This window comes from Zootoca vivipara, chromosome 3, assembly GCF_963506605.1.
Source record: "Zootoca vivipara chromosome 3, rZooViv1.1, whole genome shotgun sequence".
Taxonomy (NCBI): domain Eukaryota; kingdom Metazoa; phylum Chordata; class Lepidosauria; order Squamata; family Lacertidae; genus Zootoca; species Zootoca vivipara.
This window is the reverse complement of record NC_083278.1, coordinates 71,141,668-71,209,705: the sequence shown is the minus strand read 5'-3', so window position 1 is coordinate 71,209,705 and position 68,038 is coordinate 71,141,668. Positions and strand designations below refer to the sequence as shown.

The 68,038-nt window shown below is 43.2% G+C and overlaps 5 protein-coding genes across 9 annotated transcripts in view; all 5 read right to left on the bottom strand.

Annotated features, from left to right (window-relative positions):
* The window catches only part of LOC118081926 (sulfotransferase 6B1-like), a 13,870-nt gene extending 8,698 nt beyond the window's left edge, over positions 1-5,172 (bottom strand). The window contains exons 1-4 of the mRNA XM_035108529.2: positions 4,858-5,172; positions 3,251-3,396; positions 1,810-1,899; positions 1,564-1,687 (exon numbers count right to left, since the gene is read on the bottom strand). Of these exons, the coding sequence (XP_034964420.1) occupies positions 1,564-1,687; positions 1,810-1,899; positions 3,251-3,396; positions 4,858-5,056 (559 nt within the window). The 5' untranslated portion in view covers positions 5,057-5,172. The remainder of the gene's footprint in view (positions 1-1,563; positions 1,688-1,809; positions 1,900-3,250; positions 3,397-4,857) is intronic.
* Positions 5,173-7,429: 2,257 nt separating this feature from the next.
* Positions 7,430-17,661, bottom strand: LOC132591904 (sulfotransferase 6B1-like). Its single transcript, XM_060272826.1, has 7 exons — positions 17,347-17,661; positions 15,739-15,884; positions 14,298-14,387; positions 14,052-14,175; positions 11,548-11,642; positions 9,360-9,516; positions 7,430-7,884 (listed from the first exon to the last, which is right to left on the bottom strand). Exons 1-7 carry the CDS (start codon positions 17,543-17,545, stop codon positions 7,754-7,756), a joined length of 942 nt encoding a protein of 313 aa, XP_060128809.1. The 5' UTR covers positions 17,546-17,661; the 3' UTR covers positions 7,430-7,753.
* Positions 17,662-17,730: 69 nt separating this feature from the next.
* On the bottom strand, positions 17,731-34,164 carry LOC118081927 (sulfotransferase 6B1). Its single transcript, XM_035108531.2, has 8 exons — positions 33,034-34,164; positions 28,047-28,299; positions 25,669-25,814; positions 25,007-25,096; positions 24,762-24,885; positions 24,034-24,128; positions 21,849-22,005; positions 17,731-20,373 (listed from the first exon to the last, which is right to left on the bottom strand). The coding sequence occupies exons 2-8, from the start codon at positions 28,246-28,248 to the stop codon at positions 20,243-20,245; spliced, it is 945 nt and encodes a 314-aa protein (XP_034964422.2). The 5' UTR covers positions 28,249-28,299; positions 33,034-34,164; the 3' UTR covers positions 17,731-20,242.
* Positions 34,165-34,303: 139 nt separating this feature from the next.
* On the bottom strand, positions 34,304-47,396 carry LOC118081928 (sulfotransferase 6B1). Its single transcript, XM_035108532.2, has 7 exons — positions 46,725-47,396; positions 43,086-43,231; positions 42,485-42,574; positions 41,375-41,501; positions 37,226-37,320; positions 36,606-36,762; positions 34,304-34,606 (listed from the first exon to the last, which is right to left on the bottom strand). The coding sequence occupies exons 1-7, from the start codon at positions 47,242-47,244 to the stop codon at positions 34,476-34,478; spliced, it is 1,266 nt and encodes a 421-aa protein (XP_034964423.1). The 5' UTR covers positions 47,245-47,396; the 3' UTR covers positions 34,304-34,475.
* A 2,323-nt stretch (positions 47,397-49,719) lies between these two features.
* LOC118081929 (sulfotransferase 6B1-like) lies at positions 49,720-67,092 on the bottom strand. 5 transcript variants are annotated; one of them, XM_060272830.1, is made up of 8 exons: positions 66,966-67,092; positions 66,294-66,539; positions 65,169-65,305; positions 63,898-63,987; positions 61,866-61,992; positions 59,515-59,609; positions 57,217-57,373; positions 49,720-50,718 (listed from the first exon to the last, which is right to left on the bottom strand). In XM_060272830.1, exons 2-8 carry the CDS (start codon positions 66,493-66,495, stop codon positions 50,687-50,689), a joined length of 840 nt encoding a protein of 279 aa, XP_060128813.1. In that variant the 5' UTR covers positions 66,496-66,539; positions 66,966-67,092; the 3' UTR covers positions 49,720-50,686. The 5 variants fall into 5 exon arrangements, with proteins under 5 accessions (XP_060128813.1, XP_060128815.1, XP_060128810.1 ...); XM_060272832.1 differs by lacking the exon at positions 49,720-50,718 and adding an exon at positions 50,725-55,411; XM_060272827.1 differs by lacking the exon at positions 49,720-50,718 and adding an exon at positions 55,421-56,322.
* Between the last annotated feature and the right edge of the window lie 946 nt (positions 67,093-68,038).

Below are 68,038 nucleotides of genomic sequence, written 5' to 3'. Positions count from 1 at the left end.
CCCCCTGATCTCCCAGAACCCTCAGGGGTATGAAGATGGCAGAGAAGAGACAGGCAAGATGATAGCGCTTCAGATTGCTTGGGAAGGAATTGGGGGAGGAGGAGTCTTAGGCAACTGCGGGAAGGCGGGGGACCTTAAGGTAAAGGTAAAGGGACCTCTGACCATTAGGTCCAGTCGCAGACGACTCTGGGGTTGCAGCACTCATCTCGCTTTCCTGGCCGAGGGAGCCGGCGTACAGCTTCCAGGTCATGTGGCCAGCATGACTAAGCCGCTTCTGGCGAACCAGAGCAGCGCACGGAAATGCCTTCCCGCCGGAGCAGTACCTATTTTTTCTACTTGCACTTTGACATGCTTTCGAATTGCTAGGTTGGCAGTAGCAGGGACCGAGCAATGGGAGCTCACCCCGTCGCGGGGGTTCGAACCGCCGACCTTCTGATCAACAAGCCCTAGGCTCTGTGGTTTAACCCAGAGCGCCACCCGCGTCCTTACAACTGCCTCACTGGGGCAAGATCTAATGGGAAGAGTTGCTGTGCTCACTAGACCTGAGCTGTTTTGTTTCTTTGAATAAAGAGTTAACTTCACTGGCACATTGTGAGTTATTGCTGACCTGCTCCCCATACCCACCCTGACAATATAGGATTTTAAACGTTGAAACCAGCACATTGAAATTAGCTTAGATACGAACTGGCAAACAGCACAGCTCATGAAGGTCTAGGGTCCGGACACTGAGGTCCAGCACCAAGGGCCCTCACAGCGAGAAGCAAATTTACAGGGAGCCAGGCAGAGGGCTTTCTTGATAGTGGCGCCCACCCTGTGGAACGCCCTCCCATCAGATGTCAAAGAAATAAACAACTATCTGACTTTTAGAAGACATCTGAAGGCAGCCCTGTTTAGGGATGCTTTTTATATTTGATGAATTATTGTATTTTAATATTTTGTTGGAAGACACCCAGAGTGGCTGGGGAAACCAAGTGTATAAATATATTATTATTATTATTATTATTATTATTATTATTATTATTATTATTATTATTATTTTACATGGCCAAAGGCCAAACTTCCAACAGAAGTTATGCCACTAGATTCTGGAGTGATTGATGTTGCTGGCCCATCTTCAAAGGCAGACCCAGCACAATACAGTAGTCAAGTCAAGTGGTTATCATACATTGGAGCCAACTCCTAGAGGCCGAGGTCCCTTCGCCCTCCCCCCATAAAATATTTGAGGTGGCCAGCTCCCACCCAAAGTTGATGGACATTTCCATTCAAATTGTGTCTGTGTGCTACATCTTGAGATTGATTATGCAGGGCAGGGCTTACCTGCCCCTCCCCAATTTTTTATTCTAGTTGTCACCCTTCTTTCCATAGCATTCCTGGCCGTGTCTAGGTCCTAAGTCTCTGCGAAAGGATGAAGCTGGCATATTAACCAGAGGTGAAAGTACATACACTTGGTTTCTGCTGCCACCTAGATATCCAAATGGGGTCCTAGATCCAGAACCTCTTCCCATACCATGAACTACTTTTGCATATATATTTTTGACATTTGCTGTAAAATAAAAAGGATACCTTTTCCATTCATAAAATCTCTGAAATATGCATCCCATGTTGCATTAGGAAAGGCAGAAAAATTATTGCTGAAGTGAAAATAAGACACCATTGTATCTTTGGGATTCCGAGTCAGCGCCAGTATCTGAAAAAATTAAGATAGGATTCGTGCTTTAAGATTGTGCTCTTAATGCTCTGAAATAATATTTAAGTGAATGCTGCAGTAAAGCAGTCTTAGCTGAAAGACTATAAGATGTATGCACTCACCTTGGCTTTATTTTTGAAAATAGATTTGGGTAGTAAAAGAGGAGGGAGATGAGTTACTATGATCCTTCTGGAAGGTAATTTCGTCATCCTCTTAAATAAGATAGAAAATAAACACTGTGGTCAATCCATTCCTTTCTTCACTACATTGTAGTATGAATTGCAGTGGAAACATTTCCTTCCAGATCTTTCACTAGATCTATTTTCATTTTATTTATTTAATCCCTAGCCTGGTTGGTTCCTAAATGTCTACATAACATACAAAGCACTCTTCCCAATTCTGATTTTAAAGCACAGCTACCACTTTTCTGGGAATGTGTGTGTGTGTGTGTTTGTAATGTCATGTGGTAAATACAATTCTTTCATTGTGTGCACAGTTATCAGTATTTTACAGTTAATTTTTTTTAAACCTGGTTATAAAGACTGATGGGTGAACTTCCAGCTGACCAGGAAAAAGGAAAAATAAACACGATGATGAGCTAGATTTCTGGAACTGGCAGATTTCAGAACACTTTATATGTGCTGCTGTTAATACAAATGACAAAGTGAAATCAACATCTGCGGGGGAAAGTGCATCCCCAATCTAAACCAAACAAAAATTGCAAACCCTCTTCCAATGACTCCTGGCGAGGTTGTGCCTCCCTGGTACATGTCATTATTACGCTCTGTGTCTTCAATCTGCTCTTCGGCTAAAAAGAAGAACTTTTAACAGTCAGAGATGGGAATACATGTGACTGTACCGTGAAATGACATGAAGCAAGTTCTTAAAATAAATAAACAAACAAACTTGCCTCAGAGACACTGTGTCCATCAGGCCATGAATACTTTGGCTTGGCCACCTGTGCCCCTCAGGATGACACGACATAATCACGTGGCCAACTGCGACCAAGCCACAGCTTTTTGCAGTTTAAAATAGGGGAGAAGACGGAAACTGTTTGGCCACCTCAGCGAAATATTACCGGGTACTCCCCTCACCCCAAAGTGATGCAATTCCTCCACGCTCCCACAAAAATAAGTAAAATCTCCATGGAAGGTTTTCTCCAGACACCAAAATGTGCTGGGGAAAGCATTAAGGCAGATCCGCGCTGTACATTTAAAGTATGTTCAATGCGCATTTGAGGGATGTCATATGCTTAAAATGTGCATTGATTGTGCTTTAAATGTGTGGTGTGGCTCTGCAGTAAGTTGAACAGTTAAGTTGAACACCCAAATAATCGGAAAGAGCATGTGCTGCTGGCTTCTATGGGCTCAACATGTATGGAGAAAGGCCAATGTTATTTCCCTCTAGCATAGGAATCCAAATGTCTGCTCCTTGGGTGACAGAGTTCTGATGCTTCCTAAACTCATTTTTAAAAAGAGTGGTTCTCCTAGACAATGAGCACTATCTGTCTGCTTTCCAGAGGCTAATTTATGCCAGTGATGTGCTGATTGCTGGTGAACTAACCTTGATGGCATCTAGATCCCCGAACTCAAGACGTGGAGGCACTGCCAATTCCTCTTCAATTGCCATTCTTCTTTTATATTCCTCTTCTGTATATTTCCCAGCCCTGAATTCCAAGTCACGTAGCATGGTTTCAAGCCAGTTTGTACCTGAATGAGATGCAAAATGTCTGGGGTATGTGCTTCATGCTTCTTTTTAATAACCAGCTCATGGAAATCCCTGCTAATAATAATAATAATAATAATAATAATAATAATAATAATAATAATAATAGTAATTTATTATTTATGCCCCGCCTATCTGGCTGGGCTTCCCCTGCCACTCTGGGCGGCTTCCAACAAACATTAAAATACATCAAATATCACAGATTAAAAACTTCCCTAAACAGGGCTGCCTTTAGGTATTTTCTAAATGTCAGGTAGTTGTTTATCTCTCTGACCTCTGATGGGAGGGTGTTCCACAGGGTGCCACTACCGAGAAGGCCCTCTGCCTGGTTTCCTGTAGCTTTGCTTCTCGCAGTGAGGGAACCGCCAGAAGGCCCTCGGCGCTGGACCTCAGTGTCTGGGCAGAACGATGGGGGTGGAGACGCTCCTTCAGGTATACTGGACCCAGGCCGTTTAGGGCTTTAAAGGTCAGCACCAACACTTTGAATTGTGCTCAGAAACGTACTGGGAGATAATGTAGGTCTTTCAAGACCGGTGTTATGTGGTCTCGGCTCAAGGACACTGCCCACAAATAAAGAATTTATCCAAAATGTAAAAAGTTATTATTAAATTGGTATTTAAAAGACGAAATTGTTAAGGATGTAATGGTAAAATGGGCCCAAGACTTCAGATATACAATAGAATTAGAGAAATGGGGAAATCTTTGGAAATATGATATCAAATTTACAGCCTGCTATTTAAATAAAGAATTTTTTAAAAAAATGATGTGCAGGTGGTACCTCACTCCATCAAAATTGGTGAAAATGAACAAAAAAACCAGTAGTAAGTGCTGGAGATGTAACCATAAGGATGGGAATCTATTCCACATGTGTCTTTAGAAAGCATGCTAGACCCTCCCCCCCCCCCGAACCTGGCGAGCCCTGAAAGTAGAAGAGCAGAGGGCTCAGAAGCAAAGAGCCCTCAGCACCACTGGTAGAACAGATGATGAATGAGGAAGTGGGAGAGAAGGGGAGGAGAGATTTACTCGGGGCAACACCATTATTCCAAGAGGCTGCATTCCCAAGCCTCTCTCTGTAAACATTGAATAAAAGGCAGATGGTAAGAACTTTTCCTTGTCTTCTCCATTCCTGGCAACCTGCCACGGGAGTTGGTTCCTCTGACCATTCCTCTGACCATTATTAATGTTCAGACATGAATGTGTAGTCTGGGTGTGAAGCCAAATCAGACAGTTCTCCATTTTTTAGTATATAAATAGGGAGAGTCATACAAGTACTCCTCCTGTGACTCTTTCCTCTTCGTGGTTGGGCTATTTAGATTCATTGGCTATAGGTAACTGCACCTTTGTAATTTGTTTTTTATACTGAATATGTTCCATGTAGGGTTATGTTCTTCATATACTGCCTTTCATAAGACATTTTTGTTAGGGTGGAAAAGATGGCTACTCACCCGTTTTAGGATATCCTGCCAGGATCACATCATCCGTTCTGGCATCAAAGGTTTCAAGAGCTTGGAAATTTTCTAGCTTGCAAATAGCAAGAGGATACAAAATCCCTTTATAAGTAAATAGCTTATCTTCTGGAGCTAGCTTGTCAGCATCAGCCGACATCTTGTCCAGAATTTCAATACGTTTCCTGTTCATGGTCATCTTTGTATCTGATGGAATGGACACTTGATGAAGACTGAGATGTGAGCTACTCTGCCCGAACAGATTGATACTTATGTTGATCAGAAAAAGTTAATATATTACCAAGATTATGATTCCTATCTGGTGATGCAGTTCACAGTGTTACTGTTTAACCAAGATGCTTGTAAAGTATCTCTAGCCTTTGTATTTCCCATTCCATACTCACGGCAGTCCTTGATATCTGGGCTTCTGATTCTTTCAGAAGTCATCATTATCAAGAAGAGTTTTGCTGGATCAGTTCAGGTCCTCATAGAAATTGGTTTGGTGTGTTCAGAAAACAGGCATTGCAAAGCAGGAGAAAGAGACTCATTAATAAGTGTGGCAAACAATGAAAAGTGTCAGCAAGTCGTAGAGCAGCCATAATACCATGTATATGTCATAGAATCATAGAGTTGGAAGAGACCACAAGGGCCATCCAGTCCAACCCCACAGGAAACACCATCAAAACATTCCTGACATATGGCTGTCAAGCCTCTGCTTAAAGACCTCCAAAGAAGGAGACTCCACCACACTCCTTGGCAGCAAATTCCACTGCCAAACAGCTCTTACTGTCAGGAAGTTCTTCCTAATGTTTAGGTGGAATCTTCTTTCTTGTAGTTTGAATCCATTGCTCCATGTCCGCTTCTCTGGAGCAGCAGAAAACAACCTTTCTCCCTCCTCTATATGACATCCTTTTATATATTTGAACATGGCTATCATATCATATCATCATATCATATGTCCATTGATTGAAATCAGTGCAAATAAATGATTTTGGACCACCACTTCAAGGGTTTGTAAAATAGGGTTATTTTCCAGCAGCATTTTACAAGAAGATAAACAATGAGCCATGCACAGTTGATAACCTTCATCCCATATCAGCTAGTTTCTTCTGCTTTTGTCTTAAGAGAGCTATTGATTTCTCTGACTAAGTTTGCTTAAACTATTGCACACAGAAGTATGAACTACTGTGGCCACACCCTTACGTAAAAGCTTTGCTTTAAATGCCTTATCTTGGCGTTCTGAGACCAAATGCTACCCTTCAAAGTTTAGCACCTCAGGCCCTGCGAATGAGGAAGTGAGTTGGGGAAGGAGTTAGCTGCAGTTAAACTTAGCTGATTGCAGGTTCTGGGAGCTTATGACCAGAGCTTGTGACCAGGACTTGTGAACATGGGAATTTGTGAGGGTGTTGAGCGGGGAAGGCCCTTGGTGCTGTCTCAATGCATAGAACTAAGAGACATGGGAGGTGAAGAAGCTGCTGCAGAGACCTGCAACACCTGTGCCATGTTTGTCTTCCTCCCAGAGAACATGCAGAAGTATCCTTGTGGCAACTGCAAACTGATTGCCTTGCTGAAAGAGAAGGTATAGCAACTTGAGCTACAGAGCAAGATGCAGAATTTTTCAATAGAGTTGAGTGGACTATGCTGGACTAGTAACACAGGCGGGGTGCCCTTAGAGAGGAAGGAGATTGCCCACTGCAAGTGATGAAACCCTGGAGGAACATGACACACAGAAGCAGGGCTGTCAGGAGCCATGCTGCGTCACTGGAGCTGCAACATGGATTCCACACGCTCACCTCACAGTTTCAACTGGGAGCTGCGTTGCAAAATTCAGGGAAATGCGGAATATTGTGTCCTCCCTAAAAGAGGGCACGTGTTGTGGTGAGACCTGGAGACTGACCTCCTGTGTTGTGGGTGGGTAAGATTGGTCAGCCACAACACCCGATTGGTAGGTCCCTTTATGTTGGGTTCAATCTGGCCAATGGGGCGCAGTCCAAACGGATTGAGGAGGCCTATATATTCACATGCACGTGACCCAGAGCTTCCTCTTTCGGTGCGTACATTTGGAACACCTGCCCACCTCTCCCTACTTTTAGGGCTTTTGTGCTTGACCTTGCTATGCCGCCGTGTGTCGTCTGTCGTTGGGACAGGGGCACGGTAGGAATTTACCCCACTTGGCTGATTGGCTGTGGCCATTGGGGTTTTGCCTGCCGTGTAGCAAATTGTCACATCTTGTAATGTTGTGGATAGGCACTGGTTCAGGTGATAGGGATGGGAGAACACTCTCACCATCACTATGTGAAGGGTATTCCGTTAAAGGAATCCAGGGACTCAAATGGTTTGGTCAACCCCTGAGAGGGGGGTTGTGCCCATGCCTGAGTCCAGGGGAGCATCTGGGGAGTGGACATAGTCTGTTCCTGGCTTTCCGCCTATCCAGGTGTTCACCCTTGGCTGACCTATGCTGGTGCCCTGGGTCAGCGCTACCTGCAAGGGTGCAGGGAGCTAGTCAAACTAGAGCCTATGCAACCACTCACTTTCTGTAATCAATAAAGTTGTGGCCTAAATTCTGCCAAAAACCAGACCAAAATTTGAGTCAAGTGTGAATTTATTTAGGGGGGAGGTCTCTGGGTCTGAACACGCAACTGAAGGATAACCAATTTTTATACAATAGTCCAGGAGCAGATATCAAGTCAGTTTGAATTAAGATCCACAAAGAACAAATTCCTCAAGCATCCATAATTTAAGCAAGTCAACCTGCTTAAATATCAAAACTGCTGGAATTGCAAGAGACTGGAAACATTATGGCTTCCTCAATGTTCTGTACAGAAAAAGACAAAGCTAATTGTATTCCAGGAGACTATGGTGGAGGCAGCCAGCCCTTTGAATATAGGTTGCGCCATCAGCTCTTGCAGTAAACCTCATACTTCATCTTAGCTCCTAGTTTGCTTTTGGCTAAACACTCTTTAAACCTTCTGTCCATTTCTTGGTTCTGAGATTCTGAGAACAGGCTCTTCCAGTCACCGACAGATCCTGTAAACATTTAAGATAAATGAAGAGTTTTAACATATATTCAGAAGGTATTTTATTAAACTGGGGTCTCTTCAGTAGAGTGGATTTGCAGTGGCATTGCCACTTGCGGGAAAGGGAAAGGGAAGGCGAAGACAGCAGTGAAGTGAATACTGTGTGATGGCAGCAATATTCTGCTGATCCTCCTGTGCAGCCCCACCCTTGCCACTTGCTTAGCCTTCCCTTCCCCTGCAAAGCAGCAGTGGCTCCACTGCTGGGAGGCTGCTGCTTCACCTCTGTTCCATTGTGGGCCTGCTGCTCCTATTCACCCCATTGTTGGCTAAAGGAGGTAACTGACTTTGACAGAAAGGAACCATAATCGTTTGCTCCTCAGCTGAACACCACACAGCTGCTGTTAGGATTTTCTATGAAACATGCTATTTATTAACCACTCACTGTGCATAAGTCTCTCACACAGGAGCTGTTAATTACAACTACCGGTGAGTCAAAACTAACTTTAAAAGAGGACAGTGCACTGGTTCTTGCTTCACAATAGGGTAGACGGCTATGCAATGTCAAAAAAAGTGGATTTGCATACATTTGAATAGAAATACATCTCACCAGATTGGGGAAGACATCAAGTGACTTATGTGCTCTTTAAACCAACCTTGGACTGGACAGCCCTCAAACAGAGGACACCTTTAGGTAAAGAATGACTAGGAACAGCTCTTAAAAAAAGATCACTGTCTTCTGTAAAGTAGGACTCATGGACATCCTATTCCATAAACTCCAACCATCTCTTGTGGGATGTATGTCCGAGTAATATTTGAAAAATCACCACCTGTTTCTCTTTTAAAATGTATTATCCAATTTGTATCTACGTCCGACACCAAAGTCAGAGACACAAAAGACAGGACTGCCTAATGATGTGAGGGGGATCTTGGTGTAGTTCCTTCTGATGGATCCCTCCCATGCCAAGTCCCCCATATAACATGGGTGCCCTCTTAGCTCTTGGAAACAAGGAGACGAATCAAATCATTGTGGGAAATTTAAGTGGTGGCTCCCAGTTGCTCAGTGCTGTCCACTACTGGGGGGGGGGATATGCGGACAGGAGAGTCCAAAGCAGGCATTAGAAAGGGGCTTCAATGTGACATGAGCAAGTTCCCCAGGATGCTGTATGCTGATACCAGAGACATGATGATGGGAGCTTTTTCTCCACCATAATCCTCAACAATGTCTGAGCTGATTTAATTCAATCAAACATGGATTCCTATTCCTTTACCCTGTCTTCTTGAATGATAACAAAGAATGATAACATGACTTGAAATCACAGGTCTGAACTGAAATATAAACCTTGCAAGCCTTTGTGACATCCCTAATTTACAAAACCATACACACACACAAATAGCTTGATAAGTAACTGTACATAGTTGTGATCACTTAGCAGACAACTGTCGGTGAACAATCTTATTAACCCTCACCATACCCTAGAAATTTACCTTTGCGGAAAAGAGCGTCTCCAAATGCTCCATGAGTTTCGGTAGACTTCTGCTTCATAGCTTTGAAGCTGCAATTTTCTACAACACTTTTAATTTCTTCTTCATTCACAGAAAACCCAAAGAACTTAGCGATTTTTTGCAATCCTAAATTTGGATGCTTGGCCCCCAAAAAACAAGAGAGAACATGTCAAATCTAGTCCTTTCATTCTAGCTGTATGCAACAGTATGTAGTACTGCCACCTTTCCCCCCCCCCCCATAGACATTTTTTATTTCCATTCATCTTCCTTCAAGAATTGAGGAAAGCAGCTTGTGGATACACACCAAGCACTTATGCTGCATGAAGTGCACGCCACTTGTCCAAAAGGCCAGTACTGCAACCTTTTGGGGGGGGGGGGAAGAAGGCACAAGGGCTCTCAGAAGCATTTGTCCGGCTTAGGACAAGGAGGCACAATGCTCTGACAGGATCCTGGAGGCCTGCTGCCTCCCTCCCAAAGTCAGGCAGGGGAGGCTTCTTCACCCAAGCAGCAGCGCCCTGGTGGGTGGACGAGGTAACATCAAGCAGCTATGCCGCCCTCACCACCCAGACTTGCCATCAGGCCACGCCCCCACTGGCCCTCCCCTGCTTGCTGGCGAGTACTGACACTTTTTAAAAAAATCACTGGTGACATCTATAGTGGGGCAAAAGTAATGTGTCTGTTAAATTAACTAAGTACCATCTACTACGGGTCCCCAAACTAAGGCCCGGGGGCCAGATGTGGCCCAATTGTCTTCTAAATCCGGCCCGCGGATGGTCCGGGAACCAGCATGTTTTTACATGAGTAGAATGTGTCCTTTTATTTAAAATGCATCTCAACCCAGAGATTTGTGGGGCATAGGAATTTGTTCATATTTTTTTTCCAAAATATAGTCCAGCCCCCCACAAGGTCTGAGGGACAGTGGACCGGCCCCCTGCTGAAAAAGTTTGCTGACCCCTGTACTACTACAGGTCTGATGGGCAGGGTATAAATAATAAATTATTATTCTTGTTGTTTAGTTGTTTAGTCGTGTCCGGCTCTTCGTGACCCCATGGACCATATTATTATTACTACCCCTTTGTCAATCTGATTTAAATATCTATTTAGGCATATAGACATATAAAGCTATATGCTTGAATTAGGATTGATGGGTTAATTTTTTGTTGTACATATCGACTGGCTTTCCCCCGCTTTCTTTTTGTTATATGCCCATAAAATAATTTTAAAATATAAAAGTTCTAACTCTACACTGAAGGTGGAGACCAACCCAAAGAAATCAGCTATTTTTTTTGCAATCCTGAATGTAGCTCTCCCCCCCCCAAAAAAAAAAACCCAAGAGAGAGCATATTGCATATGTCAAAAACATTACATCTATAGTGGAGCAAAAGTTATGTGTCTGTTAAATTAACACAACATCATCTACTATTCAGTAGTCCAAAGATTTCACCAGCCTTTCGTCTATCTCAATACCTATCTGAAGAAGTGTGCAAAAGCTCATACCAATGACAAACTTAGTTGGTCTCTAAGGTGTTACTGGAAGGAATTTTGTTATTTTGTTTCGACTACGTCAGACCAACACAGCTACCTACCTATAATTTAAATACCTATTTAGGCATATATGGACATATGAAGCTATATGTTTAAATTAGGACTGATTGGTTAATGGTTTTTGTAAGTCAGCTGGCAATATTTTTCCCCTTTCTTTTTGTTATATTTTTAAAATAACATTACTTCAAAATATAAGAATAAAAATGATGTTTTAACTCTACACTGAAGGTGGAGGCCAATGTCATATAAAAAGAAACTCACACAAGTGGTTTCTTCAGCTGTGGTCTCTGCCCTGCTTCCTCCTGGCCTTGCAATAGTGACAGGTGTAGAGCGACCTAGGTATCCCTTGAGAGGTATTCTAGCCTAATATATGCTTTTGCTTTCAAAACTCTGGCCAGAAGAAACCATCTCTTTGGCTTAGCTGCCAGCGTAGGCCACAACCCTAGACAACAACTGTGTTATGAGCATTTCAGAAAACGGTCAGATATGAAATGGCATGTCCGTACGCACTCATCACAGACAGGACATTCACGTATAAAGTGTCCTTGTGCATTTATCGCTTCGATAGCAGTTTAGAAAAAAAAACACCTAGTTTTGATCTTCCTGGGGCTAATGTTAACCTCACCTCCTTAAGTTCTTCGTAACATATGCCCATGACATTTTCATCGTCAATGTACTTGTCCCATTCTGAGACATGGTCAAAGTAGGAGCCCCAACACACTGGATAAAAAGGAGACGAGAGCTGCATGATTTCAACATTTTAAAGCTTATCATTATAAGCAAATTCAGCTATACAAATTAGAATTGCTGGGGGAAGCAGCATTGTTTCCCACAAAGAACACTTCAAAGTAGAAACTATACAAATTTGGGGAGCATTTCAGCAGTTTTTCCTTTTTGTGTGGGGGTTTAAGAGGTTCCTAGTGGTTTCCTGTTGGTGCACAGAAGCCAGTAGCTTTATTTTTCAACTTTTCTCCCATCCCAAATGTCATTCTGGGTGGAAAGAATGTGCGACCCACCACTATCCTACCAGAGTAAGCTCGCCAAAGCATTTTCACCATTTTGTGGCCTTATCCCTGGTTTCTTCCATGCCCAGAGCCCCCTAGAATTCACACATACACCTTAGATCCTTAATGCAAGAACTATCTGAGGATTTAAAGCTCACTGTTAGCATACACACACACACACACACACACACACACACACACACACACATGGATGTTTTAAGAAGGCATGTACATGCATGGCTGTCATGGACTGGCTGGGTGCACAGGAGTGGTGGGAAGCACTAGCTAGGGAACCCCCAAGGGAACCTCCAAGTGATGACAGCTCAGAGCCAGAGGATTGGTGGTGGGACAATGATGAGTTGTCAGAGGGAAAAGAGGGAGCAGGCTAGGAAGAGGGGGTGTCAGGAGCTGAAGAGGGGAAAGGCTTTAGTGAGCAGGAAGAGGCTGGGGCAGAGAGCAGTCTAGAATCAGAGATTGGAAAGGAAAGGCGTCAAGGCAAAGATCAAGCAGGCTGCTGAAGAATCCCGGGGGTCTCCCCCTCCTGCTGCAACTAGGTCCCCTCCCCCCTGATCTCCCAGAACCCTCAGGGGTATGAAGATGGCAGAGAAGAGACAGGCAAGATGATAGCGCTTCAGATTGCTTGGGAAGGAATTGGGGGAGGAGGAGTCTTAGGCAACTGCGGGAAGGCGGGGGACCTTAAGGTAAAGGTAAAGGGACCTCTGACCATTAGGTCCAGTCGCAGACGACTCTGGGGTTGCAGCACTCATCTCGCTTTCCTGGCCGAGGGAGCCGGCGTACAGCTTCCAGGTCATGTGGCCAGCATGACTAAGCCGCTTCTGGCGAACCAGAGCAGCGCACGGAAATGCCTTCCCGCCGGAGCAGTACCTATTTTTTCTACTTGCACTTTGACATGCTTTCGAATTGCTAGGTTGGCAGTAGCAGGGACCGAGCAATGGGAGCTCACCCCGTCGCGGGGGTTCGAACCGCCGACCTTCTGATCAACAAGCCCTAGGCTCTGTGGTTTAACCCAGAGCGCCACCCGCGTCCTTACAACTGCCTCACTGGGGCAAGATCTAATGGGAAGAGTTGCTGTGCTCACTAGACCTGAGCTGTTTTGTTTCTTTGAATAAAGAGTTAACTTCACTGGCACATTGTGAGTTATTGCTGACCTGCTCCCCATACCCACCCTGACAATATAGGATTTTAAACGTTGAAACCAGCACATTGAAATTAGCTTAGATACGAACTGGCAAACAGCACAGCTCATGAAGGTCTAGGGTCCGGACACTGAGGTCCAGCACCAAGGGCCCTCACAGCGAGAAGCAAATTTACAGGGAGCCAGGCAGAGGGCTTTCTTGATAGTGGCGCCCACCCTGTGGAACGCCCTCCCATCAGATGTCAAAGAAATAAACAACTATCTGACTTTTAGAAGACATCTGAAGGCAGCCCTGTTTAGGGATGCTTTTTATATTTGATGAATTATTGTATTTTAATATTTTGTTGGAAGACACCCAGAGTGGCTGGGGAAACCAAGTGTATAAATATATTATTATTATTATTATTATTATTATTATTATTATTATTATTATTATTATTATTTTACATGGCCAAAGGCCAAACTTCCAACAGAAGTTATGCCACTAGATTCTGGAGTGATTGATGTTGCTGGCCCATCTTCAAAGGCAGACCCAGCACAATACAGTAGTCAAGTCAAGTGGTTATCATACATTGGAGCCAACTCCTAGAGGCCGAGGTCCCTTCGCCCTCCCCCCATAAAATATTTGAGGTGGCCAGCTCCCACCCAAAGTTGATGGACATTTCCATTCAAATTGTGTCTGTGTGCTACATCTTGAGATTGATTATGCAGGGCAGGGCTTACCTGCCCCTCCCCAATTTTTTATTCTAGTTGTCACCCTTCTTTCCATAGCATTCCTGGCCGTGTCTAGGTCCTAAGTCTCTGCGAAAGGATGAAGCTGGCATATTAACCAGAGGTGAAAGTACATACACTTGGTTTCTGCTGCCACCTAGATATCCAAATGGGGTCCTAGATCCAGAACCTCTTCCCATACCATGAACTACTTTTGCATATATATTTTTGACATTTGCTGTAAAATAAAAAGGATACCTTTTCCATTCATAAAATCTCTGAAATATGCATCCCATGTTGCATTAGGAAAGGCAGAAAAATTATTGCTGAAGTGAAAATAAGACACCATTGTATCTTTGGGATTCCGAGTCAGCGCCAGTATCTGAAAAAATTAAGATAGGATTCGTGCTTTAAGATTGTGCTCTTAATGCTCTGAAATAATATTTAAGTGAATGCTGCAGTAAAGCAGTCTTAGCTGAAAGACTATAAGATGTATGCACTCACCTTGGCTTTATTTTTGAAAATAGATTTGGGTAGTAAAAGAGGAGGGAGATGAGTTACTATGATCCTTCTGGAAGGTAATTTCGTCATCCTCTTAAATAAGATAGAAAATAAACACTGTGGTCAATCCATTCCTTTCTTCACTACATTGTAGTATGAATTGCAGTGGAAACATTTCCTTCCAGATCTTTCACTAGATCTATTTTCATTTTATTTATTTAATCCCTAGCCTGGTTGGTTCCTAAATGTCTACATAACATACAAAGCACTCTTCCCAATTCTGATTTTAAAGCACAGCTACCACTTTTCTGGGAATGTGTGTGTGTGTGTGTTTGTAATGTCATGTGGTAAATACAATTCTTTCATTGTGTGCACAGTTATCAGTATTTTACAGTTAATTTTTTTTAAACCTGGTTATAAAGACTGATGGGTGAACTTCCAGCTGACCAGGAAAAAGGAAAAATAAACACGATGATGAGCTAGATTTCTGGAACTGGCAGATTTCAGAACACTTTATATGTGCTGCTGTTAATACAAATGACAAAGTGAAATCAACATCTGCGGGGGAAAGTGCATCCCCAATCTAAACCAAACAAAAATTGCAAACCCTCTTCCAATGACTCCTGGCGAGGTTGTGCCTCCCTGGTACATGTCATTATTACGCTCTGTGTCTTCAATCTGCTCTTCGGCTAAAAAGAAGAACTTTTAACAGTCAGAGATGGGAATACATGTGACTGTACCGTGAAATGACATGAAGCAAGTTCTTAAAATAAATAAACAAACAAACTTGCCTCAGAGACACTGTGTCCATCAGGCCATGAATACTTTGGCTTGGCCACCTGTGCCCCTCAGGATGACACGACATAATCACGTGGCCAACTGCGACCAAGCCACAGCTTTTTGCAGTTTAAAATAGGGGAGAAGACGGAAACTGTTTGGCCACCTCAGCGAAATATTACCGGGTACTCCCCTCACCCCAAAGTGATGCAATTCCTCCACGCTCCCACAAAAATAAGTAAAATCTCCATGGAAGGTTTTCTCCAGACACCAAAATGTGCTGGGGAAAGCATTAAGGCAGATCCGCGCTGTACATTTAAAGTATGTTCAATGCGCATTTGAGGGATGTCATATGCTTAAAATGTGCATTGATTGTGCTTTAAATGTGTGGTGTGGCTCTGCAGTAAGTTGAACAGTTAAGTTGAACACCCAAATAATCGGAAAGAGCATGTGCTGCTGGCTTCTATGGGCTCAACATGTATGGAGAAAGGCCAATGTTATTTCCCTCTAGCATAGGAATCCAAATGTCTGCTCCTTGGGTGACAGAGTTCTGATGCTTCCTAAACTCATTTTTAAAAAGAGTGGTTCTCCTAGACAATGAGCACTATCTGTCTGCTTTCCAGAGGCTAATTTATGCCAGTGATGTGCTGATTGCTGGTGAACTAACCTTGATGGCATCTAGATCCCCGAACTCAAGACGTGGAGGCACTGCCAATTCCTCTTCAATTGCCATTCTTCTTTTATATTCCTCTTCTGTATATTTCCCAGCCCTGAATTCCAAGTCACGTAGCATGGTTTCAAGCCAGTTTGTACCTGAATGAGATGCAAAATGTCTGGGGTATGTGCTTCATGCTTCTTTTTAATAACCAGCTCATGGAAATCCCTGCTAATAATAATAATAATAATAATAATAATAATAATAATAATAATAATAATAGTAATTTATTATTTATGCCCCGCCTATCTGGCTGGGCTTCCCCTGCCACTCTGGGCGGCTTCCAACAAACATTAAAATACATCAAATATCACAGATTAAAAACTTCCCTAAACAGGGCTGCCTTTAGGTATTTTCTAAATGTCAGGTAGTTGTTTATCTCTCTGACCTCTGATGGGAGGGTGTTCCACAGGGTGCCACTACCGAGAAGGCCCTCTGCCTGGTTTCCTGTAGCTTTGCTTCTCGCAGTGAGGGAACCGCCAGAAGGCCCTCGGCGCTGGACCTCAGTGTCTGGGCAGAACGATGGGGGTGGAGACGCTCCTTCAGGTATACTGGACCCAGGCCGTTTAGGGCTTTAAAGGTCAGCACCAACACTTTGAATTGTGCTCAGAAACGTACTGGGAGATAATGTAGGTCTTTCAAGACCGGTGTTATGTGGTCTCGGCTCAAGGACACTGCCCACAAATAAAGAATTTATCCAAAATGTAAAAAGTTATTATTAAATTGGTATTTAAAAGACGAAATTGTTAAGGATGTAATGGTAAAATGGGCCCAAGACTTCAGATATACAATAGAATTAGAGAAATGGGGAAATCTTTGGAAATATGATATCAAATTTACAGCCTGCTATTTAAATAAAGAATTTTTTAAAAAAATGATGTGCAGGTGGTACCTCACTCCATCAAAATTGGTGAAAATGAACAAAAAAACCAGTAGTAAGTGCTGGAGATGTAACCATAAGGATGGGAATCTATTCCACATGTGTCTTTAGAAAGCATGCTAGACCCTCCCCCCCCCCCCGAACCTGGCGAGCCCTGAAAGTAGAAGAGCAGAGGGCTCAGAAGCAAAGAGCCCTCAGCACCACTGGTAGAACAGATGATGAATGAGGAAGTGGGAGAGAAGGGGAGGAGAGATTTACTCGGGGCAACACCATTATTCCAAGAGGCTGCATTCCCAAGCCTCTCTCTGTAAACATTGAATAAAAGGCAGATGGTAAGAACTTTTCCTTGTCTTCTCCATTCCTGGCAACCTGCCACGGGAGTTGGTTCCTCTGACCATTCCTCTGACCATTATTAATGTTCAGACATGAATGTGTAGTCTGGGTGTGAAGCCAAATCAGACAGTTCTCCATTTTTTAGTATATAAATAGGGAGAGTCATACAAGTACTCCTCCTGTGACTCTTTCCTCTTCGTGGTTGGGCTATTTAGATTCATTGGCTATAGGTAACTGCACCTTTGTAATTTGTTTTTTATACTGAATATGTTCCATGTAGGGTTATGTTCTTCATATACTGCCTTTCATAAGACATTTTTGTTAGGGTGGAAAAGATGGCTACTCACCCGTTTTAGGATATCCTGCCAGGATCACATCATCCGTTCTGGCATCAAAGGTTTCAAGAGCTTGGAAATTTTCTAGCTTGCAAATAGCAAGAGGATACAAAATCCCTTTATAAGTAAATAGCTTATCTTCTGGAGCTAGCTTGTCAGCATCAGCCGACATCTTGTCCAGAATTTCAATACGTTTCCTGTTCATGGTCATCTTTGTATCTGATGGAATGGACACTTGATGAAGACTGAGATGTGAGCTACTCTGCCCGAACAGATTGATACTTATGTTGATCAGAAAAAGTTAATATATTACCAAGATTATGATTCCTATCTGGTGATGCAGTTCACAGTGTTACTGTTTAACCAAGATGCTTGTAAAGTATCTCTAGCCTTTGTATTTCCCATTCCATACTCACGGCAGTCCTTGATATCTGGGCTTCTGATTCTTTCAGAAGTCATCATTATCAAGAAGAGTTTTGCTGGATCAGTTCAGGTCCTCATAGAAATTGGTTTGGTGTGTTCAGAAAACAGGCATTGCAAAGCAGGAGAAAGAGACTCATTAATAAGTGTGGCAAACAATGAAAAGTGTCAGCAAGTCGTAGAGCAGCCATAATACCATGTATATGTCATAGAATCATAGAGTTGGAAGAGACCACAAGGGCCATCCAGTCCAACCCCACAGGAAACACCATCAAAACATTCCTGACATATGGCTGTCAAGCCTCTGCTTAAAGACCTCCAAAGAAGGAGACTCCACCACACTCCTTGGCAGCAAATTCCACTGCCAAACAGCTCTTACTGTCAGGAAGTTCTTCCTAATGTTTAGGTGGAATCTTCTTTCTTGTAGTTTGAATCCATTGCTCCATGTCCGCTTCTCTGGAGCAGCAGAAAACAACCTTTCTCCCTCCTCTATATGACATCCTTTTATATATTTGAACATGGCTATCATATCATATCATCATATCATATGTCCATTGATTGAAATCAGTGCAAATAAATGATTTTGGACCACCACTTCAAGGGTTTGTAAAATAGGGTTATTTTCCAGCAGCATTTTACAAGAAGATAAACAATGAGCCATGCACAGTTGATAACCTTCATCCCATATCAGCTAGTTTCTTCTGCTTTTGTCTTAAGAGAGCTATTGATTTCTCTGACTAAGTTTGCTTAAACTATTGCACACAGAAGTATGAACTACTGTGGCCACACCCTTACGTAAAAGCTTTGCTTTAAATGCCTTATCTTGGCGTTCTGAGACCAAATGCTACCCTTCAAAGTTTAGCACCTCAGGCCCTGCGAATGAGGAAGTGAGTTGGGGAAGGAGTTAGCTGCAGTTAAACTTAGCTGATTGCAGGTTCTGGGAGCTTATGACCAGAGCTTGTGACCAGGACTTGTGAACATGGGAATTTGTGAGGGTGTTGAGCGGGGAAGGCCCTTGGTGCTGTCTCAATGCATAGAACTAAGAGACATGGGAGGTGAAGAAGCTGCTGCAGAGACCTGCAACACCTGTGCCATGTTTGTCTTCCTCCCAGAGAACATGCAGAAGTATCCTTGTGGCAACTGCAAACTGATTGCCTTGCTGAAAGAGAAGGTATAGCAACTTGAGCTACAGAGCAAGATGCAGAATTTTTCAATAGAGTTGAGTGGACTATGCTGGACTAGTAACACAGGCGGGGTGCCCTTAGAGAGGAAGGAGATTGCCCACTGCAAGTGATGAAACCCTGGAGGAACATGACACACAGAAGCAGGGCTGTCAGGAGCCATGCTGCGTCACTGGAGCTGCAACATGGATTCCACACGCTCACCTCACAGTTTCAACTGGGAGCTGCGTTGCAAAATTCAGGGAAATGCGGAATATTGTGTCCTCCCTAAAAGAGGGCACGTGTTGTGGTGAGACCTGGAGACTGACCTCCTGTGTTGTGGGTGGGTAAGATTGGTCAGCCACAACACCCGATTGGTAGGTCCCTTTATGTTGGGTTCAATCTGGCCAATGGGGCGCAGTCCAAACGGATTGAGGAGGCCTATATATTCACATGCACGTGACCCAGAGCTTCCTCTTTCGGTGCGTACATTTGGAACACCTGCCCACCTCTCCCTACTTTTAGGGCTTTTGTGCTTGACCTTGCTATGCCGCCGTGTGTCGTCTGTCGTTGGGACAGGGGCACGGTAGGAATTTACCCCACTTGGCTGATTGGCTGTGGCCATTGGGGTTTTGCCTGCCGTGTAGCAAATTGTCACATCTTGTAATGTTGTGGATAGGCACTGGTTCAGGTGATAGGGATGGGAGAACACTCTCACCATCACTATGTGAAGGGTATTCCGTTAAAGGAATCCAGGGACTCAAATGGTTTGGTCAACCCCTGAGAGGGGGGTTGTGCCCATGCCTGAGTCCAGGGGAGCATCTGGGGAGTGGACATAGTCTGTTCCTGGCTTTCCGCCTATCCAGGTGTTCACCCTTGGCTGACCTATGCTGGTGCCCTGGGTCAGCGCTACCTGCAAGGGTGCAGGGAGCTAGTCAAACTAGAGCCTATGCAACCACTCACTTTCTGTAATCAATAAAGTTGTGGCCTAAATTCTGCCAAAAACCAGACCAAAATTTGAGTCAAGTGTGAATTTATTTAGGGGGGAGGTCTCTGGGTCTGAACACGCAACTGAAGGATAACCAATTTTTATACAATAGTCCAGGAGCAGATATCAAGTCAGTTTGAATTAAGATCCACAAAGAACAAATTCCTCAAGCATCCATAATTTAAGCAAGTCAACCTGCTTAAATATCAAAACTGCTGGAATTGCAAGAGACTGGAAACATTATGGCTTCCTCAATGTTCTGTACAGAAAAAGACAAAGCTAATTGTATTCCAGGAGACTATGGTGGAGGCAGCCAGCCCTTTGAATATAGGTTGCGCCATCAGCTCTTGCAGTAAACCTCATACTTCATCTTAGCTCCTAGTTTGCTTTTGGCTAAACACTCTTTAAACCTTCTGTCCATTTCTTGGTTCTGAGATTCTGAGAACAGGCTCTTCCAGTCACCGACAGATCCTGTAAACATTTAAGATAAATGAAGAGTTTTAACATATATTCAGAAGGTATTTTATTAAACTGGGGTCTCTTCAGTAGAGTGGATTTGCAGTGGCATTGCCACTTGCGGGAAAGGGAAAGGGAAGGCGAAGACAGCAGTGAAGTGAATACTGTGTGATGGCAGCAATATTCTGCTGATCCTCCTGTGCAGCCCCACCCTTGCCACTTGCTTAGCCTTCCCTTCCCCTGCAAAGCAGCAGTGGCTCCACTGCTGGGAGGCTGCTGCTTCACCTCTGTTCCATTGTGGGCCTGCTGCTCCTATTCACCCCATTGTTGGCTAAAGGAGGTAACTGACTTTGACAGAAAGGAACCATAATCGTTTGCTCCTCAGCTGAACACCACACAGCTGCTGTTAGGATTTTCTATGAAACATGCTATTTATTAACCACTCACTGTGCATAAGTCTCTCACACAGGAGCTGTTAATTACAACTACCGGTGAGTCAAAACTAACTTTAAAAGAGGACAGTGCACTGGTTCTTGCTTCACAATAGGGTAGACGGCTATGCAATGTCAAAAAAAGTGGATTTGCATACATTTGAATAGAAATACATCTCACCAGATTGGGGAAGACATCAAGTGACTTATGTGCTCTTTAAACCAACCTTGGACTGGACAGCCCTCAAACAGAGGACACCTTTAGGTAAAGAATGACTAGGAACAGCTCTTAAAAAAAGATCACTGTCTTCTGTAAAGTAGGACTCATGGACATCCTATTCCATAAACTCCAACCATCTCTTGTGGGATGTATGTCCGAGTAATATTTGAAAAATCACCACCTGTTTCTCTTTTAAAATGTATTATCCAATTTGTATCTACGTCCGACACCAAAGTCAGAGACACAAAAGACAGGACTGCCTAATGATGTGAGGGGGATCTTGGTGTAGTTCCTTCTGATGGATCCCTCCCATGCCAAGTCCCCCATATAACATGGGTGCCCTCTTAGCTCTTGGAAACAAGGAGACGAATCAAATCATTGTGGGAAATTTAAGTGGTGGCTCCCAGTTGCTCAGTGCTGTCCACTACTGGGGGGGGGGATATGCGGACAGGAGAGTCCAAAGCAGGCATTAGAAAGGGGCTTCAATGTGACATGAGCAAGTTCCCCAGGATGCTGTATGCTGATACCAGAGACATGATGATGGGAGCTTTTTCTCCACCATAATCCTCAACAATGTCTGAGCTGATTTAATTCAATCAAACATGGATTCCTATTCCTTTACCCTGTCTTCTTGAATGATAACAAAGAATGATAACATGACTTGAAATCACAGGTCTGAACTGAAATATAAACCTTGCAAGCCTTTGTGACATCCCTAATTTACAAAACCATACACACACACAAATAGCTTGATAAGTAACTGTACATAGTTGTGATCACTTAGCAGACAACTGTCGGTGAACAATCTTATTAACCCTCACCATACCCTAGAAATTTACCTTTGCGGAAAAGAGCGTCTCCAAATGCTCCATGAGTTTCGGTAGACTTCTGCTTCATAGCTTTGAAGCTGCAATTTTCTACAACACTTTTAATTTCTTCTTCATTCACAGAAAACCCAAAGAACTTAGCGATTTTTTGCAATCCTAAATTTGGATGCTTGGCCCCCAAAAAACAAGAGAGAACATGTCAAATCTAGTCCTTTCATTCTAGCTGTATGCAACAGTATGTAGTACTGCCACCTTTCCCCCCCCCCATAGACATTTTTTATTTCCATTCATCTTCCTTCAAGAATTGAGGAAAGCAGCTTGTGGATACACACCAAGCACTTATGCTGCATGAAGTGCACGCCACTTGTCCAAAAGGCCAGTACTGCAACCTTTTGGGGGGGGGGGAAGAAGGCACAAGGGCTCTCAGAAGCATTTGTCCGGCTTAGGACAAGGAGGCACAATGCTCTGACAGGATCCTGGAGGCCTGCTGCCTCCCTCCCAAAGTCAGGCAGGGGAGGCTTCTTCACCCAAGCAGCAGCGCCCTGGTGGGTGGACGAGGTAACATCAAGCAGCTATGCCGCCCTCACCACCCAGACTTGCCATCAGGCCACGCCCCCACTGGCCCTCCCCTGCTTGCTGGCGAGTACTGACACTTTTTAAAAAAATCACTGGTGACATCTATAGTGGGGCAAAAGTAATGTGTCTGTTAAATTAACTAAGTACCATCTACTACGGGTCCCCAAACTAAGGCCCGGGGGCCAGATGTGGCCCAATTGTCTTCTAAATCCGGCCCGCGGATGGTCCGGGAACCAGCATGTTTTTACATGAGTAGAATGTGTCCTTTTATTTAAAATGCATCTCAACCCAGAGATTTGTGGGGCATAGGAATTTGTTCATATTTTTTTTCCAAAATATAGTCCAGCCCCCCACAAGGTCTGAGGGACAGTGGACCGGCCCCCTGCTGAAAAAGTTTGCTGACCCCTGTACTACTACAGGTCTGATGGGCAGGGTATAAATAATAAATTATTATTCTTGTTGTTTAGTTGTTTAGTCGTGTCCGGCTCTTCGTGACCCCATGGACCATATTATTATTACTACCCCTTTGTCAATCTGATTTAAATATCTATTTAGGCATATAGACATATAAAGCTATATGCTTGAATTAGGATTGATGGGTTAATTTTTTGTTGTACATATCGACTGGCTTTCCCCCGCTTTCTTTTTGTTATATGCCCATAAAATAATTTTAAAATATAAAAGTTCTAACTCTACACTGAAGGTGGAGACCAACCCAAAGAAATCAGCTATTTTTTTTGCAATCCTGAATGTAGCTCTCCCCCCCCCAAAAAAAAAAACCCAAGAGAGAGCATATTGCATATGTCAAAAACATTACATCTATAGTGGAGCAAAAGTTATGTGTCTGTTAAATTAACACAACATCATCTACTATTCAGTAGTCCAAAGATTTCACCAGCCTTTCGTCTATCTCAATACCTATCTGAAGAAGTGTGCAAAAGCTCATACCAATGACAAACTTAGTTGGTCTCTAAGGTGTTACTGGAAGGAATTTTGTTATTTTGTTTCGACTACGTCAGACCAACACAGCTACCTACCTATAATTTAAATACCTATTTAGGCATATATGGACATATGAAGCTATATGTTTAAATTAGGACTGATTGGTTAATGGTTTTTGTAAGTCAGCTGGCAATATTTTTCCCCTTTCTTTTTGTTATATTTTTAAAATAACATTACTTCAAAATATAAGAATAAAAATGATGTTTTAACTCTACACTGAAGGTGGAGGCCAATGTCATATAAAAAGAAACTCACACAAGTGGTTTCTTCAGCTGTGGTCTCTGCCCTGCTTCCTCCTGGCCTTGCAATAGTGACAGGTGTAGAGCGACCTAGGTATCCCTTGAGAGGTATTCTAGCCTAATATATGCTTTTGCTTTCAAAACTCTGGCCAGAAGAAACCATCTCTTTGGCTTAGCTGCCAGCGTAGGCCACAACCCTACACAACAACTGTGTTATGAGCATTTCAGAAAACGGTCAGACATGAAATGGCATGTCCGTACGCACTCATCACAGACAGGACATTCACGTATAAAGTGTCCTTGTGCATTTATCGCTTCGATAGCAGTTTAGAAAAAAACACACCTAGTTTTGATCTTCCTGGGGCTAATGTTAACCTCACCTCCTTAAGTTCTTCGTAACATATGCCCATGACATTTTCATCGTCAATGTACTTGTCCCATTCTGAGACATGGTCAAAGTAGGAGCCCCAACACACTGGATAAAAAGGAGATGAGAGCTGCATGATTTCAACATTTTAAAGCTTATCATTATAAGCAAATTCAGCTATACAAATTAGAATTGCTGGGGGAAGCAGCATTGTTTTCCAAAACGAGCACTTCAAAGTAGATGATATCAACATTTTAACGCTTAACAGGCTCTCTGCTAGCATACCCACATAAACTCGCCTGCATACACACATGCGGGAACGCTCATTGGATCTGCTTTCCCATGCATGTGGACACTGATGTTTTAAGAATGCATGTGACTGCATGTAGAATTTTAAATTTTGAGATTAGCCTAGATACACATTGGGAAACAGCACAGTTCATGAAGGCCCACTATTACGAGTCGTGCTGCTAGATTCTGGCAGATGGACAATTCTGGCCCATCTTCAAAGGCAACCCCAGCTAAAAGCACATTACAAGAGGTTGCCATAGCATTCATGACAGTGTCTAGGTCCTAAGTCCCTAAGAAAGGATTCAGTGGGCATATTAACCAAAGGTGATAATACACACTCGCAGCTTCTGCTCCCACCTGGACATCAGAATGGGGGGGGGGGCAGATCCAGGACCTCTTTCCATACTGTGAACTACTCTTGCATGATTTTATTCAAAATAAAGTGGATACCTTTTCCATTCATAAAATCTGTGAAATGTGCATCCCATGTTGAATTAGGAAGGACAGAAAGGTTATTGTTAAAATGAAAATAAGACACCATTGTATCCTTTGGATTCCGAATCAGCACCAGTATCTGAAACACAAAGATAAAAATCACGCTTTAAGAATGTGCTCTTAATGCTCTGAAATGACATTTAAGTGAATGTTGCAGTAAAGCAGTCTTAGCTGAAAGACTTTAAGATGTATGCACTTACCTTGGCTTTACTTTTGAAAATAGATTTGGGTAGTAAATGAGGAAGGAGATGAGTTACTATGATCCTTCTGGAAGGTAATTTCGTCATCCTCTTAAATAAGATAGGAAATAAACACTGTGGTCAATTCATTCCTTTCTTCACTACAGTCATACCTCGGGTTACGAATGCTGCGGGTTGGGCATTTTGGGGTTGCGGACCGTGCCGAACCCGGAAGTACCAGAATGGGTTACTTCCAGGTTTCAGTGCTCACGCATGCGCAGAAGTGCAAAATGACCGCGTGTGCATGCACAAAAGTGCTGAATCGCATCACGCGCATGCGCAGATGCAGTGCTTCAGGCTGCGAACGCTGCGGGTTGCGAACATGCCTCCCGCATGGATCATGTTCGCAACCCGTGGTTGCGTCATGTGATATGCGTCATGTGATATGTGTCATGTGATAAATACAACTCTTTTATTGTGTGCACAGTTATCCACATGTTTTTATATTTCCCGTAAGCTGCCCAGAGTATCTGAGGAAACCTAGCCTGATGGGTGCAGAATAATAATAATAATAATAATAATAATAATAATAATAATAGGTTTTTTTTAAAAAAAAACTGTGCTTAAAATGCTTTTCAGAGAAGAAATAAAGTCAGTGATGTGCTGATTGTTGATGAACTAACCTTGAATGCATCTAGATTCCCAAACTCGAGGCGTGAAGGCACTGATAATTCTTCTTCAATAGCCTTTCTTCTTTCCGTTTCCGCTTCTGTATATTTCCCAGCCCTGATTTCCAAGCCACTGAGCATGGTTTCAAGCCAATTTGTACCTGAAGGAAATGAAATATGTCTTATGTATGTGCTTGAGACTGGCACAAATGACCATAGTTGCCAAGTCTCCTGTTTTCCCGTTTTTAAAGCCGTATCCCGCTGTCATCCCGAATGGCGAAATATCCCGTAATTCCCCCAGATTTTTTTGCGGTGCCACTCTGCCCATGTCTGGGCACCAGACATCGGGCAGCGCCGGCACCGGAAGTTGCTTCTCCGACTTCCGGTGCCGGCGCTGCTGATCCCGTATTTTTCTAACCGGGACTTGGTAGCTATGCAAATGACCACTATGGCTTCATGCTGCTTTTAAATAATTTGCTCATAGAAATTCCTGGTGCTCAAGGACACTGTCCACAAATGTCCCCTGGTATCCTTTACTGGTGACTTCTCACCAATGATAACATGGGCAATTATGCACCAGAAAACCTCAGGGATTGTAGTTATACAGGTGATATATGTGTGTCATCCCTACTGACTGACAGATGGGGACTACAGCACTGTGACTTAGGGATAGGTGAATTGGTCGGTTTTGGGTTTCTCTCAAAGCTTGAGATCTTTCTGAACTTTTGGAGTTCTGAATTAATTGGACTTGTTGAGATGCCAGAATGTTGAAGTAATTGGTTATCTTTCTGAAGGAACCAATGCATTAGAAATTCACCAATATTCCCATTTTTCTTTCTGAATGTTGCACATATGGGCTTCAGTTCATTGGTCATCCTCTTCACATTACATGATAACTGATACTGATAAATTGATATATGAAAAAATTGACATTGAGGACACCTCAAAAAAGCAAACTTGATGTAATTGCACATACAATTCTATCAAGACTCTTTTTGAATAGACATGTTGTGAGGGATCCCCTGTTTCCCACCCCTCACTGCTTTAATATCAGAGGCTCTCCCTGTGCTTCTCCACAAACAGGAGAAAAACCTCCAGTGTCCAAATTGGACTTGTCTCCAGAGTACCTCAGGCACTGCATTCGCAACCTATTGCCACCAGTGGTGTCTCCCTCCCTGAGATCCCTACTGCTACAATGTGCCTCTCCCTTAGGCAACTATGTGGCTCCTTTAGCTTCGCTAACCAGCCCTTTGTATGACAAGAGAAAAAAGCAAACAGTTTCCTCTTCCACAGGAAAGCTTTGTTCTCCCCTCTTTGTCACACCTCTGAAGGTACTGAGACACTGCCGAGTCAGTGAACATTTAAGCACATTTAACTTTATTATTTAACTTATAAACATGAATTTCTTTGGTTCTCAAAAGCACATATCTTCTTTTTATATAACACAGACTTGTTAATACAGCTCCTGCATCCCTCTCTGACACTCTACTCTCAACTGCCAACTGCCAACTGCCATTTAGAATGCCCTCTAGCTCCGCCTCCCAGGGAACACCTGCCTATAATGGGAGTGATAGATTAACTAATGATGAACTGGAATCATCATCAGGCACTATTCCGCCACACATGTGGGGACAGTAACAGCCCCACAGAAAATAAATTGTGCTGCAGTTGCATGTGCAAGCACAACAACTTTGCTTTTGTTGCAGAGTTTTTGTGCACATTGGTGTCACCAGGGTGTGGGATTGGGGAGAAGCAAATGATTTAAAGATGTGGAAAACAGAGTAATGCTGTGCATGCATCAGTTCTGAATTTTGGAAATTCTATTATAAATGAACTTTTAATCTTGACTTTATTTTGACTAGATCAATAATGGAATTATCAATGATCAGATCTGGAGGTGAAGCCAAATCAGACAGTTCTCCATTTTTTGAGTATATAAACAGGGAGAGTCATATAAGTACTCCTCCCATGGCTCCTTCCTCATCATGGTTGGGCTATATAGATTCATCATAAAAATCTTGGCTATATGTAACAGCACCTTTGCGATTTGTTTTTTATACTGAATATAATAAGAAGAATAACAACAATAATTTATTATTTGTAGCCCACCCATCTGGCTGGGTTTCCCCAGCCTCTCTGGGCGGCTTCCAACAAAATATTAAAATACAATAGTCCATCAAACATTAAAAGCTTCCCTAAACAGGGCTGCCTTCAGGTGTCTTCTAAAAGTCTGGTAGTTGTTTTTCTCTTTGACATCGGGTGGGAGGGCATTCCACAGGGTGGGTGCCACTACTAAGAAGGCCCTCTGCCTGTATCTTCCATGTATGGTTATATTCCTTATATACTGCCTTTCATAAGGCATTTTTGTTAGGGTAGAAAATATGGCTACTCACCTGTTTTAGGATATCCTACCAGGATCACATCATCCATTCTAGCATCAAAGGTTTCAAGAGCTTGGAAATTTTCTAGCTTGCAAACAACAGCAGGATACAAAATCCCATTATAGGTCAACAGTTTATCTTCTGGAGCTAGATTGACACCATCAGCCAATATGTTGTCCGTAATTTCAATCCCATGTTTACCTCTCACGGCCATCTTTGTGTCTGATGGGACGGGCACTTCATGAAAACTGATATTTTCTCTATTCTGCCCAAACAAATGAATGTTGATCAGAACAAAGTTAATAGATTACCACAGTTGCAATTTGTAGGTATGTGCTGAGGCATTCAGAATGTAAAGTTACTGTTTAACGAAGATTGCTGGAAGATGTTTGGAAAACATCTCTAGCCTTTATAGAATCATAGAGTTGGAAGAGACCACGAGGGCCATCCAGTCCAACCACCTGCCAAGCAGGGAACACCATCAAAGCATTCTTGACATATGCCTGTCAAGCCTCTGCTTAAAGACCTCCAAAGAAGGAGACTCCACCACACTCCTTGGCAGCAAATTCCACTGCCGAACAGCTCTTACTGTCAGGAAGTTCTTCCTAATGTTTAGGTGGAAGCTTCTTTCTTGACGTTTGAATCCATTGCTCCGTGTCCGCTTCTCTGGAGCAGCAGAAAACATCCTTTCTCCCTCCTCTATATGACATCCTTTCATATACTTGAACATGGCTATCATATCACCCCTTAACCTTCTCTTCTCCAGGCTAAACATACCCAGCTCCCTAAGTCGTTCCTCATTAGGCATCGTTCCCATTGCAAGTTAACTGCAGTCCTTGACATCTGGGCAGGGCCGGATTTAGGTTTGATGAGGCCCTAAGCTACTGAAGGTAATGGGGCCCTTTATATGTCCAGCATAGCTGCCAAGTTATCCCTTTTTTTAAGGGATTTTCCCTTATGCTGAATAGGCTTCCTCGCGAGAAAAGGGAAAACTTGGCAGCTATGATGTCCAGCTGTCCTTCGTCAACAACAAACTGTCACTGTTTTTTGTGTTGAATACCGGTATATGCTATATTGTAATTTATGGACCTAATAGGTATCTAAAGCCATTTGCACCTAACAAAATAGAAACCGACACAACACAAAACACTGTTGCTGTATGTAGGCTTTATTTTATTTGTTTTTTATCTTATATTTTGGAAATGTACATCCAGGTGTTTTTTTTCCTTTAAATTTTTTGGGGGGCCCTAAGCTACAGCTTGTTTAGCTTATACGTAAATCCGGCACTGCACCTGGGCTGCCAATTCTTTCAGAAGTCATCAGCATTAAGAAGGGTTTTACTGAATCAGTTCCAATGTCATCTTACCTGGCATTGGGTTTTCACAGTGGCTAATCAGATGCTAGTGGGAAGCCTGCAAGCAGAACATGAGTCCACTTGCCCCACTTGCGATTCTCAGCAGTTGGTATTCAGAGGCATACTACCCAGCAGTGGAGCTACTGAAATGTTGCCTGCATTCCCAACACACATTTTAGAATTAGAATTGGTTTTGGAGTTCAGAAAACAGTCCTTGTGTGTGTGGAGCATGGGAGAGTGATTCATGTATAAATGTGGTAAACAACGAGAAGTTGCAGTTAGTCATTGAGCAGCCATGATCAGACACAGACGAAATCTGCCTCCTCAGTAATTATTATTACAGTCATACCTTGGTTTAAGTACTCTTCGGTTTGAGTACTTTCAGTTTAAGTACTCCGCGGACCCGTCTGGAACGGATTAATCCACTTTCCATTACTTTCAATGGGAAAGTTCGCTTCAGGTTAAGCACCCTCAGGGGCATAGGAAGATAGGGGCAGTGGGCACGGGCCACCCCGAGCGGCGGGCTCCAAGGGGCGCCATCGCAGACACCCACCCCCAAAATGCGCGCCCCACCCCCGGAATGTGTGCCACGCCCTTCCGGGAGACGTGCCACGCCCCTGGAACACACGCCCTGCCCCTCCGGGAGGCATGCCTCGCCCCGGAACGCACACCCCGCCCCTCCAGGAGGCACGCCTCACTCCCAGGCATCAGCCCCGCCCCCACTCCCGGTGCCGGAGCCTGAAGCTCCGCCACTGAGCATGCTTCAGGTTAAGTACAGACTTCCAGAACCAATTGTGTACTTAAACCGAGGTACCACTGTACTATGATGCTGATTATTATTATTATTATTATTATTATTATTATTATTATTATTATTATTTCTACCCCGCCCATCTGGCTCGGCTTCCCCAGCCACTCTGGGCGGCTTCCAACAGAAGGTTAAAAATACATTAACCAATGACAATAAGCCTAGTTTTGAGACAGAATCTGCCTTGTTTGCCCTTTGGGATAACCTTTGCTGGCAAAGCAGGTAGGGGTGTGTGGTGTGTGTGTGTGTGTGTGTGTGTGTGTGTGTGTGTGTGTGTGAGAGAGAGAGAGAGAGAGAGAGAGAGAGAGAGAGAGAGAGAGAGAGAGAGAGAGAGAGAGAGAGAGACTGATTCCTTTGGACCTCTGAGGGGTTTTCTAAGCCATTGGTTATACCACTCTGCAGAGGTTCACCAAGCTACGTGTGAGAGGCAACACTTGGCAGTTGTTCCACTCCTACTCGGTGGGTGAGTTGAGTAAGATGGGATTGTTGCTCAAACCCCTTTGCAATTGCACAATTGGGGCCCTGCGGATTTCTGTTCTTTCCCTTGAGCTATTTAATGTTGACATTTCTGTTGGGAAACCTTTGCAGCTTGAGGGTCATATTCCTGCAACATTCCAGGAGCCACATGCCAGTGCTGGGCAGGGTGAGAGGCCAAAGTAGACAGAGCAATGAGTGCAAATTCTTACCTTTCTACAGTAGGTACACCCACACGTAGCCCACTTTAGCATTTATCTGGGCAAGCCAGAGTCATTATCAGAGTCCAGCCAGATAGAAACCCTCACGAAGGGTGTGAAACAAGGCCTGTGAGGGGTGTGGCTTGAGGAGAGAAGTGTGTAGCTGGGGAGGGATATGGGCTGGAGAGAGTCCCAAGGGCCAGATAAAGAGGCCTCAGGGCCATATTTGGCCTGTGGACCTGAGGTTCCCCACCCCTGATCTACAGGGAACTCCCAGGAGAGGTCATCTAGAGATGTGGGTGGAGATATATAGGTGACACTCAGCTTTCCCTCTCTTTTCCGTCAGATGCAGGGGAGGCTGTGGACTTACTGAATCAATGCTTGGGCACGGCAATGGGCTGGATGAAGGTGAATAGACTCAATCGAGGCAAGATGTCGGTGCTGCAGGTGGGTGATTCATACACCCAGCTGAATGGGGTTCAACCTGTTCTGAACAGGGTTGGAATTCCATCTAAAGAATCAGGTTCACATCCTGGGGTCAGTTATTGATCCAGTTTTGTCATTAGTGGTTAAAGGGACCTCTGTGGTTTCTTCCTATCGGCTTCAGCTGAAATGCCAGCAGCAACCACACCTGGATGGAGATGGCTTGGCCACTGTAACCTCCTGTTCAGACTATTGTGACATGGTATATGGCAGGCGGATTTAAGGACAGCACAGATTCTGCAGGGTGTCCATAATAAGGCCACAGAATAACTTATGGAACTGGGCAGTCGGATCATATTGCGCAACTGCTTTGGCTGGCCAATTTAAGGTGACGGTTATTATCCTTTTAACCTGGCTTGGGACCAGGTTACTTGAAAGATCAGCTTCTACCATATATACCTACATACCAATCATGGCATGGCTATACATTATCACCTGTAAAAGAGGCAGCATCATAGCTGCCAAGTTATCCCTTTTTAAAAGGGATTTTCCCTTATGCTGAATAGGATTCCTCGCGAGAAAAGGGAAAACTTGGCAGCTATGGGCAGCATACATCAGAAAAGCAGTTGCTGGGAACACTGGCGGAGGAAGATGAGTGCGGGGGAGTGCCCCGCCCCTGCCAGCACGATCCCGGCAGGGTGCCATCATGGGTGATTCCCCCACCCGTGCTGGGCGCACCGCCCCCAGGACACATGCCACGCCCCTGCCCCAGCCCCAGCCCCGCCTGTTCTCCGCCCCCGCCCCCCGGTGCATGAAGCTCCACCACTGGCTGGGAAACAAAAATGCGTAACAAGTTCTTCCCTCTACAGGGCAGTAGAAACACTAGTGAAATTGTATTGTGAGTACAAGCAACTGGAGTGTTGTTTTCTAGCAGCATTTTACGATAAACCATGAGACAGCACAGAGTAATATGAGACAGAGTAATATGCAGTTGATGACTTTCATCCCATATCAGCTGGTATCTTCTGCTGTTGTCTCAAGAGAGCTATCTATTTATCTGACTACCGTAGGTTTGCTTAAACTTTTACATACTAGAAAGGTATGAACTTCTGGGACCCACCCTTACACAAAAGCTTTGCTTTTAATGCTTTAACTTGGTGTTCCCAGAACTTAAACCCCACCCTTTGATGCTTGGAGCCCCAGGGCCTATGAAACATAAGAGCTCTTGCCTCTCTAGTCTGGTGTGTGGTTCCCCACAGAAGCCTCTGAAGCCCCCATGGGAAGCCCACCAGCAACCACAGGAAGGCAACAGCCCTCTTCTGCTCTTGTTTTCCAGCAAATGGGATTCAAATGCTGCCCCTGACCATGGAGGTAGAGTGGTAACCATGTTGACTAGTAGCCTTGTTCTCTATGAACTTGTCCGATAGCCTTTTAAAGCCATCTGAATTCTTGCCATCTCCACATCTGGTTAGTGTGGGAATGTTGAGGAAGGTAGGAGAGGATATATTGAATATATATTATCCCTCCTCACTCACGCTACTTGAGCAAACAGCAGAGCACATTCCATTGCGGATTGCTGGAAGCAAGCTGATGATTCGTTAGAATCCTTTTAAATTTAGCAATGCAGTCTGGATTGTCTGGTCTGGCTTGTTCCTGGTAAGTTTCCCCTTTATTTCCCTCTTAAAATAAATAATAAAACCACAACAGTCTTCTTTAAAGGTAAGAGTAAAGTTGACTTACACTCAGTTCGCAGCAGTAATCTGAAGGCAGGCTTTATCTTGTGGTTACAGTTACATTTGCGGAGAAAATAAGTCTGAGCTGGGCTTCAGGCTTTCTATCCTCTGTAAGGATGAGCCAAGTGCTGGCTAAGAGCCAGAAGAAGAGGTCCACGCCCATCTACCTGGTCACACACAAGGGAAGGAGGCTCCAGAGCAGGCATGACAGGAAGTCCTCCCTGTCTGGAGCCACATTCCTCTGCATGCCCATTCTAGGCAACAGGAAAATGTTGCATTTGACTGCTTCAGTGATGATATATTCCACAGTTAGGTACTGTGCAGATTCCAGGAAATTGCTTGCACCAAGACTTCTAGGACGAAGCAACAGAACCTCCATTTCTGAATACAGTGGTATCTCGGTTTATGAACACAATTGGTTCCAGAAGTCTGTTCATAAACTGAAGTGAACTTTCCCATTGAAAGTAATGGAAAGTGGATTAATCCGTTCCAGACGGGTCCGCAGAGTACTCAACCTGAAGCGTACTTAACCCAAAGCATGGGTGTAATTGGTTCCGGAAGTCTGTTCATAAACTGAAGCGTTCATAAAACTGAAGCGAACTTTCCCATTGAAAGTAATGGAAAGTAAATTAATCCGTTCCAGATGGGTCCGCGGCATTCATAAACCGAAAATTCGTAAACCGAGGTGTTTGTAAACCGAGGTTCCACTGTATGTGAAATCCAGTAGTTATTCATATCTGTCTCCAGTCCAGATACATCTGTCACTCTATTTTTTAAAACTTTTAAATGTGTCATTTGCAAAGCACCACCTGCTAATCTGTGTGAAGACTTGATCTTCAGCTCAAGAAAGTAGTCTTCAAAATTCTTATACCAAATTTCAAAATGGAAATTAATTTTTTTAAATATTTTCCAGTTTAGGAATCTTTCTTCTTTCTGATCTAGTAATTAGGGGGATGCTACCACACAAGTCCGCTCACCCCTCTTGGTGCAGCAGCACTGCAGGGCGGCAGAGGCTTCACTGGGGCCCCAATTGGATGTAAGTCTTAGGAACCCCCATCTGGATTGACCACGCCTCACTTCCAGCCACTGGGCAAGAATTATTTTGATTGTCCCAAGCCAAACCTCTTTTGTTTGCATTCAATAAAGTTGTGGCCTGTTTTGACCCAAAAACCCAGCCTCATTGGATTCTTATTTGCATGGGTTGGGGGGTGGGAACCCAGCACCTGGTCCTGCAAGTACAGTTTCAGTTCAGAAATAATAAAAACTGTTTGAAACAGTTTATACTTTAAAAAGAGAAATTTTAATAATTTTTTTCTATGAAATTTTTTATTATGGTCATGGAGTGGAGTGTATAACAGAAGGACTTCCCTTTAACAAAACCAACCCAAACATGTCTTCCTTTATGGACGAAACTGAAGGCATGAGAGAACTGTAGCACCATTGCCCTCCTTAGCTCTTGCAATAGAGCTCGTACTTCAACATCCTTCCAAGCTTAGTTTTCGCTGCAGTCTCCTCAAATTTTCTATCCATTTCTTCATTCTGGCTCTCAGAGAAGACACTCTTCCAGTCACCTACTATGCCTGCAAATATAAAGCATAATAAAGATTATAGTACAAGAGAGAAATATTTATTGTGGCATGAGCTTTTGGTGACTGGGGTCACTTTATCAGACACATGGAAGTGTCATAGCTGCCAAGTTTTCCCTTTTCTCGCGAGTAAGCCTATTCAGCATGAGGGAATTTCCCTTAAAAAAAGGGAGAACTTGGCAGCTATGGGAAGTGTTATTTTCAAATGATAGGTAATAAAAGAGGCCCTGCTTTTAATTCTCCACAATTACCGCCAGATGGGGCCCCAAAACTGGGCCTTTTCAGGTGCCTAAAATGTAGAGCAGCTCCCCAAGAGAGGTTCACTTGGCCCCTTTGCTGCTTGTTACAGCAAAAGCCCTCTTCTGCTGTATGGGACACACACACATGGGCTAAAAATCAGGAGGGTACACAGGAAAACAAAGTCCCTGGTGTCCCCACCTGTAGCAGGGGAAGTTTGAAGGGGGGGTTGTTACTATGTTTTGGTAAACACACTTAGCATCTTCCTAGGAAGTGGGATTCCCTGTGATCAGGAAGTCTCCTGCCCATTTTCAGCCCATACACATTTGGGTGAATGCCTGAATAGGGCTGTAGAATATTTCATTTCAGCGAGCTTTTTGTGGGTCATCATCTTGCAATATGTTCTTACTGATTTTAGAGCTCCGAAGAATGTTGCACTGAGTGGTGTGAAACTTGCTCCTGTGTAAGAATGAATACAATTGTAGCCTGAGATTGTTTCAGACTGATTATGGTTTTATGGACACCTCATTGTTGGTAGTGATGGTTTCTTGTTGTTGTTTTACTGCAATACACCATGAATGTTTTCTTGAGAGGGCACCCTTCAGAGGCAAAAATATATTATGATAAATATAAATGGCTCAGGGCCGCAGCACCTCAAGAACCATCTCTCCTTACATGAACCGACCCAGACCCTGCACTCATCATCTAAGGCCCTTCTTTGTGTGCCCTCTCCATGAAAAGTCTGGGGAGTGGCAACACGAGAACAGGCCTTTTCTGCAGTGGCTCTACACAGGGAGGTTCGGCAGCCACCTCCATTATATACCTTTAGGCGCCAGGCAAAAACTTTCCACTTAAACCAGACCTTGAGCTGATTGACATCCAATGCCCTTTTAAATGTGTTGTGGGAGGAAGGATTCTTGGTTTGTTTTTATTCCTATTTTCATTACGTATTTTGTCTTTTTTATATTGTGAATCTATGGATGAAGGGAAGTGTACAAATTTAATAAATTATTGTTATCGTTAGGATTATGGTTATTAAAATGCTAGAGCCCTTAATGTAATAAAAACATCTAAACAGCTTATATTGTAAATGATGAAAACAGAACAACCAACATTCACTAAATACATGCATGCAGTCATGTGGAAAAACTGTAAGCAGAGCCGAGATCCAAGAGGAAAGGTAGGTTTGTGGCATATTCATGAAAACAACAGATTCGAGGCTGCTTTCTACCTGATGTAACTGAAGCAGTTGGGAGGTGAAACATACAATCCCAATCCACATACTGGAGTGGTACAATCCAGTCATTAGACTGTGCTACATTTATAGATTTGCTCTAAAACATTCCACTTATAGGCTTCCTTCTCATACTGCACAATGCTTCTGGAAGAAAACGTACTAGAGAAGCAAGGTATGTACTGTTGATGAAAGCAATTTAATTCATATTAGAACAGGGGTTGGCAAACTACGGCGCATGGGCCTGATACGGCCCGAGGCGGTCTTTAAACCGGCCCCCGGCCCTTGCCGCCCGCTCGGTCAGTCCCTGCGTGGAGGTAAACTGGCGCACCACACCGGTTTAGCTCTGCACGGGACAGACTTCCAGGATGAAGCCACAGACACCTCCTTCTCCTCCCCCGCCATGGCTCCGAAAGCCAGCAGGGGAAGAGCGGCGGGCAGTGTGCATGCACACAGGTGCACACGCTCCCTCGTGCAGGCAACCGGTGGAAAAGTTTGCTGACCCCTGTATTAGAATGTTACCTTTACGGAAAAGAGCGTTGCCCAGTTTTCCGTGGGTGTTGGGGGATTTTTCTTTCATGGTGTTGAAACTGGTCTTCTCCACAATGGACTGAATATCTTGTTCCGTCACAGAAAAATTAAAGAATTCAGCTATTTTTTTTAGTCCCAAAGTTGTGTTCTGGATAAAGAAAACAAGGGTGTCACAAGTGAAAAATACTGTGACCTCATGAAACGTTTCCAGGTCCCCAGGTCCTGTTTTTGTTCTGCATTCCACGCAAAAGTTGCAACCAGAACGTAACTTTCTTGAATCCGGCTCAGTTGTTCTTTGGCTACTAAACAATATGTTTTGTAATAGAAAAATATGTGGCCTTATTATTGTTTCCAGATGTGTCTTTCCTTGCAAGCAGTAATTGTTTGGAACTGTCTATGAAGAAATGGTCCTCAATGACTTACAGTAATCCAGTCAAGATAAGATTTAACAAATCCAGAAGTTGTATTTTGAAAGAAAACATTCATGAGATGTTTACCAGTCAAAGAGGGTAGAGATGAGCAGAAACCATGATTTAAATCCTGTTTCAATTTCCTTCACACACTCTCCATTAGAAATGCTTTAAAAATAAATTTTAAAAAGTGTTATTTACCTCTTTTAGTTCCTCATAGGTAATAAACATGATATTTTTGTCATCCAGATACTTGTTCCATTCAACGATATGATCAAAATAAAGGCGGTAGGGAACTAGTAGGAAGAAAGCAGAACATTTTATTCATGTAACAAATCTCTGATAAGACAATGATAAAGGCTTTTATGTAAAATCTGAATTCATTTTCCACAAGTAACATTGGCTTATGCAAGCTAATGTTTGGAAAGGTAGCATGTGAAAATGTTTCTCAAAATGTCTTCCATGGATCTGGTTTGCTGATGGTCCTATGTTATGTCTTTTACGCCAAATCCGTAAATCTACCGAGGGAAGATTAGCCTAGGTGCAATAATGTGTTTGGGACACAGGGTGGTACAGGGGAAAAAATGCCTTAAGAACTTTGATTGGACAGCTTCTGTAGATCCAAGGTGAGTGCCTGTCTAAATCTGAGCCCCATATAATAACTGTGCTAGGGGTTTAGCTTGGAACACTTACAGGTTTACCACCTTTTGTGTAGAAAAAGCATGTCAGAGTTTTGGCGCTTTGGGACGCTTTTTCTTTTGCACATTTCTGGTGTGCTCCCCCTGCCCCTATAGACTGGAAAACAAGGCCAAGATATTTGAAGACTTCGACTTGTTCAATTAGCTGGTTGTCCATGCACCATCTATGGGCCCAAGGGTTTCTTGAGAAAACCATGACTTTGGTTTTCTTGTACAGTGGTACCTCGGTTTACAAACACAATTGGTTCCGGAAGTCTGTACTTAACCTGAAGCGTACTTAACCTGAAGCGAACTTTCCCATTGAAAGTAATGGAAACTGAATTAATCCGTTCCAGGCGGTCCGTGGAGTACTTAAACTGAAAATACTCAAACCGAGGTATGACTGTAATTCATTGCCAGCTGTTCTCTCTGTTATGTCTTTTACAATGATTCATTGGGTTAATTAATTAATATTAGTTTTCAAATGCTCTTCACTTATGTGCCTGTGCATTGTGTGCACCAATATTTATTATATGCGCTAGTTCAAATGTAATTCTTTCCACTTTATTCATTTTTCTGGAAAGTGTAGACCACCACACATAGCTTAGGCCACTTTGGCTTTGCCTGTGGCGACTGCTTGCACACAAATCACAGATTATCTAAAACTTGTTCTCCAGGGCTGAAATTCTGTATGTCAGCCAGTCAGCAAAGGTGTGGTGTATAAAAATTCAATTTCTGTTCATGATGCCATACAAGATTTCTGGTGCTTTTTTTTTTAAAGCATTTGAAAAATTGCAAATCTAAAACTGCTCTACTGAAGAATTGTGAAACTGCAAACAGTTTACAGCAGTGTTTCCCAACCAGGGGCCATATGGGGCCCACAGGATATTCCAAGGGGGGCACAAGTGAAAATTACGTAAAGGGGGGCACATAGGGAAGTGGAAAAGAAAAGAATATATATCTCTATCTATCTATCTATCTATCTATCTATCTGCAGTGGTACCTCTGGATACGTACCTCATACATTCTGGGGTGCCATTCGCACCCTGAAAAGTACGTATCCAGAGCGGCGCTTCTGCACACACACGAAGCACCAATGAGCGCTTCTGCGCATATGGGCGCGGCGGAACTTGGAAGTAAACACTTCTGGGTCCGCCGCGTTCTTACCTTAAAAGTATGCAACCCACAGCGTACGCAACCCAAGGTATGACTATATACACACACACATACACACACACACGCACAGTGGTGCCTCGCAAGATGAAATTAATTCGTTCTGCAAGTCGCTTTGTCTTGTGACAATTTTGTCTTGCAAAGAGCGGTTTGCCGCAGCAAAAAAATGAAAAAACATAAGCAAAACCGCAAAAAAAAATCGTCTTGCGATGCATGGCCATAGAAAACTTCGTCTTGCGAGTCACCAAACACATCACAAAATGCATTCGTCTTGTGAGTTTTTCGTTGCGCGAGGCATTCGTCTTGCGATGTACCACTGTATACAGTGTATATCACTGTATACAGTGGTACGGTACCTCGACATCCAAACGACTCGACTTCCGAAGGTTTCGACTTCCAAAGTCGACAACCCCAGAAGTATTTTCGTCGCACGCACCCCGCACGTGCGTTCTGCGCCTGTGCAGAAGCGCGAAATCGCGCTTCACGCAAGCGCAGAACGGACGCTTCAACAACCGAAGACTTCGACTTACAAAGACGGCCGCGGAACGGATCATCTTCGTAAGTCGAGGTATACACACACACACACACACACACACACACACACACACTGATTGGCTGGCTCTCTGCTTGGCCAATCACAAGCAGGTAAGGGGACAGCCCACCAGGGGGCGAACTTGTGCTTCTTTTTGCCACATGCATTTTCTTGGTTTTTTGCCAGCAGGAGAGGATGATCACGGAGGCTCCTGTTTTGACCACTGCTTATAGCTGCCACCAGTGTTGGGCCAGGTGGTAGCCTGGGCCTGACTCTGCAATGTGCAGGGTGCGATCCACCTCAACACCAAGCAGATTGGTGCCTTCGGATGTTGCTGAGGGGTACATGACTCGTTGGCAGCATCGGCCTGGCTCTGCAGCCCCAGCACCTAGCCTCGTCTGGTGCTGCTGACGTGCTAGTAAATAAGTGTCTACTCAGAAGAAAGCTGCACTGAGTTCAGTGGGCCTTACTCCCAGGTAAAGGTGTGTGGGGCTATAGTGTTTTATCTAGACAGCCAGGGCTCCTCTGGATGACAAGATCTTTTTGCACCAGGCCAGGAAGGACAACCTTCCTTTTTAAAATTCTCCCATATATACAGAACTCCTTGTGAGCCTTTTGCAGACCCTCCAAGTGTCCCTATCTTCCAGTGACAGTCCCAGATTTACAGAAGTCATCCCAATTTCTGATTTGATCCCAGAATGTCCTGCTTTTCCTTATTTTCACCAAATGTTGAAGGGTATGGAGTTATCCAACCCCCAAGTCATCTGAAGGCAGCCCTGTATAGGGAAGGTCTTTTATGTTTAATGTTTTATTATGTTTTTATATATGTTGGAAGCCTCCCAGTGTGACTAGGGCAACCCAGTCAGATGGGTGGCGTATATGTAGTAAAAATTATTATTATGGACAAAGGTGTCCCTATTTTCGTTGGAGAAATGTTGGAGGGTATGCTTACAGATGTTTCCCTCTCTGTATCAAATAACTGGGGTCAAATAAGTGTTGTTTATTTTTTATAACAAAGGACGCGGCTGGCGCTGTGGACTAAACCACTGAGCCTAGGGCTTGCCAATCAGAAGGTCGGTGGTTCGAATCCCTGCGATGGGGTGAGCTCCCGTTGTTCGTTCCCTGCTCCTGCCAACCTAGCAGTTCGAAAGCACGTCAAAGTGCAAGTAGATAAATAGGTACTGCTCCGGCAGGAAGGTAAACGGCATTTCCTTCTGCTGCTCTGGTTCACCAGAAGCGGCTTAGTCATGCTGGCCACATGACCCAGAAGCTGTAGGCCAGCTCCCTCGGCCAGTAAACCGAGATGAGCGCCGCAACCCCAGAGTCATCCGCGACTGGACTTAATCGTCAGGGGTCCCTTTACCTTTACTTTTTATAATACATGGAAGATGGATCTCCCTTGAGAGGATCTGTACCAGGCACCCCCAAACTTCAGCCCTCCAGATGTTTTGGACTACAATTCCCATCATCCCTGACCACTGGTCCTCTTAGTTAGGGATCATGGGAGTTGTAGGCCCAAACATCTGGAGGGCGGCAGTTTGAGGATGCCTGATCTGGACTCTCCTTCCTTAGAGGTTTTAAAGCAGAGGTTTGTTGTGGATGCTTTAACTGAGTTTCCTACATTGCAGGGGGTTGCACTAGAATGATAACCCTTGGAGTCCCTCCCAACTCTATGATTCTATGGTTTTTCTGCTTCAGTAATATTTCATTAAGTTCCTATCATTTTATGTAATTGTATTTTGTATAAATTATAAATAAAACATGTTCTATTTAGAAACAAAACATTTAAATAGCTACCTTTCTGGATGGGGTGGGGGTGGGGCACAGGAAGGAAACAAGATTGGAAGGGGGCCACGGTCAGAAAAAAACCCTGATTTAGAGCAACATGACCTTTTCTTCTTCTTACAAATTCATATTTCTGTTGTACCTAGAATAGAATTTAATAGGCTGAATGGAAGAGGCACATACCTATTCCACCGATAAATTCTGAGAAGAACTCATCCCAGGTTTTCTGATCAGGGACGATTTTAATGCCTTTGGAAAAATGGAAGTAGGATACAGCCGTGTCTTTTGGATTTCGAAACAAAACCAGGATCTTCAAAACAGAAAGAGGCATAACAGGTATGCAAAACTAGGGGGACAAAGTTCATACCCATAACACCAAAAACATAAATCATCTAATCTTTTTCTTTAATCTGTAGTATGAAAATATTCATGTATTTGGCCATGAATTAATATGACAACGTTTAGAGAAAGAACATAAAACAAGGGGACAAACACCTTAAAATAATAATAATAATAATAATAATAATAATAATAAGGTGAGCTCCTAGCTCATTGTTAGAAATTGTTCGTTGAACGTGGAGGTCAATCCCTCAGAATCCCAGGTAAAAATTGTACAGGATTGCAGTGTCAGGGCGGAATCCAATGTAGCACCAACGCCACTGTTCCATCAGCACAAGGATTTCTGCTTGTGCAACAGAAGGCCTCGCCCTCTCCTTTCCATTTACTCCCCCTTAAACTACTGTGGAGTTTCCCCCAACCCTTTGGAGCAGATTTGGAGAGGACATGGGGCATGTACAGAGAGAGGCAAAGACTTTTTAAACAAGTGTAAATCCTTTGGCTGATGGGACTCCATAGCAGAAAGCCATCCTTAGGATGGGAAAAGCCTCTGCTTGAGACCCTGAAAAACTGCTGCCATGCAGAATGCAACCATTCAGTGGCTGGGCATAATGCTAATGTATTCTTTAGCATTATTTTTAAAAGCTGCAGCAAACCTTAGACTCGTGGGCTGCACCTCTGCTCTCCTCCCCTTCTTATACAAGGAGACTGAAAGCTTCTGCCCTTGGTTTTGAATAAAACAGTTTCCCATTGTAAAAATAAAAGAAACAAACCTAAAGTTTATTCTGACCAGAATCTGTAACAACAGTTTGTTCATTGCCATATTTTGGTATGTAAGCCAATTTGATGAATTTTTCATGAAAAGTGGTATATAAATATTCTAAATGAATGGATGGATGGATGGATGGATGGATGGATGGATGGATGGATTAAGGAAACTTTAAGCAGTGAACTTACCTTTGCCTTTTTTTGGAAAATAGATTTGGGAATCTTCTGAGGAAAGAGATGTGTTTTTATCACTCTTCTGGAAGGTAACTTCTTCAACCTCTTTAGTAACATGTTAGGGAAAAAAGAGAAATGTTTGGGCAAAAAATAGCAGGGTGGTTCGATTGTACTATAGGAATAATCCACAGCAAGTTTGACACATTGAGAGCTGCTTCACATAACTCTGAATGTAACCATTTCTATGCAGAAGTAAGTCTTATGGAATTCCTTGGAGTTCACTCCCAGGTAAATCGGGTTAGGATTGCAGCCTTAAATATTCGGAAGCCAGACAAGGCACAGCTGAAGTCACTTGTTTTTGTCTCTGGCTTCTACAAGCTCATCCAAACAAAAATGCCCAGAAGAGGTTTTGAGTTGAGCTTTGGCACTGAGTTGAGCTTTGGCACCGAGAAACTGAATTCAAAGCTGGGAGGCAGTTCTCTTTACCCACCCCAAGGACACTAACTCATCAAACTGACTGCCTATTTCTGGAGCACAGTAGGTTGGAGAAGACCTTGAGGTATCTCTCATGTCATTCAAATGAATCAAGCTATGCACTATTCTCTCCAATACTGACCTCAAACTTCCCGGGATCTCCAAATTCAAGGAATGGCATTAGTTTTAGTTCGTTCTCTATCTGCTGCCTCCGCTTCATTTCTTCTTCATCGTATTTTCCAGATGCAGCTTCCAACTCTTTTAAAATCTGACCAACCCAGTTTGTACCTGAAGGAATGCTAAAGAACTGTTAGAAAACACAGAAAGAGACTCCTCATACCTGCTGTAACATAGGCCTTGCATCACCATTGCACAGCCAAAGGAACTTCAGAAGCGAGATTCATAACCATAGAATTTGAATGTGGTTGTGGTGTGCATATAGGATAAAGAATAGTAGTACAATCAAGTTGACTGTTCTGCGAGACTCCCAAAGGGGGAGGTTGTTTTGCTTTGAGATAAGTACAATATAGCGGGTGGCACTGTGGGGACGCAGGTGGCACTGTGGTCCAAACCACTGACCCTCTTGGACTTGCCGATCAGAAGTTTGGCTGTTCGAATCCCCACGACGGGGTGAGCTCCCGTTGCTCGGTCCCTGCTCCTGCCAACCTAGCAGTTTGAAAGCACGCAGTGCAAGGTAGATAAATAGGTACCGCTCCAGCGGGAAGGTAAACAGCTTTTCCGTGCGCTGCTCTGGCTTCGCTAGAAGCGGCTTAGTCATGCTGGCCACATGACCCGGAAAAACTGTTTGCAGACAAACGCCAGCTCCCTCAGCCTGTAAAGTGAGATGAGCGATGCAACCCCAGAGTCATCTGCGACTGGACTTAACTGTCAGGGGTCCTTTACCTTTCACAACATAGATAAAACCATATGTGTTCAGTGGTTTGCATTGGTTTTTTGTGGGGGTTTTTTTCAGGGGTGATAATGAGGCCAATTCAGATGATTAGCGGGTTCTTTCCCCTAGACCAGGCATCCCCAAACTACGGCCCTCCAGATGTTTTGGCCTACAACTCCCATGATCCCTAGCTAACAGGATCAGTGGTCAGGGATGATGGGAATTGTAGGCCAAAACATCTGGAGGGCCGAAGTTTGGGGATGCCTGCCCTAGACCTAACTTAAGAATGATGTCCATTAACCTCTCCCAAGTCAGATCAGGGTCCCCACTGTCACTCTGTTCCTTTGAATTCCTTTGAATTCTGCCTTGCTATATCTGTATATCTCTGTTTCTCTTGGTCCATGGACTTTGCAAGAAGTAAAGTTGTGATGGAGCTGAGCAGGGCAGAATGATTTTATTGTATTGAACCCTTCAGGATTTTGTCTATACACCAATAAAAGGTTTGAGATTGAGATTGAAAAACAAAACAAAACAATGTTACACTTGTCAATAGTGTGATGCCCAATTGTGGAACAGTCTCCCCTCACATACCTTGTTCATGCCAACCCTGAGGGGTTTTAGGTGCCTTGTAAAATATATTTTTATTTATTTAGGCATTTTGTTAGCCGACTGTGAGCAGGGGTGTAATGAAGCGGGGGGGGGGGGGGTTGATTTAAATCAAATTTATTTAAATCATGATTTAAATTACTAGTCAGTAAGATTTAAAATCTTTTTTTCTTTTTCTTTTTTACAGAAAGACTCATTCATGCTGGTATAATCTTAATATTTACAACCAGATGAAGTTTTCATTTTTGGAAGAATAAATTTTCAGAGTAGTTTTTACAGCTATATCAAAAATTACTGATTTGGTTATACTATTAGAAATACATACAGGGCCGGTGCGTCCATTTTAGGCGAACTAGGCCGTTGCCTAGAGCGCGTAAATGGAGGGGGCGCAAAAAAAACCCGCCGCCGCCGCCCTCCCACGGCACGCGCTCACGCTCCTCCCGCCTATGGAGCAGCAACGAGTGAGCGGTGGCGGTGGCGGCGGCAGCGCCCGTAGCTGAAGCCTTCAGCTATGGGCGCTGTTGCTGCTGCCGCCACCGCCCGCTCGCTGCAGCCACCGCTGAAGAGCTCACAGCGTCCCTTCCATAGGCGGGAGGCACGCGAGCCAAAATGAGAGCTCAGCGCCCTCCCGCCTATGGGTGGGACACAGGGGCGTCAGCGGCGTTGTGCACGCGTCATGGCGCATGTGCCTGGGGGGGGGGCGCCAGAAGGTGATTTTGTCTAGGGCGCAAAAAGCCCTAGCACCGGCGCTGAATACATAGACAGTTAATTATGAAATTATTGCAAGGTTTAATAAGTTAACTGTTTATATTTGGACAACTTTTCTGCTGTACTTTATGGGAAGGAGAAAAACAATCATTTCCTTAATAACAATTTAAACAATTTATTTAATTAAAGCAATAACATGATAGCTTATGTATCCATGTTTGTTAACTGATGTGATTAAACTTTTTTTAAAAAAACAACAACAACACAAAACTTACTCTGAGTTTTAGCACACATGATAAACTTAAAGCAAATCCTTATTTCCTGATGAATAGCCTTTGGACTATAATGTAGCTTAAATAGAAAGCTATCTTTAGAAAGATTTTTCCTCCAAAAGCATTTTATTTTAAAAATCCAATTTAAATTTAAAAAATCCAATTTAAATAAAAAAATCCAATTCAAATAAAAAAATCCAATTTAAATCAAAAAATCTAATTTTTTAAAAAAAATCATTTATTTTTATCCACCCTGTCATGAAGTGTAACAGGGTGTAACACGGGGCGAGGTTCTGCATGCTCTGCTGACATGTGAGAAGGCCAGGAACAGAACCCACACACAAAATGGTTGTCGCCTTATATGTGTAAATAAGCCATATACCCTCATGACACCACACCACATTCTCTGCTGTGCCTCATTCCAAAATAAACATGAACCCTGGGCAAGCGCCTGGAACCCCAGTATGCATGCAAGGACACGATTGGGATGGATAATGCCCCCCCCCCACTCACACACACCTGTGCTGCATCTCATTGTAATGCTTATGGAACTTGGCATTTTTATTTCCATGCTTATTAGTTCATATCATTTAACATATAGGAGGTTTTTAAAACCATAAATAGCAAGATCTCATTTTGCGGGCCCTGTATTTCTCGCCACCCCCCATCCCTTCTCTTAGATATAGGTGTTTTGTTTTTCTTTTGATGCACTTTCACCAAGAGAGCTCATTAAATATTTCACAACTAAGTTTCTGCTGATTAAAAAAAGGACGTGGTGCTAATTATACAGTGGTACTTTGGGTTAAGAACTTAATTCATTCTGGAGGTCTGTTCTTAACCTGAAACCGTTCTTAACCTGAGGTACCACTTTAGCTAATGGGGCCTCCCGCTGCCGCCGCGCGATTTCTGTTCTCCTCCTGAAGCAAATTTCTTAACCCGAGGTACTATTTCTGGGTTAGCAGAGTCTGTAACCTGAAGCGTCTGTAACCTGAGGTACCACTGTAATGAGAACCTTAATATTATAATATAAATGCTTTAGTAGTAGTAGTAGTAGTACAGTCATACCTCGGTTTAAGTACGCCTTGGTCTGAGTACTTTCAGTTTAAGTACTCCGCGGACCATCTGGAACAAATTAATCCACTTTCCATTACTTTCAATGGGAAAGTTCGCTTCAGGTTAAGTATGCTTCGGGTTAAGTACAGGCTTCCGAAACCAATTGTGTACTTAAACCGAGGTATCACTGTAGTAGTATTCTCTCTCTCACACACACACCAAGTATTTCTTGCAAGATGAACATACTCACCAGTTTTGGGGTATCCCACTAATACCACATCATCACTCCGAGCTTCAAATGTGTCAATAATTTTCAGTGTGTCGGGACAACAGACTATGTTAGGGTATAAACCCCCATCATGCGTAAACAACTGGTCTTCAGGAGCAGCCTTTCCAGCTTCTTCCAACTTCTTGTCCAGCATGTCCTTAAATTCTTCCTGAGACATGATTGTGCAGAATAGGAGACTAGTGCACAGGCAGACTGAGATCTCGGCCAATGGTGAAATAAACAGATATAAGATATAATTATAGATCCATCGTCTAATCACATGCTCAAGAATAAGTTGCCGTGCCTGCTTTGAAGAAGAGAACTGGTTACAGATTAACTCTGAGTTGGTGTTTGGAGCGCAAGAAAGGACTCTGACCTTCTTCTTCCAGCCTGCACAGCATTTAGTGAAGGTGCGGCCAACTTGTGCTGAGCCAGGACGTTGAGAAATGTTTGTTTCTGAGAGAGAAAATTGGCTAGAGGGAGAGGGAGGAGGGGGGTGCATTTCCTGGAAACACGCGAATAGAAGAAGGCAGTTTTCCTTGCTTCCACCCACAAGGAGGAGTTGAAGTCAACTTCTAAGCTGAGATTTCAACATCTGGAACTCCAAATTGGACAGAAGCATGCACGTTACTGGGAGTGAAACGGCTTTCATTAAACTCGTACTCACGCAATCCATAGATTTTGATTATGCTGTGCAGAAACCCCAAGCCAAACTGAGGACACAGATGATGCCTTCCTGGAACAGATGGCCAAGCATTCCAAAGGAAGTGAGATAGTAGTAATGGGGGATTTCAACTATCCTGATATTTGTTGGATGTCAAACTCAGCCAAGAGCATAAGGTCGAACAGATTCCTCACTGGCCTTGCAGACAACTTCATTGTCCAGAAAGTGGGAGAAGCAACAAGAGGATCAGCCATTTTAGATCTGGTCCTAACCAATAGTGATGACTTGGTTAGTGGGGTAGAAGTGGCAGGATCATTAGGTGGGAGTGACCATGCTCTTCTGGAGTTTATTATCCAGCGGAAAGGAGCAACCAAGCATACTAAGGTCCAAATTCTAGACTTTAAGAAAGCCGACTTCAGAAAACTTAGGGAAACGCTGGGTGAAATCCCATGGACAGTAATACTAAAAGGGAAGGGAGTTCATGATGGTTGGGAGTTTGTTAAAAGGGAGATATTAAAAGCACAACTTCAGGCAATACCAATGAGACGGAAACATGGAAGGTGCCTAAAGAAGCCAGGCTGGCTATCTAAAGAACTTTTGACTGAGTTAAGATTTAAAAGGGATATGTACAAAAAATGGAAAAGGGGGGAAATCTCCAGAGAGGAATTCAAACATATAGCCAGCACGTGTAGAGACAAAGTCAGAAAAGCTAAAGCACAGAATGAACTCAGGCTCGCCAGAGAGGTTAAAAGCAACAAAAAGGGCTTTTATGGGTATGTCCGTAGCAAAAGGAAAAACAAGGAAACAGTGGGGTCACTCAGAGGAGAAGATGGTGAAATGCAAACAGGGGACAGAGAAAGGGCAGAACTCCTCAATGCCTTCTTTGCCTCAGTCTTCTCCAAGAAAGAAAACAACGCCCGACCTGAAGAATATGGAGCAGATGATTCAGCAGGGGAAACACAGCCCAGAATAAGTAAGGAGGTAGTACAAGAATACTTGGCTAGTTTAGATGTATTCAAGTCTCCAGGGCCAGATGAACTACATCCAAGAGTATTAAAAGAACTGGCAGAGGTGATTTCAGAACCACTGGCAATAATCTTTGAAAATTCCTGGAGAACAGGCGAAGTTCCAGCAGACTGGAGGAGGGCAAATGTTGTCCCTATTTTCAAAAAGGGGAAAAGAGAGGACCCAAACAATTACCGCCCAGTCAGCCTGACATCAATACCAGGAAAGATTCTAGAGCAGATCATTAAGCAAACAGTCTGTGAGCACCTAGAAAGAAACTCTGTGATCACTAAAAGTCAGCATGGGTTCCTGAAAAATAAGTCATGTCAGACTAATCTGATCTCATTTTTTGACAGAATTACAAGCCTGGTAGATGAAGGGAACGCTGTGGATGTAGCCTATCTTGATTTCAGCAAGGCCTTTGACAAGGTGCCCCATGATATTCTTGTAAAGAAGCTGGTAAAATGTGGGCTAGACAATGCTACCATTCAGTGGATTTGTAGCTGGCTTACTGACCGAACCCAAAGGGTGCTCATCAATGGCTCCTCCTCATCCTGGAGAGTAGTGACTAGTGGGGTGCCACAGGGTTCTGTCTTGGGCCCAGTCTTGTTCAACATCTTTATCAATGACTTGGATGATGGGCTTGAGGGAATCCTGAGCAAGTTTGCAGATGACACCAAGTTGGGAGGGGTGGCTAACACCCCAGAGGACAGGATCACACTTCAGAATGACCTTAACAGATTAGACAACTGGGCCAAAGCAAACAAGATGAATTTTAACAAGGAGAAATGTAAAGTACTACACTTGGGCAAAAAAAATGAAAGGCACAGATACAGGATGGGAGACACCTGGCTTGAGAGCAGTACATGTGAAAAGGATCTAGGAGTTTTGGTTGACCACAAACTTGACATGAGTCAGCAGTGTGATGCAGCAGCTAAAAAAGCCAATGCAATTCTGGGCTGCATCAATAGGAGTATAGCATCTAGATCAAGGGAAGTAATAGTACCACTGTATTCTGCTCTGGTCAGACCTCACCTGGAGTATTGTGTCCAGTTCTGGGCACCACAGTTCAAGAAGGATACTGATAAGCTGGAACGTGTCCAGAAGAGGGCAACCAAAATGGTCAAAGGCCTGGAAACGATGCCTTATGAGGAACGGCTTAGGGAGCTGGGTATGTTTAGCCTGGAGAAGAGAAGGTTAAGGGGTGATATGATAACCATGTTCAAATATATAAAAGGATGTCATATAAAGGAGGGAGAAAGGTTGTTTTCTGCTGCTCCAGAGAAGCGGACACGGAGCAACGGATTCAAACTACAAGAAAGAAAATTCCACCTAAACATTAGGAAGAACTTCCTGACAGTAAGAGCTGTTCGGCAGTGGAATTTGCTGCCAAGGAGTGTGGTGGAGTCTCCTTCTTTGGAGGTCTTCAAGCAGAGGCTTGACAGCCATCTGTCAGGAATGCTTTGATGGTGTTTCCTGCTTGGCAGGGGGTTGGACTGGATGGCCCTTGTGGTCTCTTCCAGCTCTATGATTCTATGATTCTATGATTCTATGATTCTATGAATCCTGCCCTCGACTTTCTGGATAATGCAAGAGGAGCGCTTTCCCCTCCCCCTGCCTCTTTCTCAGGATGCTTTTTTCTCAGGATGATGATGATGATGAAATTTCAGCAGTTTGAACCTACTTTATTTAAGGGGTGTGTGAGAATGAGTGTCCTCTTCCATTATACTGTTATAGATTAGGGGGACACCCCCCAAAAAAAACCCCTAGAAATTAATAAGTGCTAGGATTTTGATTATTTGGGAAGGGAGAAATACCAGTTGCAGAGGAATTTCCACATGGAAGGCCACATTTGGCCTATGGGCCTGAGTTTCCCCACCCCTGATCTACAGGGAACACCCAGGAGAGGCCATCTGGAGATGTGGGTGGAAGTACAGTATCACCATTATGTGGGCTACTCTTGGCTTTCCCTCTGTTTTCCACCAGCTGCAGGGGAGGCTGTGGGTGTACTGAAACAACGCTTGAGCATGGCAATGGGCTAGATAAGGGTGAATAGACTTGATCCAGATAAGATGAAGGTGCTTTCAGTAGGCTACTCTTAGACCCAAGTTCTCCGTAGAGGTTGCACTCCTTCTAAAGGATCAGGTTAACAGTCTGGGGTCAGTTATTGGTACAGCATTCTCATTGCAGTTTCTTTCTATCAACTTCAGCAACCATACCTGGATGGAGATAGTTGGGTCATAGTCACCCATGCTCTGGAAACCTCCCATTCAGGCTATTGCAATGTTTTGCTGTGTGTCATTCTGCCTTTAAAAAGAAAAATAGCCCAGATTTTGCCGTTGATCCAAAATAGGGCCACAAGATAACTTACTGCAACAATGCAGTTGGATCATATCAAACCACTCCATTGTCAGGTAGACTGGCTCCTTGTCCATATACCTGTATTTGTATTTTTATGTTGCAAACTGCCCTGTGATCTTTGGATGAAGGGTGATATACAAATTTAATAAATAAATAAGGACCCAGTATAAAGAGTTAGGGCCCTTTAAGGCAGGAGTAGGCAACCTCAGGCCCGGGGGCCAGATGCGGCCCAATAGCCTTCTCAATCCAGCCCACAGATGGTCCGGGAATCAGTGTGTTTTTACATGAGTCGAATGTGTGCTTTTATTTAAAATGCATCTCTGGGTTATTTGTGGGGCCTGCCTGGTGTTTTTACATGAGTAGAATGTTTTTTTTTATTTCAAATGCATCTCTGGGTTATTTGTGGGGCATAGGAATTTGTTCATTCCTCCCCCCCAAATATAGTCCAGCCCACCACATGGTCTGAGGGACAGTGACCGGCCCATGGCTGAAAAAGGTTGCTGAGCCCTGCTTTGTGGCCTGTGATCATGTTTCTTGAAAGATCACTTTCTTTCATGTATGGCTACTAGTCATGAATACAGTGGTACCTTAGTTCCTGAACGGCTTAGTTGTCAAACAAATCAGCTCCCGGACGCCGCAAATCCAGAAGTAAGTGTTTTGGTTTGCGAATGTTTTTTGGAAGCCAAATGTCAGGAAGCTCCTGCAGCCAATCGGAAGCTGCACCTTGGTTTTCAAATGGTTTCGGGCATCAAGTGGACTCCCGGAATGGATTTAGTTCGAGAACCAAGGTGCCACTGTATATTATATCCAGTAAGAGAGGCAGCATAACTCAGAATAGCAATTGCTGGGAAACAGTAATACATGACCATTTTCTCCCCTTAGAGGGTAGTAGAAACAGGTCAAAGTGTTGCTGTGAGCACAGGTAACTGAGGCAATATGTACCGAGAGCATTTTACAAGAGGGTAAACAATGAGTCAGTGCAAAGAGTAGCACAGAATAAGGCAATTGATGACCTTCAACTCATAAGCAAGCTTGTTTCAGAGCTATCTGATTGCCTTCACTGGGTTTTTCTTAAACTATGGCATACTAGGAGTATACGAACAGCTGTGACCAGACCCTTACATAAAAGCATGCCTTAATTATGCTAGAAGCCGGTGAGGGTGGGGCCAGAGAACTATCTATTTGTCTGACTAGCTTTGTTTAAACTTTTACACACTAGGAGGGTGTGAACTTCTGGGACCACACCCTTACATAAAAGCTTTGCTTTAAATGCTTTAACTTGGTGTTCCCGGAACTCAAACCCTACCCTTTGACATTTGGAGCCCCAGGGCCTATGAAACATGATCTGAAAAGCACAATGTGATTGTTTAAGAGGCACTGTAGGCTTGGAATTAAAAAAAAGGCATTCCCTGATCAGTAATGTTGCCTGCACACAGAACTAATGGATTGGCTTGCATATGTTTTACTGTTTTCAGATAGATCTGCTGTCTTTTGCAATTCTTTTGCAATGTTCTGTTGTGGACTGCTTTTGATTTTTTTAAAACCTAAAACAGGGATCCCCAAACTAAGGCCCGGGGGCCGGATGCGGCCCAATTGCCTTCTAAATCCGGCCCGTGAATGATCCAGGAATCAGCATGTTTTTACATGAGTAGAATGCATTCTTTTATTTAAAATGCATCTCTTTGTTATTTGTAGGGCCTGCCTGGTGTTTTTACATGGGTAGAATGTGTCCTTTTATTTAAAATGCATCTCTGGGTTATTTGTGGGGCATCGGAATTCATTCATATATTTTTTTCAAAATATAGTCCAGCCCCCCACAAGGTCTGAGGGACAGTGGACAGGCCCCCTGCCGAAAAAGTTTGCTGACCCCTGATCTAAAACAGTATATAAATATTTTTAATTAAATAAAATGAATAAGTGAAACGAAAGATCCTGGAGTAGTTCTTTCAACATTAGGGGTTGTGATGTCCAGAGTGACATCACAACCCCTAATGTTGTCACTTTACTTCATAGGGATTACATTCCTTTAGGATGCTGGGGTTTTTTTACCGGTCACAGATTTTCCTGTTCACAGTCTTTTTCACTCCCCTTGATCAACCGGTTTTCAACTTATACCCATGGATGATAGATAGTCTGTAGAGTCGCACCACAGGCTTGTTTTTGCTTCTTAAAGTCTCTCTCTGTGCCTGTGACAATATCACTACATACAGACTATTTTGGATGTAACAAGTTCCCTTATATGCACAGGGGTATGGATTAAATCCAGACGGTGGTCCCTTGTTTTACTTGTCAGTTTCAAATGCATCCAGAAAAGCAGATGTCATGGTACAAGAAGAACAAGACAGAGATTTAAAGCATTGAGAATCACTACATGACTCCTGTCAGGAGTCCAGGTTCCCAGCTTGATAACACAGTAAGCATAGGTAATTAGAAAGGAGAATGTATTGCAAAAACAAACAGATAGCTGACAAAGCTTCCGGCATCAACAGAAGATATTGAACTTACAACCCTTACATCTCTTGTTTTGCTTCCTATCTAGCAGCCCTCCCATTCGCCAACTCTTTGGATTTAATAAAAAAATTCCTTCCAGTAGCACCTTAGAGACCAACTATGTTTGTTATCGGTATGAGCTTTCTTGTGCATGCACACTTCTTCAGATACAAAGGATTTTTAAAATTTTGTTTCAACTACTGCAGACCAACACAGCTACCTACCTGTAACTAGATCTTTGGACTTAGTGGATCAGCTGCAGAGAGAGGCTGTCTCTGAATCTATTCGCGCCTATTTGTGCTTCCTGCGAGCTTTGTCTGTGTTCTAGCCTGCTCTCAGCTACTGCCTTATCAGCCTCTCTGTCAAGGTCAGGAAGAGCTGAAGTCTGCAGCTGCTGGCTCTTCCCTGCCTGACTAACATCTTAGCCTCTCTGTTCCTGGCTAGTTTCTGCAGTTGGCTGCAAACCTTCGCTTGGAGCTGGCTTATTCCTGACAAAACCATATGATTTAAGCTATTTATTTTTTCAATTCATATCTCAATACCACCCCCGCCCCTGCAGAACACAACACAAGGTACAAACAGTACAAACTGCCTCCAATGGACTCACTGACCCTAACCCTAACCCTAACTCTGAACTATTTTGCCTCTTCAACATTGCTGTAACATGTACTTTTGAACCTTACCCTTGGAATGCTAAGGCAATTTAAAGGAGCAAATCACAAGCTACTTAGAGGACAGACACATGCATATTAGAAAGAGATTATTATGTTGGGAGGCTAAGTATCTATGCTATGGTGGGTGAGACTAGTATAAGTAAAGCCAACCCATACAAATTGTTTCAAATATGTATATTTTTTTCCATTGTTGGTGGAAAATAGCAGATGGCAATTAGATTAGCTGGCCATAAAAATACAATGGATATAATTTCATTCCCCCCCCCTAATTTTGTGTTGGTTAGCGTTGTGATTCTTTGTGCTTTCTAATAAAAATGCAAGAGTATCATCATGCTGCAGTTTGCTTAGCCACAGGCAGGGGGTGCTGTGAACCACAGCATAATGAGAGATGGCAGCCCAGGTGAGCTGCAGTGGGTGAGAACAGGCTGCAGCAGCATCCCAGCTCTGCCAGCCCTGAGGTCCCTGTGTCTGAGATCCACATCTCCAGGCTGGCAGGCACCACTAGTGGCCACCTTCCTCCTCCCGGGCCAGTTTGGAGATCAGCTGCTTCTGGCCCTATTGGGATTATTACGATGTGGAGTCACTCTGGCAGCAGCATGGAAAGTAGGGAGATGGCCAGGAGGAGGAGTCAGCTGGCCTGGGAATCTACGACTGCTGCCACCAATCTCCAGACTGGCTGCCTGCCATTTCTGGCCTCCTTCCTATGCTGGTACTTTTGCTGCACCCACTTTTCACTTTTCATCTTGCTTGGCTGTGGTGGCATGAGGTACAAAGGAGAAGGTCTAAGCTGTTTACCTCCCTCCTTCTCCTCCTCCTCCTCCTCCTTTTTATAACGGGGTAAAGGAGCAGTGAGAGGACCCGTGCAAAAGGTTGACAGGATCAGGGCAAGGCAGGCTTTACAGGCAATCCCCCTTGCAACTTCTGATGCTGGGATTTTGACAGGTGTGTGTGTGAGAGAGGCAATTCACCTGTCTCCCCCTCCCCCCCAAATTTTTTTTATTGATTTTCAAAGATTGCAAATTCACAAAAACAAAGACAAAAAAAGAATGAAAACATAAAAAAGAAAAACATAGCAATTCTAACATTTTAATTAACATTGTAGACTTCCTCGATTCCCCTCACACTGGGTCCATTTTTAACTCCAAATTAAGCAATTTTCATTTATTATCGTAAATCATTCTAACAATTTTTTTTCATTATCTCACAACTATTTCTATTCTTAAAAGCATCGACTATCTTCCACCCATAATTCATCTTAATCCAAATCTAAATTTATTTTCCCAGCCATCTATCCTCTATTTCTCCCCTTAGCCTCAAATTTATACCCCAAAATTTTCCATACATTCAAATATTATTTCTATTATCATAATAACATTTAAACACTTAAATCTAATTCAGCCCCCCCCCCTTCCCCTGGACTCAGGGTCTCCCAGATGAATCAGCCAGTTCCATAGGTCATTCCAGTTTCGGGCCATCTTGATCAGTCAAAAATAAATAAATAGCATCCATTATTACTCCTCACCCCACTCCTGCTCTTTCACCACCTATCCACCACTCTCCCTTCTTCGTCCCCTGCTGCCTCCCCAATTTCCTAGCTGTTGCACAATACCATCCAACTACCGTACATTTCCACTTTTCAGCCCTGTCTCATTTTTGGTTCGAGGCAACTCACCTGTCAGTCATGTGATACTGCAATGCCATCATGTGACTGGCAAGCAGATTGCCCCACCCACATTACAAAGCTAGCCCAGGGGTTGGCAAAGTCTAGTTTTGTGGAGGTTGGCAAAAGGTGGCGGGGAGTTTGGCAAGCGGTTAGGGGTGGGGTTGGTGAGCAATGCAAGCAGAGCCACAACTCCCAGTATAAACATATTTGGATAATACATCTGCTTTGACAGTTTAGTGTAATAATCTAAAATGCATAACCCGGCTAGTCTACCTGATGAAAAATTAGTGAAACGGAAAAAGTGTGTTTCTACAGTGACAAAAGACTAATCAAATAAAATATATCATTTTACAAAGCTTATATCTTTGAAATAACAATCTGGCATCTATCTGATAAGGATTAATTACAGGAGGAGTATATGTATATATTGAAAGCTTTCACCCCCCCAAAAAGCTGATATAATTTCTCTTGCCCTTTCATATAGATATAATGTTTATGAATTCATTCCAAAAACCTGGATTTCTTGCTGTCCTTGAAATTCAGCGGATCATTTATGAATCCACTCCTAGTAGTTACATCTGTTCTTCAGTCTTCATTATTTACAATAGACATCATATTTTATATTTGATCCCACCTTGGTCCCTGCTAATCTCTCTTTGAATATTCTGTCCATTTCCTCACTATTTTCTTGACTGAAAAGTGTCTTCCAGTCACTTACACCACCTGAAAACAAGGGAATATAAAATTGTGTGTGTGTGTGTGTATATATATACCGTATATACTTCCACAAGCAACCATGATTTTCTATTTGTGGTCCCGAAATCACATATTTTAGTAATAATAATAATAATAATAAATATATTATTTATACCCCGCCCATCTGGCTGGGTTTCCCCAGCCACTCTGGGCGGCTTACAACAGAAAAATGAAATAAAATAATTAAACATTAAAAGCCTCCCTAAACAGGGCTGCCTTCAGATGTCTTCTAAAAATCTGGTAGCTGTTTTCCTCTTTGACATCTGATGGGAGGGCATTCCACAGGGCAGGCGCCACCACCGAGAAGGCCCTCTGATTAGTTCCCTGCAACTTGGCTTCTCGCAACGAGGGAGCCGTCAGAAGGCCCTCGGTACTGGACCTGCAGTTGCAGGTAAGCATTAGTAAGTCCAAAGCATTACTGGAACTACTAAAGCATATTAATTACTTTTGTGAATAAATAATTTTATTATTTTTACCCCGCCTTTCCGGCTGGGCCTCCCCAGCCTCTCTGGGTGCCCTCCAACACACATAAAAACATAATAAAATGTCAAACATTATAAATGATGAGTAACACAATTCCTACCCTTTGTGGTGCTGGGATTTTGTTACTTTTTCAATTATTATTTTTTAGACATTTCACTCTCTTTTTCTGCAGTCTAAATAAAATACAGATCCCCTGAAGAATTTTGGGATGCTTCCCCTGAAATCTTCTTGTTTTTTTTTTCTTATGCAATGCATAAAAGCTATTTATTCATAGTCTTGGGTGATTTTCCCAAAGCTGGCAGAAGAATGTGGACACAATCTTGGCCTCCAATAGGGAGAGGACATTTGAGAGAGTGTAGGTTGCTTTATAGCACTTACCTTTACGGAAAAGAACATCACCAAATCCTCCATGGGTGGATTTGGAATTGCCTTTCATTGCTTTGAAAGTGCTCCTTTCTGCAACACCAAGACAGTCTTCGTCACTTAGGTTCAGTTCAAAGAATTCAGCTATTTTTTTGGCTCCTGCAACTGTGTTCTGCAAAGAGAAAAGGGGAAAGCAATGTGTGTGATACTCTGATCAGATGTTTGATGAAGCACCGCAAGTTAATCAAACTTACTTATATAAATTCATACATCCAACAAATAAATCCGGCTTGCTTAGGAAAGGTCTCAATGCAACACACTTTACTTCCATTTAAGGTACAGGTAATGAGACCCAGGTGGCGCTGTGGTTAAACCACTGAGCCTAGGGCTTGCTGATCAGAAGGTCGGCGGTTCAAATCCCTGTGACGGGGTGAGCTCCCGTTGCTTGGTCCCAGCTCCTGCCAACCTAGCAGTTCGAAAGCACGTCAAAATGCAAGTAGATAAATAGGAACCGCTACAGCGGGAAGGTAAACGGCGTTTCCATGTGCTGCTCTGGTTTGCCAGAAGCGGCTTTGTCATGCTGGCCACATGACCTGGAAGCTATACGCCGGCTCCCTCGGCCAATAATGCGAGATGAGCACGCAACCCCAGAGTCGGTCACGACTGGACCTAATGGTCAGGGGTCCCTTTACCTTTACCTTAAGGTACAGGTAAAGGTAAAGGTAAAGGACCCCTGGATGGTTAAGTCCAGTCAAAGGCAACTATGGGGTTGCGGCGCTCATCTCGCTTTCAGGCCGTTTGTCCACAGACAGCTTTCCGGGCCATGTGGCCAGCATGACTAAACCGCTTCTGGTGCAACAGAACACTGTGACGGAAACCAGAGCGCATGGAAACGCCATTTACCTTCCCGCTGGAGCGGCACCTATTTATCTAGTTGCTCTGGAGTGCTTTCGATATGCTAGGTTGGCAGGAGCTGGGACTGAGCAACGGGAGCTCACCCCATTGTGGGGATTCGAACAGCCAACCTTCTGATCAGCAATCAGTGGTTTAGACCACAGCGCCACTCGCATCCATTTGCAGTATACCTATGTTGATTACAGGGGCATGCAAAGCCATGTTCTTGTGAAGTCAGACCCTTCATCCATCTAGCTTCCACCATTTGCTAGGAATCACAGGAGGGGAGAGTGCTCTTGTCCTTGGGTCTTGCTTGCAGCTTTCCCACAATCATGGTTGGCTACTGTGAGAATGGAATGCTGGACTAGATGGGCCATTGGCCTAGTCCCATAGAGCTTGCCTTATGTTCTTAGCTCATTACTGTCTACACTGTCTAAGCTCACCTAATGGTGTTTCTGGGGATAGAGTCTGGGGGCCGTCCGCAAGCAAAACAGACATTCTATCACTAAACAATGGCCTTTCCCCATACATACAATTTATGTATTTTCATGCTTTTGTATTACAGAAGTGCCTGCTGGCGTTCTTGTTCTTTATAGCCTGGTGTGGCGACTCAAATGCAAGTTCTCCAGTTATATAGCAAAACACTGCCTGCAACATCTTCTGCATGTATGAACCTCAGTTCAGTTGAGCTAGGCTCAGCTCAAAGGGGCCTCTTCCAACCTGAAATGGGGTCATGCAAGAGATATTTGAGGATTCTGCTTATTTCACTTATGGAAGCAAACACTTGTGCACTGCTCGGAGCATTGTTATCCTTCTGCTTTTGAACTGCTCTGAATTTTGTGCTGCAGTTTTTGGCTTCAATAATGTACAGTGGTACCTCGACTTACGAAGTACTCGACTTCCGTTTTTTTCGAGTTACAAGCGGCAAAAACAGCCCTGTGCTTACGGTTTTTTTGAGCCTCCGAAGGAAAACACAGCGCTTTTAGATGCGGTTTCCTCGACTTACGAAGTTTTAGATGCGGTTTACTCGACTTGCGAATGTTTCTGTTTCCGGTTTTGTTTTGTTTTTTTAAAGGGGAAGCCGCTTTTTCGACTTCCGAAATTTTAGACCTACAAAGGTGCCTTCGGAACAGAGTATCTTCGTAAGTCGAGGTACCACTGTACATTCGGCCATCGAAAATGGGTGGAAATCACTTAAATGTCAGGAAAAATCCAGACATATGGCAGCCCATGTGGGAAGTGTAGTTTTTGGCTAATTTCCTCAAAAATAGCTTTTAACAGCTTTGGCCAAAAGAAAAGGGAAAAAAGCTCAACAACTTTGCTAGGGTTGACATATTTCACTTTTTGAAATATAGCAACCCTGTTTTAGCTGAACAATTGCCTGAACTACGAGGTATATCTGAACATGATTAACCTTACCTCTTTCAGGTCTTCATATGTTATTGGCATGACATTTTCTTTATCAATGAATTTGTTCCACACGGAAAGATATTCAATATAGGAACCCCAGGGCACTGGCAAAAATTAGATCATACAGTAATAGTGAGAGCAAGATTTATACACAATAATCTTGTAGTAAGTCCCATTGAACCCAATGGTTCAATGCATGCAAAAGGTTGAACTTCCTGTTAAGAATAAGTATAGAATTTGTATAACAATCTTTATAACATCTTCATTTTATGCAAACACCATGGCTAAGCACAGGATTACATGTTAGACTTACTCTATGCCCCTCAAATTGGGAATGTGCCATGCAGAATTGTTCTGCACACCATCATGAGGGAGAGAATCATAGAATCATAGAGTTGGAAGAGACCACAAGGGTCATCCAGTCCAACCCCCTGCCAAGCAGGAAACACCATCAAAGCATTCCTGACAGATGGCTGTCAAGCCATTGCTTAAAGACCTCCAAAGAAGGCGACTCCACCACACTCCTTGGCAACAAATCCCACTGTCGAACAGCTCTTACTGTTAGGAAGTTCTTCCTAATGTTTAGGTGGAATCTTCTACACTGGGATGTAGCCTTCACAATGGCTGACTGTAATGGACAGTAGTGGTGGGGTTGCTGGTGCTTACCTGACCTCCCACCAGCTGAGTTGCTGCTGCTTACTGGGAACCTTGACCTTCTCCACTCTCACCTGTAAGCAGCAGTGGTGACTCAGCCACCAGAAGGTCAAGAGAATACCATTGCCCAGTATGTCCCTATCCAGAAGTCCTGATAAACTGGGCAAAATGGAAGTTTGGCACTAGGAAGCAGGCGCACAAAGCTGGGCACAACATTGGGGGGGCAGTCACACGTGCATGACATCACATGCGATGGGGGGGAGCGGGAATGGCAAAAACATCCTCCAAGACTCCCGTCCCATGGGAGGCAGGGGATGGTGGCCCCCTCAATATTGGGAGGGGAGAGCCCCAGGCCTCAAAACAGGGCCAGCTCTAGGTAGACTCCCGGTAGTGCGGTGTGTCAGGGCGCCGGGCCGGTAGGCGGGGCGCAGCGCGGCAAAGCCGCGCGGAAACCATGCTGCACCCTGTGAGGGCGGGGGCGCCAGAGCAATCTCCGCCCCTCAGCACCAGGGCGCCCGACCTGCTCGAGATTGCCCTGCCTGAAAATATTGAGGGGGCTGAAGCCCTTTGTGCCCCATATACCCCATATTCACGGTGCCCCTGCTCGAAAGCAATATTAATCAGGATTTCCTTCAGTTGCAAAGAGCATGCCTGCCCAATGATCTGTAAACTGATCATGAAAATACAAATTTTTTTTTTTGATGTGGAATGAAATGTGCCTCCCTTTTGCTTCAACTCTCACCCCCAAACCCTGGGCCTTAATAGTATCAAAAGCCTGAGAAGCACTGGAATCACCATATGGTAACGTTGGTGCTCCATGGTTCTCATTTAACTGAATCTCAAAAAACAAATTTATGTCGGTATAGTAAATCAGGATTTTTGAGCATGGGAATTAGGACTGTCCAGCTGATGGACTCCGCAAGGAGGCATTCAATCTGAACTGTCTGTACAAGTCAATCTAAGCAGCAAGTTTGCCACTTCCTAAGAAGTGAGGCCTGGTGTACCTGTAACACCATAGTTCAGTGTTACATACAGGAGTTTCTGACTCATGTGTTTCCCCTTCCTACTACTCTTCAGTTCGCAAGGAGATTGGAAACATCTGCTTCCATTTTCAACTAAATGCCATTTGTTGTTATGTTCAATTAGGGAATTGTGGTTGGTGTTAACTATGGTTTATCGGATGAAGCTAGGATCATTATCCACTGTCAGAGGATGCTTTGTTAAGATAAACTACAATTAACATTAATTATAGTTTGTCCTGGTTCAGACTTAGCAGTAAACTATGGTTAGTTAAAATTGTAAGCCTCGTGGGCACACTTAATATAATAATTATTTCCCAATAAAGCTGAGGAAGAAACATCAATGTTCACAATGAATTTTTTTAAAGGCTTTACAATATAATCTCTTCAAATTCAACATTGGATGACTTTAGAGAAGACATAAAATCACTAGGTTGTATCCAACAAAGTCATACAATTTGTGCAAGGACTTCCTCTTGTGCCACAATGGCACTTCCTCTCCCTTTCCTCTTCCTACATACCCCACACTCCCCAAATCTGCTTGGGAGGGTTGGGGATCCCCCAGAACAGATTTGGAGGATGGCACACGAACAACTTTGTTAGATACAAACCATTGTATTTTTCATAGTATATGCATTATTATTATTATTATTATAATTGACATAGATAGGAAAAGGAAATGTCTACTTTGTCCTTCCATTAAAGCTCGGAAGTATGCTTCAAATTTATCATAAGGGGGATATGGAGCAAAAGTGTTCGAAAAATGGAAAAAAGATGCAGCGACATCCTTTGGATTCCGAATCAGCAGCAATATCTAGAAAATGAAAACATGAGAATGATAAGTGTGAGATGATAGAATTGCAGTATCTACAATATACCATATTATTCATAAATCAATGTCAGGGACTGGACTGAGGAGGAGGAGTGGTAGAAACCGCCTCCCCAACCTGACCCTCCCAGGGAGGAGGAAGAGGAAGAAACTATAGCTTTACAACAGTGATTTGCGGGAGGTCACAGCTCAGAGGCAGAAGAGAGGAAAAGTTGGGAAATAATTGGAGAGGAGGAGCAGGCAGAACCAGAGCAGCAGCTGGCTGACACGTTGTCACTACAAAGCATTACAGGCCCACCATCTCCTAGAACCTGGCAAGCTTTAAAAGTAGGAGAGCAAAGATCTCAAAGACAGAGGGCACTTAGCGGCATCCATAGAGGAGGTGATGGTGATGACGAATGAGGAAGTGGGAGAGACGGGGGGGGTGGAGATTCAGTCGGGACAACGCCATTATCCAAGAGGTTGGGTTCTATAGCCTCTCTGTAAAGTTTAAAATAAAAAAGGATGGTAAGAAACTTTTCCTTGTCTTTATACTTCCCTGGGCAACCAGCCAGGAGCCTCTGGCAGTACCCTGGCAATCAATTAATGCACCACATATTATCACTGCAATGGAGTGAGACCCATTGCAGTCATTGTGATGTCTGAATACAATACAAACAGGACATGAGTGCAACATTATTCCCACTTGCGTTCCTCAGCAACTAGTGCTCTCCCAGCCATCATGACTAGTGGCCATGACTCGTTTCATCTTCCATGAATTTGTCTAACCTCTTTAGACGAGAAGCTTTCACCCCCACCCACCCCCGGACTGGCTGTCATCCACATTCATTTTATCTGGTAAAAGGTACCTTCTTTCCCGCTGCTTGTAGCTACTGATTATCAAGTACAAACATGTCCTGTTGCTACTATGGGATTTCCTATGCGGTGCAAATTGGACCAAGTCACGCTACACAAAAGGCGGCCAGAAAACACACCTTCAAATCTCACACTGTGAGACAATTGTTGCGTTATACTTAAGCGGAACAAGGGATGGAGTAGAATGTCAGCACCAGGATTAAAGCAATAAACCAGCCCATTGCAGTTCTGGCAGGACTTATTTCACCAGCTTTGATGGGCCATTGTTGATGGCAACAGGCCTGGATCTATTTCTTGCACCAGCCTGGGAGCTGGCATAGCAAAATTACAATTTGAACTTGGCATAGCAAAATTACAATTTGAACTTTCTCCCACACCACTCTTCTGCTCCGGCTGCTGCAAGTAACAGGATTGTAGATGCAGTTGTAGCTATGCTGCTCTGTTATATCCGATTTTGTTTATTTTTTTTAAAGTGCTTGTTTGTATATTGGATTCTTAGAACATATAACAGCATCATACACCCATATAGTAAAATATCTCTTCCCTAACCCAGAAGATGGAGTCTAGGCATACATGCAAAAAACAGAGTTAAGTTCCTATTCTAGACAACCATTTGTATAGAAACCAATAAAAAAGTTATGTTAACCAAAAGATTACATAATGTGAGGAGTGTCCTCTGTTTTCATCTGAGCTATATGCATAATAAACCTATACCAATCAGTTACAAAAGAGTCTTTATGCTTCACCCTTGTGCCAATGTTATTTTATTAGTGAATTTTTCTACAAGTGCTATTCTACATGCTTTACTGTACCAATTTGTCAGAAAAGCACCCTCTACCGGTAAGTTCTTCCAGTCGCTTGTTATTTATTCCAAGCCTGGCTGCTGGTAAAAAAAAAGAAAGCTTATTAGATGTTTGAGCTGTAAGTTAACAACTGCGAAAAGCACTTGACTTATTTGCTTATAGTTATGTGTTGGTTCAAGGCTGATCTACATACATGTACCACTTAAAATATTTTTGTGATAACAGTACTTACTTTGGCTTTATTCTTGAAGACGGATTTTGGAAGCTTATCAGGGCGGAGATGAGTAAAAATCACTCTCCTGGAGGGATAGCTGTTCATCCTCTTCCAGAGGCCAAATAAATAGGCATGAAATGGAAAATAGATTATTCGTTTTTTTAAAAGCCATCTTAAAAATAATAATAACCAGTTCTACTATTTGCCAACAGCAAAACTGATTGAGCAATCCAAGCTTTGTGCATGACTCTTGAAAACACTTCCAAGAACTTCAACATAGAAATTGAAGCTGAGCTGGAAAATTTGGAGAGAGCCCTTCCCTTGGGCAGCTTCTTTTAAAACTTGTTGTTGTTGTTGTTCCTGCTGCCACATCTAGAGTAGTGGCAGCAATGGAACTCTCCTTAGCGACCACTAAGACACTAGTTGGTGGCTGCCATTTTGACTCCCAGAATGTCCAAAACTGCATGCTATTCTGGGGCATTTTTGGAGGGGGAACCTCCTGCTGGGGGCCCCAATGCCATGCCCCTTCAAAAGGCATCTGGTTTTTTTAATATATATATTTTTTTAAAAAAAAACAAGCTTCTTGGGAGGGGTAAGTTTTCCCCACCCCAAAATTTGTCCTTAGCTGCACAGGTGTCAGTTGTTGTCAACAAAATCTGCCCTTACCGGTATCTACAACAGAAATCAGAATGCGTTGTTTATCTCCTGTCTGGCAGGTTACCTGTTAATGGTCACTTGCTTGTATTACCTGGGGAGCCTGACCAGTCTTTTTCAATGATAAATACTTACTGTAGTTCCTGATCCAGGTCACAGGCTCACCCTATCCATACACAGACATACCCTTAAGACAGGATTTGTGAACGAAAAGACAGTGGGGAGGTTTTTCCATTTTCCTTTGACCTTGCAGAGAAGAGATGATGTCCCTCCCAAATTGAAGATGTCAATTTGGGAGGGACAAAATGGTTTCAGAACTTTTTTCTGTGGGGTTTCAGACTTGTAGTTTGTATATTTATGTACGTGTTTGCTTGGTACATTTATGGACATTTATTACATATCTAAGACCTTAAAATTCTTATAACACAGTGCAATGAGTCGATGCACTTTTCATGGAAATGATAAGGGAAAACTTTGCCCAGAAGTCTCCTTAGGAAGGTCCACTTTAAACTTCAAGAACTATTCTACCAGAGTAGTGGAACTAATGCGACAAATGTGACAATGGGAGGGGGGATTGTGTATGGGCAATAAAATTATGTCTGAGCAATCCTGGTTTCATTACAAAGAGCACTAACCTGATATTTTTCAAGATCTCCAATTTCAAGATACGGAAATTCCGCAAGTAGCAATTTTTCGTTCAGTTTCTCCGGTTCGTGTTTCTTTGCAGATGTGACTACTAAATCTGTAACTATTTGGCCAACCCAGTTGGTACCTAGGAAAACACAGAGCTGGGAATGAAATGCTTTTTTTCAGACTGCCAAACAAATGCATAGGAATTGGAGAACTGATTAATTCATGAGCAAGAAGATTAGTGACTTTCAAGAAACTCTGATAGAAGACATTCTTTCCCATTTTTTTAATCATAATTGTTTTCTCTCCTCAAAAAGCAAAATTGCTTTGCCAGGAAACAAAGAAAAAATGAGATCTTTAAAGACTGCATTTTCACTGCATTTTCACTGACATACTTAAGGTGTGTGTGTGTGTATAAACAGAGAGACTTATTCACATATTCTTGTGAGTGTCACCTAGCTATTTATTTACCTTCCTGTTTATTTCATTAGTCTACCAAGACAGAGCAGTCTCTAGGCAACCTTGATGATAAAGTTTTAAAATATTGTTTAAAATAGGCCTGAAATCAAATTTAAGAACAAATTAAGACAGAAGGCAACAGCAGAAAACTAACTAATCTGAGTGACACTAATATTAAGCCTTATCCCATCAACTGCCTGCAAAAAGAGGAAATGTCGCACCAAGATGTCAGTTTCCCCATCAGATTCCAAAGCTCACTAGACGAGAGGCATATACTGTGTCAAACAGTAGAAATACATTTATCTTATTATATTTTTGTTTTACATTTAGACCTCCCTACATCTAGTCAGGATCCCTTGGTGGTTATATCAGATAAAGACGAGTGTCCTATCAAAACAGCTTATCTCATTTGAACTCTCTCTCCACATTAAAATGTCTACATTTGTAGCATATCCATTTGTCATCACAGTTCTGCAGCCAAAATATTCAGGGGATTAGAACTGTTGTTTTTGAGAACGATAATTTTTTCCTGTCTTTAGCTCTTTGCAAATTATGATATTATACTGCCATTTATTCAAGAAAATTTTGTTTGTTTGTTTTTTTGCATACTATCATTCCAGTCTCTACTAACACTTTGACTTTAGCCAATATTAAGATGTCCACACACTCACCAGATTTGCAGTATCCTGCTAGAATCACATCATCGCTTCTTGCGTCAAAAGATTCAAGAGCTTTGAACTGCTCTGGGCTGCAAAGAGCTGTAGGGTACACAACTCCGTCATAAGTAAATAGCATCTCCTCTCGAGTCATCTTTTCACCATCTTCCATTGCTTTTTCCAGAATGTCAATGAACTTCTGTCTAACGTAAGGCATTTTTTCAAAGGTCTCTTCTTCTTTCTCCTCTGGAAGTGGAGTGCCTGTAAAGGAAGGCAGAGACTTTGGCTTACACACTTGAGTTATAGGTGTTGCGTTTTTATGACAGCTTGCAAAAAGTAACCAAAGCCATCATATTATTATTATTTTTTAAAAGCATATAAAACAAACAAAAATTTAAATTTTGTCTTTTGTGTTGTAAATGTAAATATCTTTATTATGGTCAAAGACCAGAAGACAAATTATGACAAATATTGTTGATTGGGTTAAAAGAAGAATCTTTTGTGTTGAAAAAGAAGACCCTCAACCCTCAGCATTTTAAATAATAATAATAATAATAATAATAATAATAATAAATAATGTAATTGTTTTAGTCATTTAAAGGTTAGCAAAGGCATCGCCAAAGGTGCTTCTTTTTGGGGGGGGGAGTCCCAAAGGTGTGGAGCCCTTACCTAACCCCAGATTTTTACCTTCTGTAATCTGAGGAGCTCCAGTTAGGTTGAGCTGTGGACCAAACTGAGCAAAACTTTCCCTCCCAATCCCACGAAGCCTTTATACTCGTCTCAAGTCTCTCCCTTGTTCTGACATGCTGTTTATCCCACCCTCCTTGTTTCATGTATTTCTGGGTTGTTATGCAATCAGTGCAGATTTTGCAATATGCAAAGCCCAAAGTCCAGTTCCATCCAGTTTGGGTGAGAATGTCCAGTTTCCATCAAATATTACCCTAGGGATCAAGTGGCTGCAGTTCTCAGGCTTACTTGTTGCCTTGCTTGTTCAAAATGTTGCAGCCTACAGCTATTTTTGCATTCCATAATGCTTGCCTCCTCTTTTTCTCTTTCTCTTTTAGGATTTTTTGGCCCTTACTTTTTCCATTTTCTTCAACTTCTTTCACTGGGTGTGTTTCTCAGATAGTTACTGCTAGAAATCCGTTCCTTTCTTTTTCCACCATGTGACCACAAGCGCCTCTTCTATATTTGTGCAAATTTTTTGAGCTATGGTTACTAAATGCAACCAGAAAGCCACTCTGCACATGCTTTGGTACCTCGGATTTGCAGAATCACCCACCGACTTTCCTTAGACCCTATTCTTCGTTTGCCATGGTCTGCACCCCTTTTAGCACCAGGAGAAACCATCTGATATTCCAAGAAGTAGAGGACATTCAGTAATGAGGATCATCTCATAGATTGCTCATAGAATGGTGCATAGATATTGCTTGTGCTTACAATTTCCTGCCACCAAATAATATATCCATCCACAAAACCAGGCCAACACAGATCAACCTTGCACAACCCAGATTCCAACAGTGGTATATGGACAAAGTGTATATGGTCTCAACTGCAGCCTACATGTCAAAAGTCACATGAGTAGCATACATACCATATATGCAGGAAAATACAGTAGTACCTTGATTTTCAAACAGCTTAGTTCCCGAATGTTTTGGCTCCCGAACAATCGAAACCCAGAAGTGAGAATTCCAGTTTTCAAACTTCTTTTTGAAAGCTAAATGTCCGACAGGGCTTCCATAGCTTCCAATTGGCTGCAG

What these genes read in the sequence shown, in the direction of transcription:
- LOC132591904 (XM_060272826.1), bottom strand. Translation starts at nt 17,545, where the DNA reads ATGACCATGAACAGGAAACGTATTGAAATTCTGGACAAGATGTCGGCT. An exon ending in TTTTCAAAAATAAAGCCAAG is followed by an intron (nt 14,176 to 14,297) that starts GTGAGTGCATAC and finishes TAATTTTTTCAG; the next exon opens with ATACTGGCGCTGACTCGGAA. An exon ending in GTTACGAAGAACTTAAGGAG is followed by an intron (nt 9,517 to 11,547) that starts GTGAGGTTAACA and finishes TTGGGGGCCAAG; the next exon opens with CATCCAAATTTAGGATTGCA.
- LOC118081927 (XM_035108531.2), bottom strand. Translation starts at nt 28,248, where the DNA reads ATGGCCGTGAGAGGTAAACATGGGATTGAAATTACGGACAACATATTG. An exon ending in GTTACGAAGAACTTAAGGAG is followed by an intron (nt 22,006 to 24,033) that starts GTGAGGTTAACA and finishes TTGGGGGCCAAG; the next exon opens with CATCCAAATTTAGGATTGCA. An exon ending in AGACGCTCTTTTCCGCAAAG is followed by an intron (nt 20,374 to 21,848) that starts GTAAATTTCTAG and finishes AAATGTTTACAG; the next exon opens with GATCTGTCGGTGACTGGAAG.
- LOC118081928 (XM_035108532.2), bottom strand. Translation starts at nt 47,244, where the DNA reads ATGCACCCCCCTCCTCCCTCTCCCTCTAGCCAATTTTCTCTCTCAGAA. An exon ending in GAGATCCCGGGAAGTTTGAG is followed by an intron (nt 42,575 to 43,085) that starts GTCAGTATTGGA and finishes ATGTTACTAAAG; the next exon opens with AGGTTGAAGAAGTTACCTTC. An exon ending in TTTTCCAAAAAAAGGCAAAG is followed by an intron (nt 41,502 to 42,484) that starts GTAAGTTCACTG and finishes TCTGTTTTGAAG; the next exon opens with ATCCTGGTTTTGTTTCGAAA.
- LOC118081929 (XM_060272827.1), bottom strand. Translation starts at nt 66,495, where the DNA reads ATGCCTTACGTTAGACAGAAGTTCATTGACATTCTGGAAAAAGCAATG. An exon ending in AGCAGGATACTGCAAATCTG is followed by an intron (nt 65,306 to 66,293) that starts GTGAGTGTGTGG and finishes GTGTTTTCCTAG; the next exon opens with GTACCAACTGGGTTGGCCAA. An exon ending in TGATGTTCTTTTCCGTAAAG is followed by an intron (nt 56,323 to 57,216) that starts GTAAGTGCTATA and finishes CCTTGTTTTCAG; the next exon opens with GTGGTGTAAGTGACTGGAAG.